Consider the following 72,089-nt stretch of genomic DNA (forward strand, 5'->3'; position numbering starts at 1 on the left):
AGCAGACTTAATAGCACAAAGGCAAGTCTTGAAATCTGATGTGGTGTAGTCTAAGAGTTTCAAAACCACCCTTATTGACTAACATATAGTTCCTCTTCTTAATCTTAAAAATTTACTTGATTGTCTTCCAATGTTCCTCTCCTAGATTAATCTGATACTTACTCATTACTACCACTCAACAGTAGGTGTCTGGTCTAAGGCATACTAAAGCATATCTGAGACCTCTCACTGTTGATTTAAGAAATTCTTTCATGGCTTTATCTTCTCTGGAATAGTTGAGACTTTTCCTTAGATAAATAAAATCTATATCTAAGAAGTTGTGAAGCTTCTATAGATTGCCATTGGAAAGAAAATGCATCAGCATCTCATGCTTGCATTAGAGTAAGTAATTACCAGGTATACCACAAGCCATAGGTTTAGATAAACTCATACCTATAATACTAGGAACAGGAATTTTTGTTAAGTCCATTGAATAGACTTATGAACGAAAATTTCCTATCATGTCCTTGTAATAGAAAACTTTAGGTTACTCCATGTGAATGGATCAAACCATAGTTCTATTGGCTTTCTTCTTAGTTTCTTATCTTGACAATCCATTACTTGTTTAAACTCACAATGGATTTTAATCACTAGTGTCTTCCAAGTTATAACAAGGTGAGTTCCTAGAAACTCTCCCACTACAACAAGGTACCGTGAACTATGTCAAAGAAAACTAAATGGTATAGACCTCTTCAGTTGTGTTAAGACAACAGAGGTAGTGGGATCATCTTGTAACTAATAAGATGATAGAACACTTATGGAATCAAGAAAAAATATCTCCTTTATTTGCTACTTTATTTTCAGACTTAGTCATTTTCTTAGAAAAGCAGTATTTGTTTAAACAAACACTTTCTTGTCTAATGATTATGGGATGCTCCACCCCTAATCACTTAGAATAGCTAACAAACATGCAAACCAGGGTTAGCAGTTCTAGCTTTTCTTAAGATTTCGATTAGGTCATCCATGAATCTAGTAATGATTTACTTTAAGTATACAACCATTACATCATTCTGAAATTTTATTACCATAGAAGGATTTAGGCAACGACTAGTAACTAATCATCAATTTGCAACTCGAATTTCTGGGGAGGTAAGTTTGGATATTATTCAAAATCAAATTAATGATCTTTGAACTGCATATCTACTAACTTTTTCTCCACCCCTATCAGTTCTCAAGATCTTTAACCACTTACCATTGCTAGAAATTCATGAAATTTTTCAAACATTTCAAATTTCTTTTGCATATGGTAAAATCTAGAGTGATCGTTTTAAGAATACAACGAAAACTTATATCCACCCCTGAATGTACATCCATCTGCGAATGAGATGAACTTACTTTCATTGGATATAGGCATATTAACTCTTTGCAGAGAATGATCTTGTCAAAACCACTATGAACAAGATACAAATGCCATAGATTTATAAAATATGTGGTTGTATCTTTTGATGACTTAAGTTTAGTTACATCAAAGAGTTCTTAGAATAGTGCAAGTGGATTCTGGTCACAGAATACTAAACTCATACTGTTTGAATCCATTGAAAGAAAATGGTTATTAAACACTTGTGAAAGTATAACTGTATAATTAGTAATTCTTTCTTGGACCACCACTACTAATCTAACTCTATGATTTGCCTATACAAGTAGGAGATATCTAAGATTGAGGATTTATATCATTTAGGGATAGAATTTCGGGTATATAATCATATGCGTCATCTAATTTCTTAAGAGAAAATAAGACTTTATATGATTTATAGACCATTCATCCAATGATATGTCATTAAGCTAATTCGAAATGAATAACCTAAGAGGAATTAGGATAATTTCGTTTTAAATAAGAATCCAACGATGCTCCGATTCGCGAGAGTCAAAGTAATCTTATTTATACAATCTTCTTGTTTCATATTGTAAAACACTAGTCTGAGGTGTCATCAATTGATGAACAGCTAGATGTTGCATATACAATATTTATCTTTCGAGATCTATTCTATCTTATGAGCTTCCACCATTGTTTCATATTCTTGCAAGTCTTATACAGTCGCCACCATTAGGGTGGTCATAAACTATATAAAAAACTTACAAGATTACTTATCTTTCGAGATTAAACGGTGCTAACTTGCTAATGAACGTTCCTCCATTAGGGAGGATTACTCACTAAAACAATAGCTATGTAAAACCAACAATGGAGATCATTATCCCGTTTAGGTGAGAGTCAAGGCTATTCTATCTTATGAGCTTCCACCATTGTTTCATATTCTTGCAAGTCTTATACAGTCGCCACCATTAGGGTGGTCATAAACTATATAAAAAAAAACTTACAAGATTACTTATCTTTCGAGATTAAACGGTGCTAACTTGCTAATGAACGTTCCTCCATTAGGGAGGATTACTCACTAAAACAATAGCTATGTAAAACCAACAATGGAGATCGAATATCCTTATACTAAAGCTCATTATTTAATGAAGGGTCGTATTTTCTTCTAATATTTATTTTAATCCATTTATTTTAAATATATATTTATTTAATTAAAATTTCCAATTTAGAATGAAAAATTCCAAATATAAATTTTAAGTTAATATTTATAAATTATACTTAGATGGATACGAAAATAACGTGAATTATTTCCATCTTAGTAATAATTTCCATAAATATTTAGAAAATTATTCAATTTAAGTTGTTTCAAAATTAATTTAAATTAATTTACAACTCAAATTTAATTTTCTATAAATATATATTGCATTTCAAAAAATGCTTTAAAATAAAATAAAAATAGATCTTGGAAAATTACTCTAATTTTATGTTGGCCCAAAATTAATTAATAAAAATTAATTTTCAACAAAAATATAATTTTCCTATTTAATTAAATATCTACGAAAAATTTCAAATATTTAAGTATCATGATTAAAAAAATCAACTTAAATATTAATTTTCTATTTAATTAAATATCACGAGAAAAATACTTCAAGCAAAACAGATAATATCTATCTAGACTTTCATAGACTAATTAATCCAATTTCTAATTATAATATATTTTAGTTCATTTATTTTAATTAACCATTAAATGAAAAAATTACTTATTTAAGTTGGTCCAAAATTAAATAAATAATTTTCAACTTTAATCTATTTTTCAAATAAAATTTGAAATTTCTACATTAAAGAAATGTAATTTCGAAATTTTGGGAAATGATTAATAAAATATATTCTGAAAATTATTCAAACTTAAGTTATTCTGAAATAAGATTCCAAACTTAAAATAATTTTCAACTTTAATTAAATAACATGAAAATAACAATATTAAAGTATCATGATGAAAATCAACTTAGATATTGAAATTTTCAATTTAATTAAATGTATTAAATTCAAGAAATAAATAATTAAGTAAAGAGAAAACTTAATTATTAATTCTAGTTTAATACTAGGAAAATATACTAAACTTAGATTGTACCAAAATTAATTAGGAAACAATTAATTTCACAATCAATGATATTTTCCTATTTAATATTAGAAATAATAACTAGTACTAGAAATAACTATCTAGAATATATCATTGACTAAGTGTTTTTCTAAAATTAACTTTAAAATATTACAATGAAAAATAAATTTCATATATTTTAAAAGTTAATTATGTTGCTAATTCAATTTTAATTAGGTTAGACTAATATAATTAACCTAATACAATTATTTAAATAAGGCAAATGGGCCTTCACAATTGGGGCAGTTCATGTGAGGGAGTTTGGGTTCAGTATGTCGTACCCACTTCTATGGCCCCCAACTCTCACACAAGGCCCAAAAGAGAGGAATTTAACCTTAAAATAAACAATTGTTATTCATTGAATAAGCCCAAATCTAATTGGGCCTAAATAAATTTCCTTATGTCAAAATTTATTTTAGCAACCTAGTCCATTTACTTAGTAAAAACTTAAATGGGCTTCCTATATGTATCTAAGCCCAAAAGCAAACATATAGGCTCACACAGGTCAAATGATTTGGATGGACCCTATCATGTTACTAGGTTTACACAGATGAAAGAAGTACAAAATTTACCTGTCACAAATTATTTATAAGATCTATCGTCAATTGGACTATGATTAAAATCAGATCATTGGATCATGATCTATCAACAAGTTAATCATAGCAATTTAGATCAGATAAATAATAGGTTTGTTAAAAAGTTTTGAATAAACAATATTAAATAAACAAACATTGTCCATGTAACAGATGTGAAAACAAGATATTAATATAATTAAATTATTATTCTTAAACTAACCAAATAAAGGAAACTAATTTTAAAATATCTAGGTTTATTTGAATCAAATTAAATATCTAATAAGATCAATGATTTAAAAGGAAAGAATCTCCAATATCACTTTCAGATCTTATAATTTAATAAAATAAACCAATTTTAAAATAGATTTGGTTAAATAATAATTACCATAATTATATGTCAAAATATCTCAAATTAAACAATATTCAAATCTCTACAAAAATATCTATGTTATTTAAATATTTAAGATATGATTTATAAATTTCTAATAAGAAAAAAAAATGATATATATAGAAAAAATATCATTTTTAAACTTATAATTTATAAATAATTAAATATTTAACAAAATAATAAATTTTTGAATTTGAAAAACATTATGGTAAGTATATCTATAAAAATATCTATGTTAATTTCAAATTTATTAATTATTTAATTTACCATATAAGATAATTTTAATATAATATTTTAAATAAAAAGACAAAGCTATCTTTTAATTTAAAATATCTTAAATATCAAAATATCCAATCTTATAATTAAATAACAAATAAATATTAAAGAAGTTAACAAATTTTTAAATCTGACCATAATAGGAAATATTGAAAATTGAAAACATTCCAAAATAGAAATATTTTAAATTGGAAAAATTCCAAATTGAAAATATTTAAAATTGGAAAAATTCAATTTAGAAATATTTAAAAAAAAAGGAAAAAATGAATTTTTGGGAAACAAACCCATGAAAAAATTGGATTTTTGGGGAAAAACCCCAAAAATCGCAATTTTGGGAAACTGCTGCCCAGGAGGCTGCATGCAGCAGCCCAGGAGGCTGCCAGCAGCCCCTTACGCGCGCGGAGGAGGGGGTGATGCCGAGGAACTTCGGCGCCTGCAGCATGCCTGACCGAGAAAACTCGGTCAGCTGCAGGGTGATGGACTGAGGGACGCGCGCGGATGGGGAGGCTGATCCGAGGGTCTGGTGCGCACGAGCACCACCCTTGACAGCCTTGAATCCCGATTTTCCAAAATTCATATCTTTCTCAATTTTTATCGGAATCGAGTTCCGTAAAAAAAAAAAATTGCTTAATTTTTCACAAGGAATCCAAATAAAATATTTTCAAAAATTGAAAAAATATTTTTCATGGAAAACGAAACTGTACAACATCAACATTCATCAATTAACACATAAACCAACATGAAACCATCCAAATCAACACAGAAACATGCAATCATCGTTTTAATTCATATTACATGAAAGTAAATCATTACCATGGCTCTGGTGCCAGTTGTTGGAAATTATTTTACTAGGATCTAGATTTACTAACAAGTATGTTGGATTAACAACCTAATATGAATTCTAAAACAATGAAAATAAACACATATAAAGTTAGAAAACCTTACAGTGGGTGCAGCGGAATAATATGACTCCTTCCGTTCAGATCTCTAGCCCTTTATTCCTTTCTGTAGCAGAGCATCACCAAGATCTGAACCTGGATCTTCTTTTCCCCTCCTTTGATGCAGAAATTCCATAGTCTTCCATACTATGATTGAGATACCACTTGATGTGTGTGGGCACTACTCATCTCACAAGGATTTCGAATTTTTCTCTCTTTTTCTCTCTTGAATTTCGTGGCTTATGGCTTCTCATGCATACAAGAGAAGAGAACAAGGTTGCTTTATATAGGGAGAAGGGAGAGCACAACTTTCCAAATAAAACAGTTTCCTTAATTACTGTGTAATCAATCAACTGCCTTATTTAGTGTGATCCACCACTTTCCTATTATAGCTAGGCTTTGATTAGCAATTACATGACAATTAAAAAATAAAAATAATAATTGGGAAACACAAAGGGAGTGCTCGGCCATTGTAACGCCCGTATTTTATAATAATAAACTCAAAAATTAATTTTAATAATTTATATATTAATAATCACATGGATCGGGATCCCGAGTATCAAAATACAAGTTAAAAGTACTTTACTACTATATACATATATATATTTTTTTTAAAAAGTTTAGCGGACATGCATCTTCAAAATACAGACTCCAAAATACTAAGAAATCGAAACCCTCCAGGTTGCACTGCCGCGATATGTACAATCATGCCGAGTTCTGCCTCACTGTTCCTCCAGCTTTGCTTTTCCTTTACCTACACAAGGTAGCAAACTGATGAGTCAACAGACTCAGTAAGATATGCAAGAAATATAAAAGTACTGCAATGCCGGCTTTATGATTAAGCCGCCCTGAGCTCACTAACCAAGCTCACCAAATGGTTAAGAACGTTCTTAAGGGAAGTACGACTACTGTACCAAATGCACTAAAGTACCAACTCTGTACTTGTGTTGGTAGAGCCCTAATTGTACTCCCGGAAATTACTAAGTGTTGTACCACGAACACGACGTACCCTGGGTACTCGTGTTGGTAACACCGTAACCACATTAACATACAATACTGTACTAACACTCTAATAGTCATTTTATATTCGTGCTAGTAGTATAACAATCAAAACAAGCATATACATTCATATATATATTCTTACGCTATCTTACCTCGTTCCGTGCTCAAGTGTGCCGGTCAGCCTGAGTGGAAGTGCAGCTCGACGTTTTACAGGGCCCTAAACCATAATGTTCAAAATCCGATGAGAGACTCGCTAAAACACTTACCGGGGATTTAAAATAGAAACTAAACTTAACCCTATTGATAAATAGGATGCCAATACCCTAATTACTTAAAAACGGGAAAAACTAGGGTTCGGGAAAAATTCCCAACCGGCAGGCCGGTTCCCAACCGGAACCCCAGTTCCTGGGTACCAACCGGTCGACCGGTTCTACGGGTCGCCCAGAACCGGTCGACCAGTTCTGTGCTGGGAACCCTAAAACCGTTCTTCTCAACTCCAATCAATCCCAAACTTCACAATAACTTCCAGAACACCTGTAAACATCATATTAGACCAATCCCAATCAATACAACTCAGCAATTCACACAGATTTTCAATCCACCATTAGAGAGCTAAGTTGAGTTCACAAACTCAAACTTTGCTCAAACCTCAATTCAACCCATAATTTTAGTTCTAAATAGCTCAAACAACATCAAACAATCTCCAGAATACTAAATTAAACCACCATAGATCATACAGCAACATAACACCCAAATTTCTTCAAAAAAACTAACTTAGGCTAAGGAAAGCTTAAAGAAGAAGAGCAAGGGAAAATACCTTGAATTGGAACCTTAGAACTCAATTAGAATTCTTGATATTCAGCTGAAAATTCACAGCCCCTTGCTGCTTAGGAAAAATCGAGAGAGAGAGAGAGAGAAAAAAGAAGGTTGAGGAAAAGTGATGGTTTTTCTCTAGGATTTTCTAATTTTCTCAAGAATAAAGATTAATGTCTCTTTTTTATATATGTAATATTCTTATAATCAGAATAAAAAAAATAAAAGAATAAAGGTTAATAATTATCCCTTAATTAATTACCAATAACTTAATAAAAGGTTTTCTAAGGCATTTTAATCACCAAAATATCCCAACTAATAACCAATACTATTAAACCTACAATAATACCCCGGAATAAAACAATGCTATATCATACAAAATACAACCCTCTAAAGGCCCAACGCCGCTTTCCACCGCTTCCGAACACAAACACAGAATTTAGGTAATTAGACATAAAATAGCATAACCACATATATGATACATTAAATATATTTCCAAAATATGCATTCATAATTATTAATTAATCTCATACATAAACCTTAATTATTTAATAATATAAGGTATTTATCATATGCGGTCTTTACAGCCATAGAGGGAATATGGGCCTCACTTGGATTTTGCAGTTTCCTCAATTTTATTTCAATTTCTCCAAAAAATGCCATTTTTCCAATTCTAATCATTTAAATGCCAAAATTAATTATTTAATAACTAAAATAGATTATTAAATAATATTGTCATTTAAAATAATTATTAATTAGACATACAAAGTTTCTTAATTAATAATTAAACCTAGAAACCCTTTTCTTTACGATTTCATCCTTAAACTGTGAGAATTCATAAAGTAGACATAGTCTAACTTTTAGAATTATAATTGATTAATTAAAATCAATTAACTGAGTCTTACAAGCAGTATGGCCTCAACTAGTATGGGGACCATGGGTCTATATAACCGAGCTTCCAATAAGTCGAACCGAATTTACCAAGTAAATTCCCTAACTTATTAATTCCTCATTGAATCCACACTTAGAACTTGGAATTGCACTCTCAGTCATATAGAAACGCTCTATATGTTCCACGATATAGACACGTCATTAGTTATCCATTGTTATAACCCTAATGTGATCAATGATCCTCTATATAGATGATTTACACTGTACAGGATTAAATTACCGTAACACCCTACAATGTATTTTATCCTTAAAACACTTAACCCTGTATAAATGATATTTCACCTAAGTGAAATGAGATCTCCACCATTTATCTTCGTTTGGTTAAGCTCGAAGGAAATCATCCTTTACTTCTATTTGCCAAATAGAAGCTATAGATTTCATATTTATGTTAGCGCTCCCCCACTCAATTGTACTACCGTGTTCCCAAAATGTACGTATCACCCTGATACAAAACTAGGCTTAACTAACAAATCAAAGAACACGAGTAACACTCTTGAAATTGAGCCTAACCATATCAGGATTTCGATCATGTGATCTAGGATCAACATGTGATATTGAATTGAATAGATATTTACGGTAAGTTTCAAAATCTAATTCAAAGTTCAATATCGGTCCATTCCAATGTATACTCCATACATCCGATACTGGTAAACTTTGCCAATGTCCTGGAAAGGACATAACACTTTTCCAAGGTGTAAGAATACCTATCGCTGATTATACCATGTCAGTCTAAATCCAGTGTTCTGACAAATCAGGGAATCAACTTTTGAACATATAATAAAGATTATATTCCACTGTGCTGACAACACTATAATCTTTAACAAACTCATATGTTCTGGACTTAAAAAGAATTCATACATTATATACACATATAATCATGAAATAAATCATGTGAACCATGCAACATAAAATGTTATTTCTGATCTTTATTAATAAGTAAATCTGATTATATGAAATGAGTATTTAGGGCATAAAACCCAACAATATCTTCTTTGTGAAGGATCAAGCCACTTGTAGTTCAGAATACGGTATTTTAGAATTTGGATATAAGAATTCCGGTAGATTACCACTTTCAGGAATCCTTTCCTATTTAAAAATTTAGAAAAATTCCTAGGTGGATGACCTTTTATGGAATTTTAAGATTTGTATTTTTATACCATTTTGTGGTACCGGCAACTGCACTTAGTCTTAGCGACTAAGTTGCCTACGTATCCTTTTATAGGAATCAAGTCAAACGTAGTTCCAAGTTTTAAATTTTTTATGAGGTGAACGACCTCTCTTTTTTGGGATGCCATTTAATTTGTTATGGCTTTGAAGTTTAGTGCATTTTTTAATTTTTAGGTAAAATTACCATTTTAGGATTTTTTGTGAGGTTAATGACCTCTTTGAAATTTGGTGAGGTAAATAACCTCTTTAATATTCCAAGATTAATTTTAGTGAGCTCATTTGGAATTTTGTGCCATTTTGTATGGCTTTAGAATTTACCACTTTTAGTGATAAATTGAGTCTTAAAATTTCTTTATTGTCATTTTAAAAAAATAAAGAAATTATTTGACTGATACTTTTAATTATTTATTCCAAAATTTAGGGAATAATAATTTATCTTTTATTAAATACTATCTCAAAATTAAATTTAAATTGCCCAATTAAAATTAAAGATAGTATCTAATATATTTATTTTATAATTCAACTCCTATTTGAATTATATAATAGACACATGATATATATAGCCTCTTGACTGTTTATTTTACGATTAAAATACTTGTAAAATATATTGATATATCATCCTCAATTGTTGTTAGCAGTTCATAATTGTGAAACTATTCTGCATATACAATTCGGCGTACACAGTAAGTCACTCTATCTTTTATTACCTCACCTCATGATATACATATATTTATGAAATACATAAATATACATGCTGACACATGACTTGGACGTTCTCAAAAAAAAAAAAAGTGTATCTATATTTCGGCTGGTAATAAATATGAGTGTATATACATTGTTTTGGTTTCTTTTTTAGCCCATATAAAATATATATGGTCACTGTATACGATAATTGGTAAAAGCGTGAGTAAATATTCATAACTCTTTCCACATTATTTTTTACCCTCTCATATGTAGTATAGATATATATTCTTTATATGTATGTCCATATTAATATTCTTTATATTATGTATATGTATATATATATTTAGATATATTGTGTATTTTGGTGTTTGCATTTATACACACTCCTGCATATTGAGTACATATACATTATTTTGTGACTAGAGAACTAATCCGCGCTTCGCGCGGTGTTGGACAACATTTGTTATTCTTTTTTTTTGAAATTGTTATTTTTTTTTTACCAAATTACTGATATAATATAGAATATTATATAGTATTGTGAAAATTATTGAAATTATATATTTTTTTATTTTTAAATGTGCATAAGTTTAACAACAAATTCAACATTATTTTCTTTTCTTTTGAAATTATAAGACATTATTTTAATTAAATATTCAATTTGAAAATACATGTGCTATCTTTTTTTTTTTTAATTCCCTTTGTAGGTTTTTTTTTTCTTTTAAATGGAATCCCTTTTCGTAGTTTGTTATAAAATATTGAATTAGTTGTATAATTATATATGTTTTATTTTTAATTTAAACTAAATAAAATATATATTAAAAAGATTTATAAGCATAAGTGAAATAGAATAAAAATAAATATTATCTTAATTATTTTTAATTTGTAAGTCTTTGCTAATAATAAATAAAACATACCTAACATAATATCAATATTATTATTGTTTGAATTTTTTTTTTTAATATTTTTATTATTGTCATTATCACTATCAATATCATTATTGTTTAACTATTTTACTTTTTTTTTTTTTTATAAATACTTTAACTGTTTTATTTATATTTGTGATTGGTTAAATATGATATAAATAAGTCATTAATATACTAATTAATTTTAAAAAGTTCTATAAGAAATCGGTTATGGCTTCATTTTTTTATTTCATTAATTGGTGGTCATTTGTCATTAATTGAAGTATTTATGAATTAACATGAGAAGATAAATAGTTTTTTTTTTTTTTGACTTGTTAAATAAAAAAAAAATAAGAATTTTTTTTTCTTGCATTAATTGTTAATTTTTTGGCAAAGGAATAGTATAATTGTGAATAATCTTTTTTTTTTTTTTGCTAAAAGTAAATAAATAAACATTAGCACAATAACACTACAAAGCCTTGTGTAATATTATCAATATCTTTAGCTTTAAGCTTGCTAAAATAGCATTAGTTTTAAAAAGTTGCCTTTAAATATTATCATTTCTATAATAAAAAAAAAATACTCATACAATGCTAACATTAGGATTCCAAGTCATCTAAGTATTCAGTTGTTGCTTTTACTTAATAATAAAATCTAAAATAGCTAAGATACGCAAAAAAATAATTAAATAATAGTTAAAAATAGATAAATTATATAATAGAAATATCATAAATATATTCTAATCTTTTTAAATATTTCTATATTGAAGAGAAAGAGAATTTTTTCTCTTTTCTTCAGTTTTTTAAATATATTTTAATTAATATGTCAAAAAAAATTTCTAGTTAAAAGATTGTTATATATCCTTTTATATTCTTCCTTTTTATTTTATTTTTTGGAAAAAAAAATCCTTTCATATTCTTTAGTTGAAAAGAGAAAAAGTTTTCATTCTCTTCAATGAAAGAATTAATATTTTATTAATTATGTTTTAAAAGGCTATTAATTATTAACACTAATTCATAACAATTTTTTTTGTTAATATTAATATTAATAATATTATTAAAGGAAAGATTGTAGACTATTTATTACATAACTATAGAAATATAATGTTAATAGCACATTTAATTTACATTAAAATTAAAAATAATTAATATATACATTATATATAGAGTATGGAGTATAAAAATAATATTAAAAAACTAAAATACATGATAAAAATTGAGAAAACTAATAATAACATGATAAAACTCATGTAGATTGTCACCTCGTACTTTGGTTGTGCTCATACTCAAGATTAGTAAGTGTCCCTTTAAAAAAATTAATAATTGTAATACATGTAAAATAATAAATGAAGAAGCATATATTTATATATATAAATACACATATATATTACAAAGGAGGTGAGACTATTAGAAAAAATATAATAAAAATTAAGAGGAATTGTGTCATTTTTATTTTATTTTGTAATAGATAATAGTAAGAGAATTGAGAAGAATATAGTAAGAGAATATATGAGAGAAATTTTTTTTTTTCAAAAGAAAATTACCTGATATTTTTTTTTCTTGCAACTATAACAATTGAATAGAATTTACTTTCTCTCTTGTGTTGAATTTTCATTTGTGACGATAATCTTGCAAAATATCATATAAAAACAACACTAACATGACAATAATTTTCAATTACAGTGATATATATTACTTGAATATTTTTGAATAGCTCAAAAAGAAAAAAAAAATAGAAGAAACTAAAATCTTAAGAAGACATAAAAAGAATACATGAATATTTTCAATTACAGTGATATATATTACTTGAATATTTTTGAATAGCTCAAAAAGAAAAAAAAAATAGAAGAAACTAAAATCTTAAGAAGACATAAAAAGAATACATGAATATTTTCAATTACAGTGATATATATTATTTGAATATTTTTGAATAGCTCAAAAAGAAAAAAAAAATAGAAGAAACTAAAATCTTAAGAAGACATAAAAAGAATACATGAAAGTGGTTTTCTATATGATTACAATATCAAACTCATATAACATTTGGACTTTGGAGCTTCTAAATATATATAAGTACATAAATTTTAGGGGTCCTATAGTCTTTACCAATACCAAAACATATTATATATATATGTATAAAATAAATAATGTTATTACTAACCTAGTTTTTGAACTTTCAAGAGTAATGTATAATTATTAATATTGATGATATATAATTTTATTATATTAATTAAAATTTATATTGTCTCAAATATAGGAAGGTGGAAGAGTGTATATGTGTATATATGCATTGTATCTTGATACATTAATTAATCGTAACTATTATTTTTGTAGAGCTATTATTATTTTGTAATTGTATATGTTAAGAAATTTTTAAAATAATAAAGAAATAAAAATAGATAATATAGAATATAAGAATATTAGAAGTCATTGCGGATCATAAATTATGTATGTGAATATACAATTATAAACTATATATGTGAATAATGTGTAAAATAATATTGTATATGTGTGAATATTAAGTACTGAATTTTTTTATATATATAGAAATGAATTTTATTGTTCATAAACTAAATTATATATATATATTTTAAAAAACTCAATTATATGATTTATAAAATTCTATAAATAAATAATATATTTTGTGTTTAATAAAGACTAATTATATATATATATATGTGGAAGGAATACCAATAGTTTTTATATGTTACAAAATAAATGTGCATATTAATAGTTTTTTTTTTTTTTTTTAATGTTACAAAATTAATGCAAACACACTTTGATTTTATTTTTGTTGGAGAAAATGTTAAGCCCTCAAAATTAGAAAAAATAGAATAAAAAAGATAGAGAATGCCACCTAAATCTTTTGATGCTTTCCTTTATATATATATATATATATATATATATATATTGATGATTCTCTCTTTTTGTGAATTTATAATATATGTATATGTATACACAACCTCAATGATGCTGCATGAGACAAAGACTTTTCATATATATTTATATATATATACTAGGTGATTGTTACGTGCCAAGCCACGTAGTGTTAGTTTTATTTAATATTTTAGTTTTTTATTTTAATTAATAATTAAAATAGTATAATTATTTGAACGATTTGTTTTATAAAAATAAAATATGTGTCAGTATATTTAGTAAGTAAAACATAATTGTGTTATAATAATATATGTTATTAATAGTAAAATGTACATTAATCTTCTAATTGAAAAAAGTTCTATTATCTCATTTCATATTTAATAATAGCTACACAACTATATATTTATAGACTTTCACATTCTTTGCAAATTACTAATAAGCACCAATAATATTTTCATATTCTAATATTTTTCAACCTTCTCCTCTTGGTGGTAAAATTAAAAATAAAACTAAAAATAAGCACAAACATATAAGGTAAATACTAATTACAGCCCATTTTATTTTTTTTTATTATTTTTTTAAGCCCAAGCCCAAAAATCTCTAAGCCAACACAATCAATCTTCTTTTATATTATCTTTTCTAGATATTTTATCTATATTTTTCTTTTTTAAAAAATAAATAAAAAAAATTATTAATATTCTCCCAAGATAGGTTTGTTAGAGAGATATGTGGCTAACATGATTTTTTTTAATTTAAAAAAAGATTATTAATATTTAAAAGATTGTTTATTTAAAAGATTGTTTAATTTTTTAGGTTTAATTATTGGGTTTATTTTTTAACGGGAGATCAAACCTAATCGTTAAATTTAACAGAATATTCTTTTATTTTTAAGTATATTCTGTTAAACCAAGAATGTTAAACCAAGAAATGCCGTTAGATAGGCACTTTTAATATATAAAGATATATATATATATATCCAAATCCTCACAATGAGTGAGTGGTTTGCGATATTTTTTTTTTTGACCAGATTATATATATAGGGCAAGACTATGGTAGGACTTAACATAAGTTCCCTACCGGTAGGGAAGTTTTTTTAACCATTGATTTTAGATCATGTGGTCATTAAGATATAAGGTGTATACTGTTACGATAGGACTGCTTGTATGCAATTAAAACTTTACACATATTATAATAATATTTAATTATATATTTATTTTTTTTTAAAAAAATAATATTAATAATTAAAAAAATATTAATTTTTAATTTAAATTATTATTATTTTTTAAGAGTTAATTTAAATTATTTTTGTATAAGTATTTATTTTCATAAAATAATTTTACTTACGAATTTTGCTAATAATTTTTTTATACTAATACTTCGTTATAGCAAAATCAATTACTTAAGTACTTTTGCCTCTAATTTATAGTGAATTATTAAAGGCGACTTTTTAAAGGTGTTATAGGCATAAATTTACCCTCCCCGCGAGAAAGACTTGTCTATAGAGAACTCGTTGTATTGAAGGTGACTCGCAATATTATAGTACTCGCAGTACCGAAAGAAAGGATCTCGCAATATTAACTAAAAGAGATCTCGCTATATTAAGAAAGGCACACCTCGCATATATTTGATGAAATCGCAGTATCAATAGGGAAAGACGCAAATACATACACCAATCAACGAAAGTCAACAGTCAAACATTCAAAGAGCATTCATGACAAACGTTACACATATTTTATAACCGTTGTAATTAATTTGATTAATAAGCCAATTGTTATCATTATCATTATTATTTTGTAACGGTCTCATTATGACCATTATTTGTAACCGATGCCTACTACCTATAAGTAGAGGCTTTCCCCTCCATTCAAAGGGGTTGATCTGAATGAAAAAACAGAGCTAGAGTACTCTTTTCAACAGTGGATTAGGCAGGTCGAGCCCGAAGCTCCTGCTGAACCACTATATTTTTCCGTGTCTATTTTATACTATTTACAATACTCGCATACATTATACACTATACTGTTTGAGTACTCGCTATTCAAAGTGAGTACTCGCATATCTATTATTTGGTATTCAAGCATCTCTTGAATACTCGCACAAAACTGGTGTTGTCGAAATTTGCTCGACAACAATTGGCGCCGTCTGTGGGAACGATTTTTATAATAATTCTATGATTTTTTGGAGGAAAATCACAACGTGATGAACGAGTATATACAAAATCAGCCTCTATTCAATCAGACAATATGTGAGCAATCTCAGCCCCAACATTCAGAGATCAACTATGATCAAGAGATTATCAACAGCACTGTTCAAAGCAACACAAAAAATTCCAGAAGAAAATTCACATCAGCAAAATCAAATAAATATCTCCGTCTGAGATTATCCACAAATCTATTCGAAGGGACAAACAACCACAACCTGAGAAGAGCCCCCAATACCAAAGACTACAGATTGTTTCAGGAATCATAGCAACGAGAAATCGAATTGCACTAAGAAAAAAGTAGTGATTACATACTACCTCGACTCATCGCCAAAAAGAAGTTGCACAAACAGAAACACTGATGTTGTGACTTACTATCTTGGTATATGACAGTCGAGACAGAGAGTTGTTCCCAGTAAGGGCCATTTATTGAGTAATCTGCGGAGAAGGCGATTGTGATTTCAGCGCCATGACCGCACAACCAAAAAATGGCAGCCACAAGGACGAAAAAGATAATGTAGACCTCGCTGGTCCGCATAGAAAAGTGACGAGATAAAAACGAAATCTCGTCACCATTCCGCAATGAAGATTCGCCTAGTACTGTGATATATAACTGTGTATACATGTAGTAAAGGACGACTAGCTACTACGCCCACCTGGTCACCATTCCCGTCACTGGAAGAGAAAGGAATCAAGAAACCTGAAACGGCGTCGCTATCTCGAGTTACATACAACGGCAATAGAGACGCCAACCGTCCAACTGCAAAAAAAAAAAAATTATTTTTGCATTAAAGGAGAGTGGGGTAACTAAGAAGAACCCAAAGGCCAAAACGTATCAATTTTTATCTTTGAAGAAATGTACCTGAAAGTTAATTATTTGTAACGTTGTCGGCGCCTCTGCTATATAAAAGGTAGACGTTTAATTGATAAAGAGGGAACCCTACTAAAGCCTTGAACCTTGAGGCTTCTTAGAGATAACAGGCCCAATTGGTATCTATTTTTTATGTGGAAAACAAACTGCACATAAAACGTTTATGGCCCAAATTCATCTCTCGTGAATTAATTTTGAGTGGCCCAATGTCTGAAGCATGTAAATGTTTCAACACCCATGCACAAGTCATATGTGGAGCCCAAAGTCCTCAGAAATGTATCGTGTAGGATCTCAAAAATGCTGGCCAAATACTTAGCCAAAACAAAGTAGAAGCTCTCTCGTATGTGTGGATCACTTTCAGCCGCTATTTTATTTCTATTTGCAAATTGGCGAGCCCTACGTGTGCTCATTTTTTGCAAAATTATTTGACAAGTTCACAATTATGCTTATGTACTCTCGAAGAGGCGAGCTCAAACACTCATTTATGTATGCTAAAATACCAAGTATATGGCAAACTCGCGATAGTGCTCAATTATTTTTATCCATTAGCACATCGCAGATATGTCCAATGTCTCGCTTAGGCACCGCTCCGATTCAATCGGGCAACACAAACCCAAAAGGTTTGCTGGCTAACGTCTCAGAAAAATGAAAGAATCGAACCCTACTCAAAAGGTTCGGACGATGAATTAATTACCAAAGGCAAAAGACTTTTTTGTCTCATTTTAGGGCCCGATGGCCCACTTGGTAAATACCACCCGCTTATATATCAGATGTATAAAAGTAAAGAGGCACGATATATTAGAGGAACGAGAAGGGATCAATCAACACCTAGACGCTATATGTGCGGATAGCCCAACGCCTACAGATTACCAGGTGCACTTTTTCCTTTATTTTAATCAAGTCCAGCACTTTGGTCAAATAATTGTTCTATATTTGATAAATTATTATCCGTTAACTTCTAAGGGGAATAGAAATGCATCTGAATGCATGATAAAGCTATTTTTTGCAAAGTAGAGTGAAACATGACACTTATTTCTTGCATAATTATTTATGAGCGTATTGCAATACCCATTTTTTCATAATCGCAAATTGGCGAGCCCAATGTGTGCTCATTTTTGCATGATACTTAGAGCCAACTATAATGCTCATTTTTGCATATGCTCAAAAATAGTTGGCAAGTCGAAAATAGTGTTTATTTTTTCCCACGATTATGCTTATCTAATCGCAAATTGGCGAGCACTGTCTGTGCTCATTTTTTGCATGGCTATTTAGGAGCCAAGTATGATCTTCATACATTTATTCGTTCATTGGCGAGCCCAATGTGTGCTCATTTTTTGCATAATTATTTGGGCCAACTATGCTCATTCTTAAGTAATCGCAAATTGGCGAGCTATGTGCGCTCATTTTTTCTTAATTATTTAGCGAGTCTATTGCAATAATTATTTTTCATAAATAGGCAAGTCCAAAGACTCATTTTTGCATGATAAAATAACAAGTTTATCGCAAACCCCTGATGGTGCTCGGTACTTTTAATACTAGCACATCGTATATATGGCCAAATCTATGCCTTATTTGGACGATTCATGAAAAAATTGCCACTCCGTCCTAACGGACAGTACAGACTCCAAAGAGTTCTGCTGACAGGACATCTTGAAAATATAAATGATGATCGATAGTCATTATGAAAACCTCGATAAGGTAAAACTAAAGATCACCTGCAATGTGACAGATCAAATGTCCCTCAAGAAAAGTTCAACGATTAGACAGCAACATGTCATCGCAAGAACTAGGGGCATGATAAGGGAGCAATTCCCACAGTATTTCCTTGCATGATCGAAACTTGCGAGAAGGTGCGACCGAGATAGGGTCTAGTCGCACACTATGCATCGCATAGTAAAAAGAATAAAAGCGGGACGTAGAGAGAAGTTAGCACAGTCGAGACATATATCGAGTATATGTGATGACCCGGTGTTTCTCCCTCAAGCCTATGTAAAGACTGCATCTTTACAAAGCATTTGGTCCGAATGACCAATGTGTACGACAACTCGACCAGAACCCGCGAGTTCTATGTTGTCAGCACATGAATGCCCGATGCGCGACCCGTTTAGTCGCAGGCATTCCATGAAATAAGAACCCCGAGAGGTTCGTACACAAATGCTTGATATGCGACCCATTTAGTCGCAGGCATTCCATGAAATAAGAACCCCGAGAGGTTCGTACAAAAATGCTTGATATGCGACCCATTTAGTCGCAGGCATTCCATGAAATAAGAACCCCGAGAGGTTCATACACGAATGCCCGATACGCGACCTGTTTAGTCGCAGGCATTCCATGAAATAAGAACCCCGAGAGGTTCATACACGAATGCCCGATACGCGACCTGTTTAGTCGCAAGCATTCCATGAGTTAAGAACCCTGAGAGGTTCACACAACAAAACAAACCTCAAGAGGTTTGTGCATTTATTTGAACCCCGTAAGGTTCATACATCAGTGCAAACTCCAAGAAGTCCATGCATCAATTAGAACCTCACAAGGTTCATAAGAACCCCGATAGGTTCATACACCGATGAAAACCCCGCGAGGTCCATGCATCAATATGAACCACGAGCGGTTCACACATCCAAAAGAATCTCGCGAGATTCACATTTTTATTGTGCGATGGTCTTATAAGAAACCTGCGAGTTTAGATAACCAATCAAAAATGTGACGCACAACATGAATAAGGCATCATGATCATCGACAAACGCGGGCTTGGACTATTTTAAGTTCTCCAGCACAGAGCAAGCTATACTGAAGAACTAGGGGCATGTGTTATAGGCATAAATTTACCCTCCCCGCGAGAAAGACTTGTCTATAGAGAACTCGTTGTATTGAAGGTGACTCGCAATATTATAGTACTCGCAGTACCGAAAGAAAGGATCTCGCAATATTAACTAAAAGAGATCTCGCTATATTAAGAAAGGCACACCTCGCATATTTGATGAAATTGCAGTATCAATAGGGAAAGACGCAAATACATACACCAATCAACGAAAGTCAACAGTCAAACATTCAAAGAGCATTCATGACAAACGTTACACATATTTTATAACCGTTGTAATTAATTTGATTAATAAGCCAATTGTTATCATTATCATTATTATTTTGTAACGGTCTCATTGTGACCATTATTTGTAACCGATGCCTACTACCTATAAGTAGAGGCTTTCCCCTCCATTCAAAGGGGCTGATCTGAATGAAAAAACAGAGCTAGAGTACTCTTTTCAACAGTGGATTAGGCAGGCCGAGCCCGAAGCTTCTGCTGAACCACTATATTTTTCCGTGTCTATTTTATACTATTTACAATACTCGCATACATTATACACTATACTGTTTGAGTACTCGCTATTCAAAGTGAGTACTCGCATATCTATTATTTGGTATTCAAGCATCTCTTGAATACTCGCACAAAACTGGTGTTGTCGAAATTTGCTCGACAACAAAAGGCGATAAGCCACACTTAATAAATATTAGGAGTAATTTCCAGTACTACTAGGTAGGGGTGTTCGTGGTGCGGGTTGTGCGGTTTTTGAACATTTTTTCAAACCAACTCGGACGTGCAGTTTTTCGAATTTCCCAAACCGCACCCGCACTGCGAAACTAAAAAACCGCACCGCAAAAAATGGTGCGGTGCGGTGCGGTTTTTGCGGTTCCTGCGATTTAGACTATCACCAAATAATTAAACTATCACAAATACAACAAAGTTTGAGCAACACTTGTCAAAAATACTATAAGGCTTGAAAATGAAAATGAAAAAAAATAGGTTTCAATAATACAATAATTAGTGAGGTTTGGGTTGAACATTCACATATTGGACCTAAATAAATATAAAAATTAGTATAATTCAAAACTGCAAACCGCACCACACTGCGCGATTTAGGAAAAATTCAAACCGCGACCACACTGCAAACAATTTCAAACCGCATTTTTTTTGCGATACGGTGTGGTGCGGGCGGTTTGAGCGGTTAATGTTGTTTTTGATTTTTTAACTAAAGTTGAGCTGATAAATTCTTACTGTAAACAATTTTTAAAATTTTTATAAAATTAATGTAATGTATTTTTTTTTTGTAACCAACAAATGCACAAAAATAGCAGCCCACAAACTCATCCAGCTGCAACGTGGCATTTCACAAGCTCAAAATAGGACCCTCACGCGCCCGTGAATGACACGGCCCATTTTTGGCCTAGTTTGGATATCATCTCCCACCTAGACGTCTATATGTATGATGTGGTTCTACTCTCTCCATTGCATAACAATCAGCTACACAAACAATGATAAAATTTATATACATTTTTTTTTGTTTAAATTATGATTGGTCAATTAGACTTCCCTATAGCATAAGGAAGAAAAAGCATAGCGTACCTTAGAATTCCCCTATATATATAAAAGATTTTAAGGTTACACTCTTTTTTTTTTTTTTTAATTTCTGTCCCATTCAATTTGGAGTACAAATCCTCACCCGATAGTACCAACATGTATAACATAATTTTCCTTTTTTTTTAACTGTATCGCTTTCTTCTTTTTTTTTTATTTTTTTTTCTTTTCAAACATATATTAAAAGAAAGTAATGTCATATCTATTCTATATAAAGTGTGCCTATATAACTGAATTCTTGGTTTATGAGAAATTCATGGGTGACTTTTTATTTATATTTAATAAAATAATAAAATATTATTTATATATAATAAAATAAAAATAAAACAAATCTCATTAATATTTGAACTGATATTTGTTGTGTTTAACAGATTTGTTGTGAATTTTCTGCGCCAGTTAAAAACAAATCCCTAATTGAAAAAATAATCATCACTGTAATTATTAATTATTATTTAATTAATAACTATATAATAATTTAAAAACAAATCCCTAATTGAAAAAATAATAATTAATTTTGTAGGAATACTTTTAACTTTGTTATTTATCATATAGATAGTATATGATCAATTGAGTTGCTTAAGGGGGAGAACCCATGCTTCCTAAAAAAAAATACAAAAATTTCACGTCAAGGATAACTACTATATGAGTATGTATATATTAAGATTAACGTACTTTTTATTATTAATAACAATGTACATATCATAAATTTATAGATACAATTATGTTTTATTTATAAAATATACTGACACACAATTTACAATACTACTATTTAATATACTTAAAAATAATTTCAAATAATAATTAATTATATGTTTTTTTTTAATTATTTATTGTATTATTTTTAAATAAAATAGAAAACACCTAGCATAAAACTAAATATACGTGCCTCGCACGCAATATCTAACTAGTATATATATATATGTAAAGAAAAATTAGAGAGAATGAGGGCATCTCAATTTTTTAGTTGAATGAGGCATTCCTTGGATGAGAGCATCCATTTTTTTTTTTTTTTTTTTTTTGTGGAATGAGGTCATTCCTTGGATGAGAGGATCCATTGTTTTTGTGGAATGAGGGCATTCCTTGGATGAGAGCATCTATTTTTTTATGTGAAATAAGGGCATTCCATGGATGAGAGCATCTAATTTTTGTTTTTTTTTTGTGGAATGAGGGCATCCATTTTCATTTATGGAATGAGGGCATTCCATAAATGAATAGAGAAACAAAAAATAAGAACGGGAGAGGAGCAAAATATACATCAAAAGAAAAAGAAATAGGAATGGGATCATTCCCTGAACACTTATCCTTGAAGCTTTTTAATTGTTGCTAGAAAAGTACCGTAGTTTTTTTTTTTCCTGTGTTTCTTTTCTCTCTCTTAGATCTTTTTTTTTTCGAAGTCTCCATCCCCTTTTCAGTTCTCAACTCCTCTTATTTGTAGACCCTATTTTTTCCAATAAAATTATTTTTTTTTTCCTGTAACATAAAGGATGATTAAAAATTGGCGAGTGGGAAGTCTGGTTGACTGATTAATTTTTTTTTTTATTATTATTCTTTTAAAGCCACTTATTTTTTTTTTAAGAAATAATGAAATAATAATAATTTTATTTATTATTTTTTTTCGTTCAACAATACTTATTATTGACTATATATTATTATTTAAGGATAATTTAGTTGTGAAAATATTGTTGGCATAACATACATAACATAACATAATAAGTACTGAAATCAATTCAATAAAAATGCAGTAAAATAAATTGAGCTAATGTTACGGTCAAGCCACGTATTATTAGTTATATTTAATTTTTTTTTTTTAAAAAAAATGTTATATGTAATTTTAAAATAAATAATTTTAGAATAACAATTGTAAAAAACATAATAGTAATTTGATGAAAAAAAAAATAATATATTGTGCAAAATTTTAAGAAATAAAATTTAAACTCAAATGTTAGTAAAATATAACAAAAGCAATAATATTAAGTTTATGAAATTAAAAGCTAAATAATATGTAAAGGGGAAATTTGATTTCTATACTTAAAAAATTAAAATATTTTATTCTTAAACCAATACATTTTAAACTAACAAAAATATGACACTTTTCTCAAAACCCCAAAAAAATCCCTCAAACTCTCACAACATCTCTCTTTCTCTCTCTATCTCGGCATCCCACACCCGAGGTCCGATGGTCGGACCATGGGGTTGTTGGAAATTATTTTACCAGGATCTTAGATCTACTCACAAGTATGTTGATTAACACCCTAAATATGAACTTTCTAAAACGATGAAATAAACACATATAAAGTTTAGTAAACCTTACATTGGGTGCAGCGGAATAATATGACTCCTTCCGTTCAGATATCTAGCCCTTGATTCCTTTCTGTAGCAGAGCATTATCAATATCTGAACCTGGATCTCTTTCTCTGATTCTTTAGTGCTGAAACTCCCTCTTGCTGAAAGTCTTTCTTCACGATCTTCCTCACTATGGTTGAGGTATCACTTTCTGTGTGTGGGCACTACTCTCACACTAAGAATTTCGAAATTGAAGAGGGAAGGAAGAGAAGAAGTGGCGGCTAAAGATAGGGAGAGAGAAAGGCTCAGGTTTTTTCTGAATGAAAAGTCAGAAGAAAAGTGTAGAAATTTAGTGTAAATTTCCTGAAGCCTTTACTATCTATTTATAGCATTCCACTAGGGTTAGGTTTGAATTATTTGGCATTAAAATAATGAAAATATCAGTTTAAATTCCCTACAAAAGTGGCCGGCCATGCATAGTGGATTTGGGCCTCACTTTTTGCAATTTTGCAATTTTATCTTTTCTGCATCTGATTTTCTCAAAAACGCCAATTTTCTAATTCAACCATTTAAATGCCAATTCTAACTATTTAATAACTATAAATAATTATTAAATAATATTGTCATTTATCATATTTATTAATTGAACCATACAAAGTATCATAATTAACAAATATGCCCGTAAAACTCTTTCTTTACAATTTCGCCCTTACTTAGTGAAAAATTCACAAATAGATATAGTCTAATTTGAGATTTATAATTGATTAATCAAAACCAATTATATGAGTTTTACAAGCAATATTATCTCAACTAGTGCGAGGACCATGGGTCTATATAACCGAGCTTCCAATAAGCAGATCAAGAATTTATAACCTAAATTCACTGACTTATTAATTCTTCGTTGAATCCACGCATAGAACTTAGAATTGTACTCTCAGTATATAGAATGCTCTATATGTTCCACCATATAGACACATCATCAGTTATCCATTGTTATAATTCTAATTTGATCAATGATCTTCTATATGAATGATCTACACTATAAAGGGATTAGATTACCGTTACACCCTACAATGTATTTAATCCTTAAAACACTTAACCCCGTATAAATGATATTTCAGCTTATGTGAAATGAGATCTCCACCATTTATTTTCATTTGGTCAAGCTCGAAGGAGATCATCCTTTACTTACTATTCGCCAGATAGAAGCTATAGATTCCATGTTTATGTTAGCGCTCCCACTCAATTGCACTACCGTGTTCCCAAAATGTACGTATCACCCTGACCCAAAAGTAGGCTTAACTAACAAATCAAAGAACACAAATAGCCTCTCAAGATCGAGCCTAATCATAACAGGATTAAGATCATTTGATCTAGGATCAACTAGGCGATATTGACTTGAATAGATATTACGGTAAGTTTAATAAATCTAAGTCAAAGTTCAATATCGGTCCCTTCCGATGCATACTCCATGCATCCAACCTGAGCTTTACTTTAACCAATGCTCTGGAAAGAACATAGCACTTCTCCAAATGCAAGTAAACTCTGTTGTAGATTATCATATCAGTAAAACCCTATGTCTGATAAATCTAGGAAACTTTATTCACATAGTCATGTTTACTTTCCAATGTGTTGACGACACAATAAACAGGATCAAGTATGTGAAAAAGGTTTCAGATGAATTCATACATTATGTACATATAATCATGAAATAAATCATGTGAACCATGCAACATTAAATGTTATTTCTGATCTATATTAATAAGTAAATCTGATTATATTGAAATGAGTTTTATTTAGGGCATAAAACCCAACAAGGGTCCGATGGGGTCCGACCAATCGGACCCCATGGTCCGACCATCGGACCTGGGGCTTTTTTTTCATTCGGTTTGAGAGAGACGAAGAGAGAGGGGGTCCGATGGGTCCGATTGGTCGGACCCCATCAGACCTGGGGCTTTCTTTCCTTTTTTTTTTGTTTTAGATTTGATGGGCTGACAGTGAAGAGGGGGCTTGGGATTCGTGGGCTTCGACCGTCGGTGATGACGGAGCCTGGGATTCGTGGGACCGGCGGTGACCTGGGCTTCGACCGTCGTTCGGGTTGGGGTTGGGATTCGTGGGTGCCGTGGGTTGAGCGTGGGTGAGGATCGCTCGGGTTGGGGTTTTCGTGGGTGAGGGTGGTTCGAGTTGGGGTTGATCGTGGGTGAGGGTGGTTTGGGTTGGGGTTGATCGTGGGTGAGGGTTTTCGTGGGTGAGGGTGGTTCGGGTTGGGGTTGATCGTGGGTGAGAGTCGGCTGAGCATTTACAAATGGGAGGGGTAGTTTTGGAAAATTGGTAAAATGGTCATACATTACAAATTTTAATGAGTATGCATTTAAGAAAAAAATTATAAAGTTCTGTAGGTATGGAAATTCAAATTTCCCTATGTAAATTGTTGATATTTTTGTAAAAGAAACAAATCTACGTCATATTGTTAAAGATAATAAATTATAAAGATTCTCAAAATTAAAAAGAAACATACAATTACAATTGAAAACAATATTGAAAAAGCCCCTCTAAAAACTCCCTTTGGATATAGTCCTTTGACTGAGCTTGCTTACAGAATGAATGTTTTAGCAATATTTTTGCAGAAAGGAGCCTTGAATGGTCTTTTATCAAGCAAGAAACAACCATTTGCCTAAAGCTCTAAAGAAAAACAACAAAGAGAAAGAAGCTCATTCACATGTATAATCATAATGAATGAAAAGTATAAATAAGATATTAAGAAGTAAAGATCATACATTAGAAAACATATCATCTGAAAGATTAGTAACGCAAGGAGGTCCACTTTGCAGTGTCATTAGTAGTACCTATTCATAATTTAAAAATTGGTTCAGATTAAACTCTATTCGTAATTAATGTGATTAGAGTCCAGTAGATTGAGCAAGCTATGCACTTTTATTGGAGGATATCTTGAGAAAGGAGCATGACCATGAGCAAGCTCTGTTACAGTTATATCAAAAGACCAGATATCAACTCTGCACCAAAGTGGTAAACTAAACATATACTGTTAAAATGAAAAATGCAAAATGCAATGAGCTACAATTTTTTTAAGATAGAATAAACTTACTTCAAGTCATAACCATGCAGCTGCTCCATGACGTCAGGAGCGCCATCCTACAGAAAAGATACCATCATTTATTGATTTTATATATATAATTAAGACAATGTGATTGAAATGAGTAATTTCTTTTTATTGTAACTTGTTCATCAAACCGTTACTTTAATAATATAATTCCTTCCAATCTTAGAGAGAACTGAGACCCTGACTTGATTCACTTAAGTGTGCATTCGTTACAAATATTCACCCTGGCCTTGATGTTCCAATAAACGTGTTCCTTAAAGATCATTTAGAACGTACGCTTTTGAGACATCAGCCCTGTCCTATATTGTGATTCTACTGAAAATCATGACCCTGTCCTATATTCATATTCTACTGAAAATCTTGACACAGTATGCTACTTTTTCCTTTTCATGAGAATATAGAATCCCCCACCCCTTCCAAAAAAACACACAAAATCTTGTTGTAGACCTTCTAGTACCTAGCCAAGCTACAAGTCTGTAAAATAACTTTGACCTTGAATGCTTTGGTCGAGGATTAGCCAAGAATTGAACTAATTTGTTAACTGAGAAATATAAATTCACCTTTTGTTATAGTCTGATAATGTAGCTTACTAACTTCCCAAATATTGACTTAGTTTTAAATTTGTTGTGTAGTTACTGGTTTACATCCCAAAGGACCAATATCCTCTATTAACTGGATGTATGGCATAAGGTCTTTGAGATACAAATATCTCTTTGAAAAACTTGCAATTTATAAACTAAGAAAATATTTCACGTTGCCTAAATTCCTTAGCTTGTATCAATTGGTCAATCTAGTTTTCAAAGCTTCTAGCTCTTTTAAGTTATTACTGTCTAGATTAACATTATCTATCTAAACCAACAACATTATGAAGCTAGTTTTGAAATGTGTCATGAATCAGTAATGATTAGTTGCAAAATAGTTGAATCCTTCCTCAAATAATGCACTAGAACTTTTATTTTTTTTCAAACCATTGTCTAGAAGCTTGATTTATGCTATACAAGGACTTTCACGATTTGCAAACAACATTACATGGTAATTCCTTTGGACTACACGCTTGAGGTATAGTCGTAAACACTTCTTCATAAAAATCACTATGCAAAAAAATATGAACATTTAATTGATTTAAACAGCATCCTTAGTAGCAAAGGCAAAAAAAGCTTATCAATAACAAGCTTATTGAGTGGAAATGTATTTGAATAATAATGTTGATGGCACTCGGGCCTTGTAGTGCTATCAATATTATATTTTATTTGTAAATCCACTTACATGTTATAGTATTTTCAATAGTTGCAATCTCAGTAGCAATAGCAACATTCCACTTTGGCATGTTATTTGCTTTACGGAAAAATTCAAATTCACAATGACTTAAGTATAGAAAGAATTGTAGCTCACAATGTTGAGGGATAGTCAGGTACTTAAGGTATAAGATGAGAAGTAACTTTTAGAGTGAGAAGAAGTCTTTTTGTTCAGAGATGAATTAATCGGAAGTTACAGCTCATACTCATAGTCCCTTTATATGATGGAAACACCAAAGTGAAAAAATTGGGTAAGAGCCCTTTACACCAACAAAGGAAATAGATAATTTAAGCCACTAAGGTTAGTTTAGTGGTGAGGGAAGAGAGAGATCATCAAGACCTTTAAGTTACAAGCTATTAATTGATTATAAAATACTATTATGCTACACTAAAAAAACAAAACATAAGAAATAAAGAATAAAAAGTAAATAAATATACGTCTAATACTAGAGGCTTGGTTAACAAGTGAGGAAGATTATGTTTGGCTGTCCGGTTTGGTTTGAATGCGTTCACGAACTATGTGTGAGGGGTTTAAGGGTCATGTTATGTTAGTACGCCAGGTCATTTTTCCGAAGGAAAATTTTATTTACACCCCAAATTTTTTTAAAGGCACCCTATTTTAATAATTTTTATTTTATATAAAATTTATATCTTTAATTGTACTAAATTTTTTTAATTTTTTTTCTTCTAATTCATATTCTTAAAAAATATACCTATCAAACAAAAATAAATTATATATTAAATATTATGAGGAAAAAATTAAAATAAAAAATTATACGAAATTTTCTTAGAAAAAATTAAAAAAAAATATACATGAGTTAGAAAAAATTATGAAAATAAAATCAAAATAAGTATTGAAATTAACATAAAATAATGTGAGAAATTTTTTTAAAAAAAATATTAAGAGTAATTTTTAAAAATTATTTAAGTTTATATTTTTTCAAAAATAATGATGTGTACTTATCATTTTGTAGGGTGTAAATAGAACTCCCCATATAAATCGGTGTAGGGTGTAAATAGAACTCCCCATATAAATCGGTGTGGGCATTTTCGATTGATTTCCTTTAGTTTGTACGACAAGTCGTTTTATGGTGTTAGACGCGTCCACACCATATTCGTTCACATAGAGAATCACAACCTTCCCCACCACCAGCGTTGTTAACTATATTCTCTCCCATAACCAAGTTCTCTCTTGATTCTCTACCCTTGTCTCTCGATCTCTCTCCATTTTCGGGACCACGCATCACGCGCCATCCATGGCTTCTCCACCGACACTCCCAATTTCCCAATCCAACCAAGGAGCCGCTGCCCCCCCTCCGTCTCAGTCAACGATCGCTACACCAGCCTTGCGCGCCTTCCTCTCACGCCTCTCGAACTCTGTTCGCCATGGCTTCTCTCAGCGCCGCCCCTGGTCCGAGCTCCTCGATCGGAGCTCTTTATCTAGACCTGATTCCCTCACCGAAGCCTACTCCCGGATCCGGAAGAACGTCCCGTATTTCCGCGTGAACTACGCGATCCTAGTCGGCATCGCTCTCGCACTCTCGCTCCTCTCCCATCCGTTCTCTCTCATTGTTCTTCTCTCACTCCTAGCCGCCTGGGCTTTCCTTTACCTCTTCCGGCCGTCCGATCAGCCACTGGTCATTCTCGGCCGCACGTTCTCAGATACGGAAACCCTCATCGGCTTGGTGTTGGTGACGGTGATCGTTGTCTTCGTCTCCAGCGTCGGATCGCTTCTGATCTCGACTCTGTTGGTTGGATTCGCCATTGTGTGCGCTCACGGTGCGTTTAGGGTTCCGGAGGACCTGTTCCTCGACGACCAAGATAGTCCGAACACTGGCTTCCTCTCATTCCTCGGTGGTGCTGCCTCAGCCGCCGCACCGTCCCTCGCCACGCGTGTGTAGTGGAAAATTTTGCCTCCACCGTCTCAAGGTTTGTTAGGGAGAGAATTTGTTTTACTCTTGGCACTTTATTGATTATTCTTGCTTTCTTTCTAGAAAGAAAGTGTTCTGTTTGGCTTTACTTAAATTGTAGATTGAATCTTTAACTAATTTTGTTCGGAAACTGCCTCAAGATGTAAGATTTTCCGATTTTGTATTGAATTTTATAGTTCTTCCAATGATAATTCAGATTCTGCATTATTTATTTATCTATTTTAAATCTATTTTTTTTTGTGGAAGATACTATCTGCTATTACTTTGAAGTCAATGTAAGTATTCAATTGGTTTCTCCTGTAGATTTTAATTACATGGGTGATTTGGGCACTGCCCGTTAAGATAGATATATGCACAAGCAAGTTCGATATATGGAGTACTTTTGTTTATTTTGTCACTCAAAATCGGTTCTCTTTTTTCCTTTTAGGCAAATTTAGTTTATGAAGCTATGGTTTCTCTAACAGGTTCATATGGTTGTATTGACAATCTAGTTTGCTGTAGGAAGGGATGAGTGTTTATGTTTTCTCATCATTTATAGGAACTATGGTGGGGTTTTTCAAATCCAGACTGTATTGATGATAATCGAGGGTGTTTATTGTGTTATTTGTATTTTCTGCCAGCTGAAAAGTGTAGCTGTCAGAGAAGAGACTTAAGTTTCTTCTCTGGAGCTACAATTTCGAATTATAGACTGAGGAAATGGGTGTGTGATGTTGTATTTGGGAGATTTCACAAAAATGGGAGAGATTTAATCTCTTCATTGGATCTGAGATTTAATCTCTTCAATGAAGCGGTTAATGGAACTTCATTTTGATTTTATCTCTGTAAAAATACTTTTTATGCATTGAAGTTGATTGAAATAAAGCTTATTACTTGTAGTTTTGGTAGTATATTTCTAGGTTCCTGCCATTTTGTTAGATAAAAGGGGGGTGATAGCGTATGATTAGAATGAGAGCAATGACACAAATTTTCAATTATTATGCTCTTCAATTACTTGTACAGTTCGTACAAGTAAGTCACTTGAAAAGGATAAAGGACTGTTGAATCGTTGATTACTACTATAGTCTCTTTTTCTAGCAGTGGCTCGTGGGGACAAAGCATATCTTGATTCCCTTACAACAGCACCGTTGAGTAGGACATTCTCATGTCGTCAATGAAGTCCACCCTTTTGCTTGCACTGTGGCTTACCTGTAAGAAAATTCTAGGAAACATCTAATAATACACGAATCCTTAGCAGTTATTCATTCTACGCAAGGCACGATACTTGGCAAAAATAAAAATTGAAATTACAAGTTTTAGTTAGATTAATCAACTGGTTTTTAAGAAATGAATCCAGAGGGTGTAGAATGCTATTTCTACCTGTTCGATGAATTGCCTGTGAAACTATTCAAAGGGCATTGGAAACAGTTTAATCACAACCTATTTTTTCCAAGAGGCTTAGAACAAAACGATGCAGGGTCCCTTTGCCGGATTTCATCAACGTCATGTCGAACTCCATCTTGTTTTCTTCATAAATGTATCAAAAATATTGCTTTTGTTAGTTCACACACTGGAGATTAAATTCCCCGATCGTGCAAAATACTTTGGATGAGTGCCCAATTTCTTCTTACAAATGATGTGGTGGTGGAACATTAGTCCTGCCAATTGTATCTTTACCTTCATGTTTCATGTTTGTTGTGATGATGTATCCTTCAATAGCATGAGCATGTGTATTTCTTTATCTTTTACTTCTCACTAACCAACATTGGAAATATAGTTTAGAAACTTATTGTTGTCGAAGAATTTGTAACAAGTAAATAACTACGGTAAGAAAATACATGTAATTAATAAGTAATATTTACTTTAGTTCAAGATTTAAAATTCCAAAGAAAATTTTACCTTTTTTACCGTTTCATGAGATTCTGCCAAAACTAACCCATCCAATCCAATTATAATCGAACGATTCAATCCCAACCGATCCAATAGAATCAGATATTTAATCATAATTGGAACGGATCAGATGTAAATTTTTGAAAGGGAAAATTATAGTAAATGACCCCAAATCATAGGAATAACATATGTTCTTATTTTAAAAAATTATAGAAAATGACCCTTATAAGACTATGTTAGTAAATGTCCTTATTTCAAAATCATTATTTTTTTTAGAATTAGAAGCAAATTATTTAAAGATTATGATATATCTATATTAGTTTTGTAAAAATTTTTTTTATTTAAAAGATGTCGACTTTTTTAATTTTTATGAGTTGTTGTGGTTGTTGGTATATAGATTTTGTTGTACGGTATATTTCTATTTTGTTGTATGATATATTATTATTTTTAGATGATATTTATTTTTTATTATGATATGTATAATAGTAGTATATAATTTTATTAGCATAATAAAAATATTTTAATATACGTATATAATTTTATTGGCATGCTACATATATTTAATTATTATTTTTATATATTTTGATTGTATGATTATTTATGTTAAATAATATTTAATTAGTTCTTATTTTATTATATACAATGGGGTAGTATATAATTTTGTTCTCATGGTATATATATTTTAATTGTGGTATATAATTTGGTTAGTATAATATATATATATAAGTAATATATATATTTTTTATTATTATTTTTTGTATATATGTTTTGGTGAATGGTATATGTATTTTTTATTACTAGCAAAAAACTACGTGCGAGGCACGTATATTAAATTTTATGCTAAGTTTTTTCTATGTTATTTGAAAGTGAGATTACTAAATGCAATATATTAGTGTTTAAGAAAGCTTAATGATTTAAATATATTCTTAAGTTAATCCAAAAATAAACTAAAAATTGATGTTCCAATATTTAAAGAAACATTACTTAAATGAGGTAAGATAAAAAGAAAATTAAAAATCAATCTCTAAATTGTTGATAATTGAAGATAACATTAGTATAAAAATTGTAGATAAGAAAACTAATGATAGTCATTGGTGGATTTCAATCTTCATTTTCTTTGATAGAGACAATAGTGTAATTTTTGTATTTTGCACTTTTCATTCTAGCCGGGTCCGCATATATTTGGATTATCCATTTTTTTTTGATAAATTGAATATGGTAGTGTCAACAAAGCAGCGGTGTTTCTGCAAATAGTGATGTATTTTCATTTAAGATGATTAGACATGGTGTGCATAATTTATTTAATTAAAAAATCAACTTATGAAAGGCAAGTAAAACTATTTTATTTTTTAAAAACTACACCTCTGCAGTATATTTCATTAGTTGGGCAGCATTACACGAAAATATTTTTTCCACAATATCTGCGAACATGACAGCAAATAGGCTCTTTGTTGTATTGTCATCAAGTTCAACATATGCTTTAGCACTGTAAAATGCATAATAAGATTGTTAGCATATTTTTTTTTTTTATTTTAACTTAATTTCAATGACATCATATGTTTTTTGTAATATACCGTGGTGTAGAAAATCCTTCTTGGCCGCATGTTGGCTTGTCACATATGGTTTTCTCATCGCGATTGTATAAATCTATTTTTTATGACATGCGTCACATGACATGTAATAAAAATTGTGGAGAGTATCAGTTATTTTTATTGCCGCCTCAATCCAAAAGTATTTTTTCTACATCCAAATCAAATGGTGTTAATAATAGTAAGATATTGAAACGAAAGTTTTATAAAGTAAATATTATAGTAGTTTTTACCTCATTCAGTTGCAGATTTTTCGTCAACTCTGAAATTTGGATGTTAGTCAATATTTCGTGTAATCCAACAAAAGATTTTGGAGAAGATTCATATGTCAAGCAGTTTGCTATTGCGTTTTTAATTTCTGTTTCGTTACGCTCCGCCCTTAAAATAGAGTAAGTATTATTATAAATATAGTATACAAAAATTTAATTTTTTTTGTAAAATGTGTAGCTATAATAGTATGTGTATTTGATTTGGGAAATTTCAATTTTTGACCCTAATAATACAAGCCATATCAAAATTTATACCCTTCCTTAATTTGTACAAATTTAGTCCATTAATTACATGAATTTCCCATTTTACCCTTTTTTTTTAAAAAAAAAAAAAAACTAAAATCTGAAAGTGGTATTTCTCTCTCTCTCTCTTCCCTCTTCCCTCTCTCTCGTGCACCACTCTCTCTCTCTAGAAAAAAATTGAAAAATTTATGAAAAAATTTCTCTCTATCCGTCCCACTCTCTTTATTTGCTGTTGAATGGTTGTTTTCTCGGTGGGTGTTGGTGGAAAACCGAAGCACAATACAACATCACTCAAGAATCTTACACCATTATAATGGGTAAGTTGTATTTTAAGCATTTTGTTTGACTTTATGTAGTTTAAAATTGTTATACGTGTGTTTATTGTTGGAACTGCTGTTTTTTGGTCTGAAATTGTTGAGATCTGGCAGATCTGGTTTTCAGTCGATTTCTGGGTTTTCCAGTGTTATCGATGATATGTCGATGATATGTCGATGGTTTGTCGATGATTACAAAGGAAAGGTCAGTGACGACCATTATCGACGTTATGTCGACATTATGTCGACATGTTGTCGACATCATGCAACCAACATGGTATTAACTATTTGTCGACATTTTGTCGATATTTTTGTCGACAGAATGTCGACAACAAGCATTTTTCTTTTTTTAAGAAGTTGTCGATATTTTGTCGACATGATGTCGACAAAATATCGATGCAATGGAAAAATACCGTGGATAAAACATAAACATAACATAACATTAACAGAAAATAAAGTTCATTAAAAATAACATAAAAAAACATAAAAAAAAAAACAGAAAATAAAAGTTCATAAAAAAAAAACAAACATTAAATAAAACTCACCACAAACCATAACATAAGAAATTATTTTTTTTTAAATTCTTTGGCTTGTGGGTGAGCCTTGCAATACTTGCATAATGTTCCAGGCTTCACCGGTTTACCGTTGAAGATGCCCAGTTTGCAACGACGGCATCCTTCGGGGAACCCAGGTGGTGGAGCCGGCCATACACCAGTTTTGCAAAATTCTCTTTCAAGTTGCATGAACCTGAACTCGTTACCATTTCGTTCTCTTTCGAAAGCTCGAGCGGCGTCCAAAACTTTCTGCATTGCAGGAGTAACTATGCCAACATCAGGCTCCTGCTTCAGCTCTTCAGGAGTTAGGATGGGGAATTTGCCGTTCTTTCTTGGGGCCATATTTCAAACTTAAGAGAATAAGAGAAAATTTTAAGAGTAAGAGATAGGTAGAATACAAGAGCACTTATGAATAAGATTTCCCTTTGCTTTTATAGAGCAGTAAAAATGTTGGGAATGTATGAAAATTTAATGGTCATTAAATGCGTAACTGTACAGGGAAAACGCATGAAATGGCGTATTTGTCGACTGAATGTCGATACTATGTCGACATCATGTCGACAACATGCCAATTAAGTGTCACTGCTAACACATTTGTCGACGACATGTCGACTTCATGTCGATATGTTGTCGATAGGACACGTGTCTGACATGCAACGTTTCAGTTGGGAAGGGTTGTTGGGAACGTAGGTAAAATTTATTAACATTAAATGTGCAACCGTTTTTAATTGTCGATTGAATGTCGATGGTATGTCGATATTATGTCGATGACGAGCATGGTTGTTGTTGTTGTCGATTGTATGTCGATAATATGTCGACACAATGTCGACATTCAGTGCCCTAATTTCTGATGTTGTGCTTCTCGACATTATGTCTATTGATATCGATGGGATGTCGATTTTTATTTTTTTTTGGGTGTTTTTTCCTTTACTCACCTTGTTTTTTTGGTTTGCAATTGCAGGAGACAAAGTGTTCCTTGTTGTATCGTACGATGGTGTTTGGTTATGTGAGAATTATAATTGGATCTACAAAGCAAATAGCAGCTTGACGTTGACAGTTACAACCGAGACAACCCTACAAGAACTGCGACAAATTTTATATGAAGAGTTGGAAGTTGATCCGGTAGCGTATGATTTAAAGTTGGAGATTTGTTCCTTGTACATGAAGGGAAAAATGGTTGCGCCAGAGGTTATTAAGAGAGAACGCCAACTGAGAACGTTTTTAGAGATGAGGGCAACAATGTCAAATACAGAGTTTATGCCATTATTCGTGACCAAGGTGAGAAAAGTTGGGAATTCGGAGCCTACGCCGCCTACTAATCCTCTCCCTCGGAGTGTGGTAGGGTCTTGCGTTCCCGAAACAGATGTTGGGATTGGTGTGAATGAGGAGGTTCCGGCCAATTTAGAGGTTCCGACCAATTTTGATGTTCCGACCAATGTAGGGCAAGAACAAGAAGCGACAGGATTTCATCAGTTTGAAGAGTTCGATACACCCTTCTACAATAATGATCCTATTGTAGATTTGAATATGGACGATGAGCATGATTTAGCAGTCGATGAACCCGTAGCGGGACCATTGTTGAGGTTAGAGTGTGTACCGAGTAACCAAGGTACACAGCGAGAACGACAACCTCGTAGTGAAAATCGCACTACACCTGGAACTAGCAGTAGTCGACTGTGCGTAACTGAAGAACATGCTCGTCATGCAACGTTCTCAACGTTCTCCTCTTTCGAAGTTTGTACCAAGTTCAAAGCTCCCATGTGGACAAAGGAAGATATAATGGAAAATCATGAGCTAACTACTTGTTTACAAAGTAAGGAAGCAGGGGTGATAGAGCTTGGTAATTTTTATGAAAACAAGGAAGAATTGAGACAAGTTGTGGGTAGGTTTGCCCTTAATAACAATTTCGAGTGGATGGTGAAGAAGTCATCCCCTGATGTGTTGTACGTTACATGCAAGGCTCCAGATTGTAAATGGAGATTGAGGGGGAGGAAGAAGATGCATTCTGACAACTTTGAGGTCACTGTATTTCACAATGAACACACATGTAACTTGAATGCGAGACGTTCAGATCATCACCGTCAAGCGGACCATGGGTAGTTGGCCACCTTATTAAGGGGAAGTACACCCAAGACGGAACTAAGTACAAGGCTAAAGACATACAGAGGGACATGTTTGACAACTACGGTATCAGTATGAGTTATGTGAAGGCGTGGAGGTGCAGGGAGATGGGACTTACGTATGCTAGGGGTACACCTGAGTTTTCATACATGAAGCTTCCTGGGTACTTGTACATGCTGGAACAGAAGAATCCAGGTACCATTACTGACTTGTACTTAGAGGATGAGCGGTTCAAGTACTGTTTTATATCACTCGGTGCATGTAGAAGGGGCTTTTCTTTTTGTCGTCATGTTTTGAGTATCGATGGCACCTTCTTGAAGACGAAGTACGGCGGTATAATGTTAGTTGCTGTGGCATACGATGCGAACAACCAATTGTTGCCGGTTGCTTATGGTATCGTTGACAGTGAGAATAACGACTCCTGGACGTATTTCTTACAGAAGTTGAGGGTAGCAATTGGCGTGGTTGAGAACTTAGTGTTTGTGTCAGATAGGCATCAAAGCATTGATCATGCTGTTGAACTCGTTTTTCCCGAAGCAGTCCACTGTGCATGCTATCACCACATTGTTATGAACGTGAACGCCAAATTCAAGACTGATGCTTTTCACAACCAAATATATAATGTTGCTTACGCATGGTCGAAGACTGAATGCGATAGAGAGTTCGAGAAGCTTAGAAAGATGAATCCGGCCATTGCTGCATATGTGGAGAGTATAGGGTTTGAGAAGTGGGCTCACCCTTATTGTTTGGGCGATAGATACAACATCATGACGAGCAACGCTGCTGAAAGCTTCAATAGTGTCACAGAAGAGTTCAGGAAATATCCAATAACTACTTTGGTTGAATTTATCAGGTTCACACTCCAATTGTGGTTCGCTGATCGCCTCGAAAATGCTGACAAATGTGCCACCCCTTTGGCCACGCTCTTCGAAAAAAACTTGGCAAAAATTCATGAAAATGCAAGGTACAGGCGCGTCCAACGAAATGGAGCCAATTTGTATAACGTTGGTAGGGGACCTAACGGTGAAAGAGGTGGTGATGTGAATCTAGTTGAAAGAACATGCACCTGCGGCGTGTTCACGTTATTGAAACTCCCTTGCCTTCATGCATGTGCCGCGGCATTGAAAACGAACACAAGTGTGTACACGCTTTGCTCACCTTATTATTCAAAAGAAACGTGGAGGAAGATTTACGATGATACCATCAATCTCGCTGGTGACGAGGATGATTGGGTTCTCCCAGAACACATCAAGAATATGAAAGTTGGGGTACCTGTGGAAAAGAAGCCTGTAGGTCGTCCAAGAAAAAGCAACGCTGGAAGAAGACGGGAGAACCGTTTCCCGTCTGGTGATAAAAAAGGTTCTGTACCACGAAACTGCAGCCGCTGTGGCAGTTCAGGCCACAACAGAGCAACATGCAAAGCCCGCATCTGAGGCGTCTTGTACGTATTCGTTGGGAAATTTGATATATTGTAATGATGCATATTTTGTCATAGTTATTTTTGTTGAGGTTGAATATTTTTCAAATATTTTAATTATTTTTAGGTTTAATAGTTATTTTTGTTGAATAATGTTGATATTTTATATTTGAAACCACGTATAATTATCAAAATTTGAACGAAAAGAAAATCTATATATACATAACTGTAATGTTAATTACACAAAATATACAATGTCCCAATAATTACACATATAATCAGCCGACATTTTGGTAAAATAAATCGACACACCACCGTTGACGAAACATGACTATTCGGTCTGGCGTCACATCGGTCAATCCACGCTGCATCATGAGATGCTCCACATACTCAATGCAATACACGCCACAATCACCACTAAATGCAAAATAAAATGTAAAGTCAGTCTAACGTAAAACATATTTTAATACTATAGTACTTTTTTATCGCTATGTACCTGGTTGCTGACTTCGGAACTAAGTCGTGAGTGGCTCGAGTTGCGTGCATTTTTGGAAGCACCGTGATGTCACCGTTAGCTAACGCCATGATCTGGTTGTTATGTGGAAAGTCCCTGGTTGCAAGGATTAGCGAGGGCAGCAGTTCTGCCCAAACCTTCATGATGGGTTCCATGGCGGTCCAATGACAGACGCTGGAATCACAGTCGTAGACATTAATTTTCCACAGCTCTATGTCGACTTCAACTGTGACCCAGTGCCTTGCCGTGGGAAGGTTCAGAACGAAGTAAATAAACTCGTTACCCCTCCATCTCTCAAAGACTTGGGACTGTAATTACAGAGAACAACGAAACAATTAACAAACCATAATAATCTTCCCAAACAATTGACATTTAAAATCTTACTAAAACAATACCTTATGAGCCCCTGTGCAGTAGTCCAGGATATAATCCTCCCATTTAAAGTTTTTCCTCGGACCCTTGTGGCTCGTCCATGCACTGCTGATCATGGCGGTCACGAATGTGGAGAGAATGATACCCTTCTGAGGAAATGTCAGTGGATAGTCGGTGCGTCGCCTCCTCAGCATATGCATTCTTTGCATCTATATCTTTTGCATATAAAGGGAAATGTCAGTTACACAAAAAAATATATTAATTGCATTGTACATAAAGTTGAAAAGTGAAGTAATATTATAAAATACTTTACTTACGTCATCTGTAAGCCATTCCTTTGGTGTGAGCATTATCCAAAAGAATCCTGGACCGTAATCACCACTTCTCAAATCCCGAAGTCGGTGGTTCGGAATGAGTCCAACACACCACTTTCGGAAAGTGGTTAACAATTTCTCATCCGGTGGCTCCAGGGGATCAAAAGTCGAAGATGGCCTATGTCTCCTCTTCATCTCCGTATAGTCACTGAACCATACAGGAGGCTTTCTCTTCCTCTTCCGACTCTTAACCACTGCAGGTTGTGCCTCTATGGACAGAATCTCACCCTCTAACTTCCCTATCGACATACTGTCGACAAAATGTCGACATTCTACAGTAAACTACCACAATAATCAACTACAACTTATTATCGACAACATATCGACATACTGTCGACAAATTGTCGACATTCTAACAACAAACTACCAAAAGAATCAACTACAACTTATTATCGACAAACTATCGACAAATAGTCGACAAATTGTCGACATCACATGGCAAAACTACATAACATCAAACAAAGGTAAACCATCGACAAATTGTCGACATTATGTCGACAACCTGTCGACAACAATGTTCAAACACATAAACAGAAACCTATATATATCGATATCCTATCGATATCCTATCGACATTTCATCGATAACGATGTAAAAACACACAAACACCATTGAAACATATCCAACATATACAACCTACCACAAGAAAGAGCACAAAATATACAAAAATTCTACTAATTTCAACAACATGCAATATTTCACATCCAAATCTATTAAAAAATTAATTTTTTTTTTGAAAAAGAAAAACTTACCTTTGACTGAGCTTTGTGGTGGTGGCGACGGTCCGTGGTTGTGGTGGCGATGGCCTGTGTTGGGTTTCGACGAGCACGGGTACTGGCGATGGCCTGTGTTGGCGACTGTTCGTGGTGGTTTCCACGAGCACGGGTCGAATTCAAGACCGAGATAGATAGAGAGAGAGAGGGAAAAATCGAGTGGGAAGAAGAGGGTTGTTGGGTTCGGCGTATGCGTGGTCGTCGTCGTCGGGTTCGATTTGGTTGTTCGGTTGTTTTGTTTTTGGGCAGGGACGAAGAGGAAAAGTCGGAGAGAGAGTGGGAAAGACAGAGAGAGAGGGAAAGAGAGAGTGGGAAAGAGAGAGTGGGAAAATTAAATGTAAGGGGTATTTTGGGTAGAATTTGAAAATAGTGGAATTGTTTTGTATAAATTAGTAAGGGGTATAAAATTTGATATGAGATATATTATTAAGGGCAAAAAATGAAATTTCCCTTTGATTTTATGAGTATTTCCATTCCTTCAGTGCTTCTGCCTCAGGGAGTTGAGGATTGATTTTGAAGGTACTCGTGTCGCGCGACGATAGAGACAACCCTAAATCAAAATGTATGTGTTAATTGAATTTTTGAATTTTCGCTTTTAAATAAAATTAGAGGGTATATGATTCTGTTATATATATTGGAATGAAAAAAGAGAGAGAAGAGATGAGATATAACTGGATTTTGGGTTGATGACATATATTATTATTCTGATATAAATTAGAATAAGAATGTCCAAATTATAATAGGAAAATGAATACATAAATATTTAATTTTTAAATTCTTTATGGCGAACTAACTAAGATGGATGTGTTACCTTTTATTATCAATTGGTTTTAAAATATAACTTTATTCATCTTATTCTAAACTGAATAACCATTTTTCAAAAGAAGTTCTTGTCGGTCTAAAATTTACAAATTCCCTGACATAAAAAAAAGGTGTATTAGAGTTACTAATAAACTATCATATATATATATTGAAAGAATATCATATATATATATATATATGAATGAATAAAAAACTCCTTCTATTATTAATTATTATTATATATTTAAATTAAATCATTATAGCATTTATTAATTCAAAGTATAGTACTTTCTTTTTTATAGCTAGTCTTTTGAGATTTTTCATGTTTCTCAATATCACAGCCCATGCACACTTAAAAGAGTAAGAGTTATTATACATTTTTACCAAGCAAAAAGACATATTTGAAAATTGTGATCAAGTGTAGAATTAGACCGGTACTAAACTTTGAGAGACTACAAAAAATGATATATTTATAAAATATTACATAAAAATGGTATTTTTGAAAATTTGAGAATTCTTTGTAAATAACATAATTAAAAATGATATCGTGAGTACTAATAAATGTTTTGTTTTGTTTTAATAATTTCATTATTAAAAGACGATGTTGAGCATAAGCCACATTTCAAGAGATATAGCAATAAGGAAGTCAGATGATGAGGGTTTAGGAATGATGGATTGAAAATACATGTTAGTGGTTTCATTGGGGACAGGTGCACCCAAAAATGAAGCCTAGTACAACGCAGCCATTGCCTCCAAATGAGGAGCCTTCCATTGGATGTATAACTATGGCAAAACTCCTCTCATCGACATTTATAATGATGCTACTTCTGATATTGTTGATTCACAATAAGAGTACATCCACAACTGTAAGTTCTCCTCCACAGTAAAATCCTCATATAGGGACAAGGAAAATATGTGATAAAGTTATTAAGAAGTTGACACCAACCTGATACTACATTATCTCAAGTCAAACTGCAGAAAACATATGTTGTTCTAGTCTCTTCAGGAAGGATCTTAAAGAATTAACATTTTAAAAGACCACACAAGACAGAAAGACTAAAAATGTGTCAAATAATATAATGGACCATGGAATACTAATGAGGTGGTAACGAGATATACCTTGAAAAACTCATACACATGGTATTCCGAAACTGAATGGTTTGAAGAATAACGGTCCGCAATAAACCTGTTCAAAGTCGACACAAAGTTTCCCAGAACTAAAAACGAAAGAGCACAAACCATGTGTCAGACCCTAATAAACCCCACTCACAGATAGAAAAACCTACATAAATTAGAACCCCATGCCTTAATACACAGCTACTATAAACTTGTAATTTGTAAAGAAAGAAAGCAAAGATCGCTACACTTTTTCACACTTCAATAAATTTGTCAAATGAGGTGATGATAGACATTAAAAAAGTAAAGACTTTCATCGTCCAAATTGAATTTTTTTGACAATTCTACCCAAAAGAAAAAAAACTGGTATAATTGCAATGGCATACAAAAGTAAAAAAAATGATCCCTCGTCTACATCAAAGCCACTGCTTAGACGAACCCCATTGTTGGCTTTACGACTATTAGTATGGATTGAACGCCCACGAGGGTTGCGATTATTGTTGTGGGTTGTGATTCTCCAATATTTAATATCTGTTCAAATATTAATAGGATTTGTTTTATTATTATTTTATTATTTTATTAAATAAAAATTAAAAGTGACCCATAAATTTCTCATAAACCAAGAATTTCAGTTATATAGACACACTTTATATAGAATAGATACGGTAAATAATTTTTTTAAATAATATTTAAGTTCTATTTTCTATTGTACTTTTCTTGACATGATATATGATTTTATTAGCATCCTATTTATTTTTATTTTTATTTATTGTTATTATTATTATTATATATTTCTATTGTAAGGTATATATTTTCTGTTATATGGTATATAAATTTTATTTTATAGTATATCATTTTATTTTAGATAATGCATGTTTAGTTTTTATTTTATTATACATAATTTTGTTAATATGATATATACAATTTTGTTAATAATATTATATTATATTATTTTATTTTTTATTGTCAGTATATACATTTTCTTGTGTGGTATATGGTTTTTGTTGTCTATAGTATATCATTTATTTAAGATGATATTTAATTTTTATTTTATTATATATAAATTTTTTGGTATGTATTCCTATTTTAATGGTGATATATATAATTTTGTTAGCATGATATATATTTTTTGAATATTAATTTAATATTGTTATAATTTTTTTGTGGTATATAATTTTATTATTACGATATATCAAATACTGATATATATATTTAATGATCTAATATATTTATTCATTTTTGTTACAATATAATAATATGCCATACTAAAAAAATTATATAACTTAATTTTATTATTATTATATATATATTTTTAAAAAATATGTGATAAATGTATTTTTATAATTCTTATTAGCTTATTTATTATATTTGGCCATTTTCTTAATTTTTTCAAAAAAGAGACATTTACTAACTTAGTTTCTAAATTTAGGGCCATTTTGCATCTCAGCCCTTTTGAAAATCCAATTGGATCAGATCGGTTGTTGGATGGCACATCCGATCCAATGGATAACCGACCAAACCGATCCAATTATCATCCAATAGTCATCCAATCCTATTTATCTATTTTTAAAATACATTTATAATTATATATACAGTAGAACCTCTATCCAAGAATACACTTGGAACTAAGTAAATTATATTCTAATTGGGAGGTTATAACTAAATAGAGTTACACTAAAATAAAAAATTAAAAAACCAAAAAATATCAATGTAACAATAATAACAATAAATAATCATTAATAATATATCATAATAGAAATATTTTAGAGTGAATATAATTTCATACATGTATTATAATTTAAAATAAAATTATTAATTTTACATGAATAAATTTACAAAATACATGTATATATTTTATTAAGATGTAATTATTCTTATATAGAGGTATACTTTGTTAATATTGGACTTAGAAAATATATAATTAATTACAATTTAGAGGTTATTCTTATTTATAACTGGCCCAAATCGGGACTTGATTTTTTTTTTTTTTATAACAAATTAGAGGTTATTCTTGAATAGAGTATTCTTAAATAGAGGTTCTACTGTATTTAATATATTTTATTTAAAAAAATATATTAATTAATTTAATATACATTTAACACATCAGATTAAAAAAAAAATCTTAGATCTTAAATATTAATTCTCATATTCCTAAATGCTAATAAAATTATCAATGCGTATTGAATAAGTTTTATTTTTTAATGGTTTTATTATGAGATTATGAGAATTAAGTTAGATTAAACTAATTTTTATAATGTATGTTGGATTATTAGGTTTTAAATAATGTTATTTTTTTATATATATTTATTTTTAATGAAATCAACTTAAGTGGTAGCTAAAATGATTTGGATGGATCCAATCCAATCCAATAGAAAATCAGTCAATGCATCCAATGGTTAGAACCGATCAAACCAATACATAATACATCCATTGTATCAGATCAGATCGGATGACTTAATTCGATTGGATTGGATCGGATGATAAAATTCAACATCCAATAAATAATTTGATTGGACCGGTTGGGTCTAAATCCATTGGATGTGATCTAATGAACACCCTAATATATTTGGTAGGAGGGAGAAGTGGAGGGATGGAGAGGAAGAAGGGAGAGAGGTGGGAGGAGATAACAAATCCCTTTGTTTGGCAAAAGGGGTTGAAGGAGAGCAAGGAGAGGTGAGAGGATAGCAAATCCACTCAAATCTCTAATTTGTAATCCGTCTAATAATGGAAGGATTGGAATTCTCCTTGTTCAATTATTGTAAATTACATAAATACCCTCAATAAATATTATTAAAATAATTATAAGGATAAAATAGTAATTTTATAATTTAATAATTATCTATCCTTCAATCTCTCTATCCTTCCTACCAAACAATATAAAAGGATTATTACTCTCCTCTCCCTCCTTTATATTCTCCATCCTTCATCAACTCCCCATCCATCCAACTCTCCCTCCTTCCTACCAAACATAGTCTAAGGAGGCATTTGGTTGGAGGTAATGAAATGGAATGGACTGAAAATGAAATAATTTTCATTCTATTCTTTTATTTGGTTGCATATTAAAGTATTGGAATGCCATTCCAATAGAATGATCTTTCCACCATTTTAGTAGAATGACTATTCAATTTTAAAATGGAAGGAAAGACTATTTCAAAACATTGATGAGAAAAAATTTAATAATTATTATGAAATATTAGTATTATGTAATATAATAATTTAAAGAAAGAAAATAGAGAAGAGATGAGAATTTTCTTTGTGTTTTATTCCAATAGGTGATCTCCTATTTATACACATACAAGAGTCAAATATTAAGAAACTAAGAAAAAGAGAATATTGATTACATTAATGGTAATAAATAAAAGATTTGGACATCCACATAATTAATAATATTTATAACACTCCCCCTTTGATGTCCATAATAACTGCCTCATTAAAAACCTCGTCGAGAAAACCCAGTGGGATAAAACTCGGTCAAGAAAAAAGAGTGCAGTATGAAATTACTCCCCCTCATTTTGGCACTCATGGAGATCCTTTAATCGACGCATTCCAATCTTATGAACCATCTTCTCAAAAGTTGATGTTGGTAATGACTTCGTGAATAAGTCTACAAGATTATCACTTGATCAAATTTGTTGAACATCGATATCACCATTTTCTTTAAGATTGCGTGTAAAGAAGAATTTTGGTGAAATATGTTTAGTTCTGTCTCCTTTAATGTACCCTCCTTTAAGTTGAGTGATGCAAGCAGCATTATCTTCATAGAGAATTGTTGGTACTTCTTTATTAGATGTTAATCCACATGTTCCTCGAATATGTTGTGTCATTGATCTTAACCAAACACATTCTCGACTAGCCTCGTGAATTGCCAGTATCTCAGAATGATTTGAGGAAGTAGCCACCAGAGTTTGCTTTGTTGACCGCAGGATATAGCAGTGTCACCGCAAGTGAACAAATAGCCAGTTTGAGATCTGGCTTTATGTGGATCAGATAAATATCCCGCATCTGTGTAACCAATAAGTTGTGACCCACAATTATTAGAATAGAACAATCCTTTATCAATAGTACCCAGGAGATAGCGGAGAATGTGCTTAATCCCTTTCCAATGTCTATATGTTGGAGCAGAACTAAATCTTGCTAACAAATTGACAGAGAAAGCTATATCAAGTCTTGTACAATTAGCAAGATACATCAATGCTCCTATTGCACTAAGATATGGTACTTTTGGACCAAGGAGCTCTTCATGTTCTTCTCTAGGTCGAAAATGATCTTTTTCTACATCAAGTGATCTAACTACCATTGGGCTACTCAATGGGTGTGATTTATCCATATAAAACCGTCTCAAAATCTTTTCAGTATAAGTTGACTGATGAATGAAAATTCCACATTTTAAATGCTCAATTTGTAGACCAAGACAAAATTTTTATTTTTCCTAAATCTTTCATTTCGAACTCTTTCTTTAGATATTCCACAGCTTCTGAAAGTTTTTCAGGAGTTCCAATAATATTCAAATCATCAACATAAACAACAATAATAACAAACTCAGGACTTGAACTTTTTATAAAAACACATGGGCAAATAGGATCATTTTTATATCCTTCTTTTAATAAATATTCACTAAGTCGATTGTACCACATGCGTCCTGATTGTTTTAATCCATACAATGATCTTTGTAATTTAATTGAGCACATTTCTCGATTGCTTGAATTATATGCATCAGGCATCTTAAATCCTTCATGGATCTTCATGTAAATATCACTATCTAGTGATCCATATAAATAAGTTGTGACTACATCCATTAATCGCATATCGATTTTTTAACTCACAACCAGGCTAACCAAATATCTTAATGTTATTGCATCCACCACAGGAGAATATGTCTCCTCATAATCAATACCTGGCCTTTGAGAAAAACCTTGAGCTACAAGTCTTGCTTTGTATCTCACAACTTCATTTTTCTCATTTCTTTTACGTAAACATACCCATTTGTATCCAACGGGTTTCACACCTTCAGGTGTTTGGACTATAGGTCCAAATACTTTGCATTTAGCAAGTGAATTCAATTCTGCTTGAATTGCTTCTTTCCATTTTGGCCAATCTTTTCTATTTTGACATTCTTTGATAGATTTAGGTTCAAGATCCACGTTTTTATTTACAATTTCTAGCGCTACATTATAAGCAAAAATATTGTCGACAATTACTTCTAGTCGGTTCCATTCTTTTCCTGTATTGACATAATTTATTGAGATCTCATTATTTCTAATATTTTCAGGTACCTGAATCTCTTTAAGAGATTTGTTTATGTCAATATATTCCTCGAAATTTTCAGCCTCTTCATTAGGGCCATTTTGATTATTTGCTCCCTTTCTTTTTCGAGGATTTTTATCTTTGGAACCGACTGGTCTACCACGTTTCAAACGTGCTTTAGAATCATTAATTAATTGTCCTTCTGGGACTTCAATTTGAATTGGAGCATTTTCAGCTAGAATGCGTGATTTTGTAATTTTCTTTGGGTCAGTGAATGCATCTGGTAATTGATTTGCAATATTTTGCAAATGAATTATTCTTTGAACTTCAAGTTCACAATGATTCGTACGAGAATCAAATTGAGATAATGATTGTGCATTCCATATAATTTCTTTTTCCAGCTGTTTCTTTTCCCCTCCCCCTAAAGTTGGGAAACTTGTCTCATCAAAATGGCAATCATCAAAACGTGCTGTAAATATATCTCCAGTTGTGGGTTCTAGATATTTAATGATAGATGGGAGATTCATGCCCAACATATATTCCCAGCCTCCTTTGAGGACCCATATTTGTTCGTTGTGGTGGAGCAATCGGAACATATACTGTACAACCAAAGATTCTTAGATGGGAGATATTTGGCTCCTGACCAAAAGCCAATTGTAATGGGGAGAATTTGTGATATGATGTTGGCCTAATGCGTACCAGTACCGCATCATGTAAAATAGCATATCCCCAAGCTAAAATTGGGAGTTTTGTTTTCATAAGTAATGGTCTTGCGATTAACTGGAGGTGCTTAATAAATGATTCCGCTAGATCATTTTGTGTATGTACATGAGCAAAAGAATGTTCTACATTTATCCCTATTGACATACAATAATCATTAAAAGCCTGTGATGTAAATTCACCAGCATTATCAAGGCAGATTGTCTTGATTGCATAGTCTGGGAACTGTGCTCGTAATCAGATTATTTGAGCAAGCAATCTTGCAAATGCTACATTACGAGTAGATAATAAGCAAACATGTGACCATCTAGTTGATGCATCTATCAATACCATAAAATATCTGAATGGTCCACATGGTGGGAAAATAGGCCCACATATGTCGCCCTGAATTCGTTCAAGAAATCCAGGGGATTCAATTCCAACCTTTACCAGTGAGGGCTTAATGATTAACTTTCCTTGAGAACAAGCAGCACATGAGAACTCACTGGATAAAAGAATCTTCTGGTTCCTCAATGGATGACCATGTGAGTTCTCTATTATTCTACGCATCATAATTGAATCGGGATGGTCTAACCGGTCATGCCAAATAACAAATATTTTTTTTTGATTTGTGAACTTCTCGTTCACAATAACATGAATTTCTATTGTACTTATACATGTAATGTATAAACCTGAAGACAAACTAGGTAATTTTTCTAATATGCACTTTTTTCTTGAAACAATAGACGTAATGCCAAGATACTAAAAATTATTTTCATCTATTGTCTCAATATGATATCCATTACGATGTATATCTTTGAAACTCAATAGATTCCTTTTTGATTTGGTGGATAATACAGCATCATCTATAATAATTTTTGTTCCTCTAGGCATCAATATAATGGCTCTTCCGGAGCCTAATTAAATTTGTAGTGCCTGATATTGTATTAACATTTGCCTTCATTCTTAATAAATTTGAAAAATATTTATCACTTTTAAGTATTGTATGAGTGGTTACGCTATCCACCAAATACATATCATCACCATTATTTGTAGAATCATGTATAGGATGACAAATGTCCATTACTTCATTAACAAAAAAAATATAATAAGTTCAAAATATAAATACTTAAAAGTTCATTACATAAACATGCCAAATAAAATAAACACCTTAAAGTAAATAAAAAAACATAACGAAGAAAAGTGACTAATTGTGGACATTCCCATCTCCATTATCGATATTCATGTTGCAATTAATGAGATCTTCATTAAAAAAATCTGCAACATCTAAGTGCGTAATATCCAAAGGCTCTTTGAGAAAACCATCATCTTGATAGGCAAAATTTGCTTCTATTTTCTCCTTTCCTTTCATAGATGCTTGATAAAGATCAACAAGGTGTTTTGCCGTACGACAAGTACGTGCTCAGTGTCCTTTTATTCCACATCTAGAACATAAATTTTTCAGAATTTCTATGATTATATTTTGAGGACCTTTTCCCTTGTTCTCAGTAGTTGTGCTTTTCATTGGAGTATACGAATTTTTATTTTAGCCATTACGATGCCAAACATTGCTTCGACCGCGATCGCGACCACGACTTTGATTATGGTCATGACCACGTCTATTACTTTGATTATGATCATGACCACGACTATGATTATGATTGTCAACAATTGTAGCATTCACTTCATGGAATGGAGCAGACCCAGTTGGGCGAGATTCATGATTTTTCATCAAAAGTTTATTATTCTGCTCAGCTACTAGAAGACATGAAATCAAATCTGAATATTTTTTAAAATTTTGCTCTCTATATTGCTGTTGTAGGAGCACATTAGAGGCATGAAAAGTAGTATATATTTTTTCTAACATTTCATAGTGAGTAACTTTTTCTCCAAACAATATTAATTTAGAAGTGATATTAAACATTGCAGAGTTAAAATCACTTACTGATTTAAAATCTTGCAACCTTAGGTGTAACCAATCATTCTTAGCCTTTGACAATATGACAGTTTTTTTATGGTCATATCTTTCTTTCAAATTTTGCCAAAGCACAAGAGGATCTTTTACGTTTAAATATTCAGATTTTAACCCCTCATGGAGATGATGGCGAAGGAAAATCATAGCCTTGGCCTTATTTTATTTTTTTCAGTATTTTGATCTTTGATGGTGTCTCCAAGACCCATAGCATCTAAATAGATTTCAGCATCAAGAATCCATGATAAATAGTTTTTTTTTTTCCAGAAATATCAAGTGCCACAAAGTCAAGTTTTGCAAGATTTGCCATGACGAAAACTATATCAATATAAAGTGTAAATTATTAGACTTATACATAAATTTTGAAAAAAAAAATACAACAAAATATAGTACAATACTAAAATATAGAATAAGATAATAAAATTATACAGTATAATATGATAAACAAATCAACACACATATATAATATATAAGCATCTATATAGATATATATAAGCATAGACATATATTGTATAAATATTGATTCATTACAAAATAAATAAAAGAATAAAAAAAATAGCCAACTCGAATGTGTTTCAGTCAGATGAGTATATATATACATATATATTTAGCGTATCATGACTTTGAAGCAATTCAAGATCTCATATAAAAAATATTATCATACATTGGTTAAAGGCTCGTGCTGATAACGTATTATGAAATATTAGTATTATGTATTATTATAATTTAGAGAAAGAAAATAGAGAAGAGATGGGAATTTTCTTAGTGTTTTATTCCAATAGGTGATCTCCTATTTATACACATACAAGAGTCAAATATTAAGAAACTAAGACAAATGGAATATTGATTACATTAATGGTAATAAATAAAAGATTTGGACATCTACATAATTAATAATATTTATAAAAATAATTTTTTATTATGAATTTTAAATTTTATTTTATTTATTTCCTATTTCTATTCTTATTCCTATTCCTTTATTTTTAATCCTCCTAACTAAACGCCACTTAAGTGGTTTGCTAAGTAGAAATTGTTCAACTCATAGCAATTGGCCTATTTGTGGGTTTGGGAATGATACAAATGCACATGTAGCTTTTTGATGCAATTTCTCACAAGACATGGAAACAATTAGATCTTCTGTTTCTCATAGGACAAAATGATCTATCTTTTAAAGGAATGTTACTTTATGCATAAAAAATAATTGAAAAGGAAGCTTTTGAGCAAATGATGGACATGCAATATATCCATAGCAAGTAAAGATAGATGTGACTTTCCTCTTATTATTGTGAAGTACGTATGGAGATGAGTCAAGCTCGAATAAGTATTTCAGCAGTGCATGGACACAAGTATCACAGTTAGGAAGAATTGTGGATCCAATTGATTTCTAATTTTATGTGGATGCAATACTATCCACATTTTCAAATTTTGGTGGAAGTTGGAGCAGCTATTTTCTCTGCACATAAAATTATAAAGGCATTCCTATATAAACCTTTATAGGGTATCAAGTTTATCAAGTTTACTGTTATTTGTTATTTACCTGATACTGTAATCTGTTATTACAGTTAGCATATTAGTTAGTATCTCCCGTGTATTTAGGTGATTAGTTCAATTAGTTATGCTTGTTTCTTTTAGTGATTTTACTCTGTTCTCTTCTTATCTCCTTGTATATATATACCTCTTGTAATTACCATTTCTTTAATTAATGAATTCAGCTCTCTCTCTCTCTCTCTCTCTCTCTCTCTCTCTCTCTCTCTCTCTCTCTCTCTCTCTCTCTCTCTCTCTCACTCTCTCTCTCTCTCTATCTCTCTCTATCGCAACATGGTATCAGAGCGGAGAAGCAGACTTCTCCTCTGATCTTCTACGCTTCCGCCTCTTCCCACCAGGCCGTGCATCCCTCTCCGACAATGGTGGCGTACTGATTCGATCTCTCCTTCGCTGAATTCTTCCCTTCTTCCTGGAAATTCTTTCCAGCGCTTTTCATAGTCAAGAATGTCTACTGACAATCAAGAAACTGGAGCAGAAGCTGGAATTCAAGGCTCTGCCATTTCTGCAACTCGAAGCAATCAGGTCCTGAATTCAAGAAATCCTCTTGAAGATCCCTCCGATCCTTATTACCTTCACCACGGCAATAACCCCGGCAACATTCTGGTTTCTCAACCTCTAACAGGACAAGATAATTACACTTCATGGAGTCGAGCAATGCAACTGGCAATCTCTGTAAAAAACAAATTAGGATTCTTGGATGGTTCTATCCCTAAACCTGATATTTCTGAATATAATCTTTACAATGCTTGGATAAGAAACAATAACATTGTTATATCTTGGATTCTTAATTCCGTTTCTAAAGAAATTTCCTCTAGTTTGCTTTATGATGAATCTGCAGCTACTATATGGACAGATTTGAAAATCAGGTTTCACCAACAAAATGGTCCACATATATTCAATCTGAGGAAGAGTTTGATGAATCTTCGTCAAGAAAATCAAACCATAAGTATGTACTACACTCGACTGAAAACGATATGGGAAGAATTGTCCAATTATAGACCCAATTGTACCTGCAATGGATGCACTTGTGGTGGTGTAAAAAGGCTTCAAGAACACCACCACATGGAGTACATCATGTCATTCTTGATGGGACTTTCAGACCATTTCTCTCAGATTCGCAGCAGTATTCTTTTGATGGATCCTATGCCAGAAGCAAATCGGGTTTTTCATCTTGTCACCCAAGAAGAAAACCAAAAAGGTAATCTCTCTTCTGGAAATGATTCCAATACTAACATGGCTTTTGCTTTCCAATCAGATAGGAATACCAACTCAAAAGTCGATACTCAAGCCTCCAAGAATCATTCTTCAAAGAAAAATAGGCCCTTTTTCACACATTGTAACATGCTTGGACATACCATTGAGAAATGTTACAAGATCCATGGATATCCTCCAGGATTCAAGAACAACAAATCTAAGGATGCTTCGGCTAATCAAGTCCAAACCAGCACGGATTCTAAAAACTCTAATGATGAAGGACACACCTTCTTACCTCAGCTAAATGCCCTACAATATCAGCAACTATTGAATCTCCTTGTCAGTCAACAAACGGGTATGCCAAACACAGATCCTAGTTCCTCTTCAGGATCAACAGGTATCGTGTTATCTCACCATTATATTACTCCTGATAATGGTTCCTGGATAATAGATTCGGGGGCTACCCAACACATATGCAACAACATTAAAATGTTTCAATATGTTTCCAATATGTGTAAGACCAGGTTAATCCTTCCTAACAATGATTCTTTTTTTGTTCATCAAAGCGGTTCCATAGCAGTAAATAAGTATCTTACTTTGACTAATGTACTGTATGTTCCTAGTTTTAAATACAATATCATATCGGTCGGCAGCCTCACTAATAGTGGTTCTATTTCAGTAAAATTTAAATCTAACAATTTCTCTATTCAGGACAAGCACAACCAGAGGGAGATTGGCAGAGGTAAGGCCATCAATGGACTCTATGTGATGGATGCTTCAACCAAAGATTCCTATGCTTTCTCTGTGACTGCTGAACTTTGGCACTCAAGATTGGGACATCCATCTCAAAAAAGACTTGCCCTTCTAAGTGACAAAATAGACTGTAATGTTAGCTCTTTACATAAAAATGAACCTTGTTATATTTTCCCTTTAGCAAAACAAAGAAAGCTTCCTTTTCCTAATAAGAATGATTTTGCTGTCAATAAATTCGATGTTGTCCATTATGATACTTGGGGACCTTACCACATTAGTTCTCATTCTAATTACAAGTACTTTCTCACTTTGGTTGATGATCTCACTAGATTCACATGGATTTATCTTCTAAAACATAAATCTGATGTTACTGAAATAATACCTCAATTTTTATCTTATGTTAAGACTCAATTTCAATGCACTGTCAAGAAATTTCGTTCAAACAATGCTCCTGAACTTGTGTTCAAGAATCTCTTTGCACAACTTGGAATCATGCATGATTTTACCTGTGTAGAGACCCCTGAACAAAACGCGATTGCTGAAAGAAAACATCAGAACCTATTAAATGTGGCTCGTGCTCTTTTCTTTCAAGCAAAAATGCCAATAAAATTCTGGTCTGAGTGTATTATGACAGCTGCTTTTTTAATAAATAGAACTCCTACTCCTCTTCTTAAAAACAAGACACCTTTTGAGTTACTATTTGGCAATGCACCTGATTATTCTAATCTCAGAAACTTTGGTTGTCTTGCTTTTGCTTGCACTCTTACTGCTAATCGTACCAAGTTTGCCCCAAGAGCGAAACCATGTGTTTTTATAGGGTATCCACAAGGCATCAAAGGTTACAAACTTTATGACTTGAATGACAAACAAATTTTTATATCAAGAAATGTGATTTTCCATGAAAATATTTTCCCTTTTTAGACTCTTAATAAATCTGATATTGGTGTCGATCCTTTCTCTCATTTAGTTTTTCCATCTTCTAATATATCTAACACAAATATAAGTGATTTCTCTGCAGAAAATTATTCTGATAATCCTACTGCTGCTATACCAGAAGGGACTGCTACTATTGATCTTTCAGAAAACACTGCTGCTGTCATACCTTCAAATATGCAGACCCAATCATCTCAGGATCCTAGCCCTTCTCAGGACTCTCCTCTTATCCCTGACACGGTTCCAGCTTCACCCAACAGCAACATCCCTCACGACTCCTCAACTCATGATCTACCAAGAAGAACAACGAGAACAACTCGACCCCCAACATATCTCAGAGACTATGAGTGTCACTCTATCATACAAGATCAATCATCCACACCACACTCTCTATCAAAGTTTCTTTCTTATGATAAGCTATCTAAATCTCACAAAGCCTTCGTTCTTGCAGTTACTGCCCTTTTCAAACCAAGGAATTACAACCAAGCTAGACAACATAAAGTGTGGAACGATGCTATGAACACTGAGATATATGCTCTTCTTCGAAACAAGACATGGACTGTGGTGAAACTCCCTCCTAATAGAAGAGTGATTGGCTGCCGTTGGGTATACAAGATCAAGTTCAATAGTGATGGATCCGTTGAACGATGCAAAGCAAGATTAGTTGCTCAAGGTTACAGTCAACAGGAAGGACTGGACTTCTTCGATACTTTTTCTCCTGTAGCAAAGATGGTAACCTTCAAATTACTACTGGCCATTTCCTCCATCAAGCAATGGCCCACTTTGCAAATTGACATCAACAACGCTTTTCTCAATGGAGATCTCCAAGAAGAAGTTTACATGGCATTGCCCCCTGGATTTTCTCCTCCTACCACAGAGGACAGCCCCAACCTTGTTTGCAAACTTCATAAATCCATATATGGTCTCAAACAATCTTCAAGACAATGGTATAAGAAGCTCTCCGATGCTCTTCTAACAGCAGGTTTTTCTCAATCAATAGCCGACTACACTCTATTCACACGAGGTTCTAATGACACATTCATCGCACTACTCGTTTATGTCGATGATATTATCAACACTGGCCCGAACATTCATCTTCTACAACAAGTGCAAGACCCTCTCAATGCACAATTTCAACTAAAAGCCTTGGGTCCACTCAAATATTTTTTGGGCTTTGAAATTGCTAGATCCGATGAAGGAGTGTTCTTATCTCAACGCAAATATACTCTCCAACTTCTCGAAGACACTGGATACATAGGCAGTAAGCCTGCAAAGACCCCAATGGATCCAAGAACAAAACTCGACGCTGAACAGGGACAACTACTTGATGATCCTTCCTCGTACAGACAACTCATAGGCAGACTTCTCTACCTGACACTTTCAAGACCTGATATAACATTTGCCGTCAACACCTTGAGCCAGTTTATGTCATCTCCTCGCACCACACACATGCAAGCCATCCACCATTTACTCAGATATCTCAAGGGCAGCCCCGGACAAGGTCTTCTTTACAGCTCCAAATCCTCTTTACATCTTCGGGGCTTCTCCGATTCGGACTGGGCTGCTTGTCCTACCACGAGACGATCAGTTACTGGTTTTTGCATATTCATAGGAGATTGTCTCATTTCATGGAAAACTAAGAAACAAACCACTGTTTCTAAGAGCTCTGCAGAGGCTGAGTATCGTGCTCTTGCTAGCACCAGCAGTGAAATAACTTGAATTCAATATCTTTTAACTGATTTCCAAATCAATCAACCTGCCCTTGCCTTCATTTATTGTGATAATCAATCAGCCATACATATCGCCAATAATCCGACCTTTCACGAACGAACCAAGCATATGTTGGGTTTTATGCCCTAAATAAAACTCATTTCAATATAATCAGATTAACTTATTAATATAGATCAGAAATAACATTTAATGTTGCATGGTTCACATGATTTATTTCATGATTATATGTACATAATGTATAAATTCATCTGAAACCCTTTTCACATACTTGATCCTGTTTATTGTGCCGTCAACACATTGGAAAGTAAACATGACTATGTGAATAAAGTTTCCTAGATTTATCAGACATAGGGTTTTACTGATATGATAATCTACAACAGAGTTTACTTGCATTTGGAGAAATGCTATGTTCTTTCCAGAGCATTGGTTAAAGTAAAGCTCAGGTTGGATGCATGGAGTATGCATCGGAAGGGACCGATATTGAACTTTGACTTAGATTTAATTAAACTTACCGTAAAATCTATTCAAGTCAATATCGCCTAGTTGATCCTAGATCAAATGATCTTAATCCTGTTATGATTAGGCTGAATCTTGAAAGGCTATTCGTGTTCTTTGATTTGTTAGTTAAGCCTACTTTTAGGTCAGGGTGATACGTACATTTTGGGAACACGGTAGTGCAATTGAGTGGGAGCGCTATCATAAACATGGAATCTATAGCTTCTATCTGGCGAATAGTAAGCAAAGGATGATCTCCTTCGAGCATGACCAAACGAACATAAATGGTGGAGTACTCATTTCACATAAGCTGAAATATCATTTATACGGGGTCAAGTGTTTTAAGGAATAAATACATTGTAGGGTGTAACGGTAATTTAATCCCTTTACAGTGTAGATCATTCATATAGAGGATCATTGATCAAATTAGGATTATAACAATGGATAACTAATGATGTGTCTATATGGTGGAACATATAGAGCATTCTATATACTGAGAGTGCAATTCTAAGTTCTATGCGTGGATTCAACGAAGAATTAATAAGTTAGTGAATTTTAGTGCTAAATTCTTGATCTACTTATTGGAAGCTCGGTTATATAGACCCATGGTCCCCCCACTAGTTGAGATAATATTGCTTGTAAGACTCATGTAATTGGTTTTGATTAATCAATTATAATTCTCAAATTAGACTATGTCTATTTGTGAATTTTTCACTAAGTAAGGGCGAAATTGTAAAGAAAGAGTTTTAGGGGCATATTTGTTAATTATGATACTTTGTATGGTTCAATTAATAAATATGATAAATGACAATATTATTTAATAATTATTTATAGTTATTAAATAGTTAGAATTGGCATTTAAATGGTTGAATTAGAAAATTGGTGTTTTTGAGAAAATCAGATGCAGAAAAGATAAAACTGCAAAATTGCAAGAAGTGAGGCCCAAATCCACTTGTATAGCGCCAGCCACTTTTGTAGGAAATTTAAACTGATTTTTTCATTATTTTAATGCCAAATAATTCAAACCTAACCCTAGTGGAATGCTATAAATAGATAGTGAATGCTTCAGGAAAATTACACTAAAATTTTCTATTTTTCCTTCAGAGAAAAACCTGAGCCTTTCTCTCTCCCTATCTTTAGCTGCCACTTCTTCTTTCTCTTCCCTCTTGAATTTCGAAGTCCTTTGTAAAGCCCTAATGCTAAGGCACGCTACAGTGCTTTTTCAATTATTGTGCAATCTTTGCTAATCAAAGAAATTTCTCGAAAAACGTGTCAAATTAAAACTTTTGCATTAAATACTAAACTTTGTAATTTAATAAAATATTTACAAGTGCCGGGATACCGATTTTTAAAACTTTACAAACTTTACTTCTTAAGCATACAATCCAAAATATACAGATTTACAGGTCGCACAGCGACTTTCAAAATACAACTCCCAGATGTCCCGAGACCGAACACTCCAGGTCGCGCTGCTTGACATGTACAATCTCACCCGAGCTCAGGTTCACTCCTGTTCAGCTTTCGCCTTTCCTTTACCTACACATGGAAGCAGAAACTGTGAGTCAACAGACTCAGTAAGAAATGCATATAACATATCATATAATTTCCGACCTGTAAATAGGCGCCCATACACCTATTTACAGAGCTTAACAGATGAGTATGAACGTTCTAACTGGGACACGACCATGTACCATGTACCACATACACTCATTATACCTTCGTATTAGTATAGGTAAGGTATGACCGCACCTTGAGTACTATCTAGTGTTGTACCACAGACACCTTGTACCTTCCCGTACAAGTGCTGGTAACACTATGATGTACTTCCAAACATCACACACCTTACCAATGCACTCCGTACCACAACCGTACAAGTGTTGGTAGTGTATGAATCACAATAAATAAGCATGTATACATATTAACACATACATACATTCAGATAATCACATCATACATTATACACAGTTCTTACCTGTTTTCCGAATTCAAGTGTGTTGGCCACCTGAACGGAATTCTCGTGCTAAATGGATGCCCTAATCACATATTGAAACCGGGTAAGCCACATGATTAAAACCCTAATCCCGGTGAAACCAAACCAAAACCCTAGGTTCTGCTATACTCTAAAGGGGTTATTCTAACTCTGGAAATGGGGAAACACCCAACCGAGGCACTGAAATGGACAAAAATTGAGAAAACGAAGTGTTCGGGAATCCTGCCAAAACCGGCAAGCAAGTTTTTGGGGCATTGCAAACCGGCTAGCTGGTTTGCACCAGTATTCCCAAAACACCTCCTTCATTGCTCAATTTTCCACCAAATGATACCAAACTTTCCAGAGCTCCTAAACAATGCATACACAATAAAACCCAGCCAATATTTCACAGAAAAACACAATAAATGTCAACTTGCCATTAAAGCTTAAAGCTTGAACTCAAAGCTTAGAATTGCTCAAAACTAACAACCAATCTCTAAACCAGCTACCATGAACTAAAATTAAGCTAAACAAACCCTAAAATTCGAACTAAGCAAACCTTAAACCCTAACAGCCCCTATAACCCAAAATCACTTCTAAAGCCAAAATACAACTTCATGAACTTGAAAAAGAAAGGAGCTAGGGTTACCTTAGTTATTTTTCCTTGAATCCTTGGATGGAAATACAGAAAATTATGAAGAAGAAATTGGATTTTCCTTCTGGTTTGAGAGAGCCGAACCCCAAGAGAGAGAAAGGAGAAATGGTTTCTTGATTTCTCTAATTTTTAACTTCTTTTCCAAAATAAAATCCCTTTTCACCCAATAATATTAAAATGAAATAGGTGTCATCACCCAAAGCTGCCACCTAACCCTCATTTAACCAAATAAGAAAAGACTAAAAAGCCCTTAAGGTTAAAACTTGGTTAATTCTAAAGCTAGGGGTAAAATGGTCAATTCCATAACCCCGCTCAATCCCGATAAAATATTTTCTCTAAAATATTTCCCACTATGAAATAAGGTTCTAAACTTACCCATGTGATCAATCTAGCCATCCATCGCATTTTCCGTTGTCGCCGAACAAAAATTACAAAAATAACATATTAAACATATAAACTAGATAATACCCCTAGAGTTTAATAAAATCTCCGGAATTGAGAAATTATAACTCTAATATTTATTTCTAAATATTGGGGTCCACAAATAAATTTAATTCACAAATAATAATAAAATAATAAAAATTAGTGCTAATTGCCTTTTCTAATCCATATTACTAGAGCGGTCATTACAATTATCCCCCCGTTAATAGGATTTCGTCCCCGAAATCTAACCTGAATAGCTCTGGATGCTGAGTCCTCATATCCGACTCCAACTCCCAGGTGGCTTCTTCAACCTTACTATTCCTCCAGAGCACCTTAACCAGTGCAATAGTCTTGTTCCGAAGAACTTTTTCTTTTCTATCCAAAATCTGAACAGGTTGCTCTTCATAGGATAAATCTGGTTGTAGTTCAAGGGCTTCATAACTCAAGACATGAGTCGGGTCTGACACGTATTTCCTTAACATAGAGATGTGAAATACGTCATGAACAGCTGATAATGCTGGTGGTAAGGCTAGCCGATACGCTACCTGCCCGACCTTCTCGAGTATCTGAAATGGCCCAATGAACCTAGGGCTTAACTTACCCTTCTTCCCGAAGCGTCTAATACATTTCATTGGTGAAACCCGCAGGAAAACATGCTCTCCTGCCTGAAATGTAACATCTCTATGCTTCGGATCAGCATAACTTTTCTGCCTGCTTTGAGAAGCAAGCATCCGAGCCTTGATCTTATCAATAGCTTCATTGGTCCTCTGAACTAACTCTGGACCCAGGTACTTCCTTTCTCCTGTCTCGTCCCAATGAATAGGAGAACGACATTTTCTACCATATAACATCTCATAGGGAGCCATCCCTATTGTACTTTGGTAGCTGTTGTTGTAGGAGAATTCAATTAAAGGCAAGTACTTACTCCATGAACCTTCAAAGTCCATGACACAGGCTCGCAGTAGATCTTCTAAAATCTGAATAGTTCTTTCTGATTGGCCATCAGTCTGAGGGTGAAAGGCTGTACTAAACTTTAACTTGGTACCCATAGCCTTCTGAAGACTCACCCAAAACTTCGATGTGAACTTTGGATCCCTGTCTGATACAATAGATTTAGGGGCTCCATGGAGACGAACTATCTCCTTCACATACAATTCAGCATATTGATCCACTGAATAAGTAACTTTCACTGGTAAGAAGTGAGCTGACTTTGTGAATCTGTCCACGATGACCCAAACAGAATCATACATTCCTATAGTTCTAGGCAAACCAGTTACAAAGTCCATTGCGATGTCCTCCCACTTCCATTCTGGAAGGACTAAAGGTTGTAATAACCCTGCCGGCCTCTGATGTTCAGCCTTAATCTGCTGGCAGGTTAAACACTTGGACACGTAGTCCACCACATCTCTTTTCATCCCATACCACCAGAAGTAGGGTTTCAAATCCTGATACATCTTGGTGGTTCCCGGATGCAACGAATAAGGCGTGGTGTGAGCTTCATCAAGTATCTCTTTCTTAAGCTCATCCACACTAGGAACACAAACTCGAGCTTTATATAGCAACATTCCACTGCTCGAGACTGAAAAGCCTCTAGGTCGATCAGCCACTACTTCATCTCGAACTTTAACTAGCTCGGGATCTTCCAGTTGTGCCTTTCTGATTCTCTCCAACAGATCAGATTGGAGTGTTAAATTATGTAACTTCCCGACTACGAACTCAATTCCTGCACTAACCATTTCCGAGGCTAGTTGAGGGGCTATCATAACCGTAGTACACACTTGTCCGGGACCTTTTCTGCTTAGAGCATCGGCCACAACATTGGCTTTCCCGGGGTGATACAGTATTTCACAATCGTAGTCCTTAACTAACTCCAACCACCTTCTCTGCCTCATATTCAGATCTTTCTGGGTGAAAAAGTATTTAAGACTCTTATGATCAGTATAAATCTCACACTTTTCACCGTAAAGATAATGTCGCCATATCTTTAAAGCAAAAACCACAGCAGCGAGCTCTAAATCATGAGTTGGGTAACGCTGCTCATAATCCTTCAGTTGACGAGAGGCATAGGCTATGACTCTGTCAGTTTGCATCGTAACACATCCTGCACTCGTCCGGATGCATCACAATACACAACAAATTTCTCTTGATCTGATGGCAAAGCTAACACCGGAGCTGTTATCAAACGCTGCTTTAACTCCTGAAAGGTTGACTCACACTTATCTGACCACACAAATCTCTGATTTTTCTTAGTCAATTCGGTTAGGGGCATAGAAAGTTTAGAAAATCCTTCGACGAAACGTCGATAATACCCTGCTAACCCGAGAAAACTTCGAATTTCCGTCACAGACTTGGGCCTCGGCCAATTCTTCACTGATTCCACCTTGTTTGGATCGACCATAATTCCATTCTTTCCAACAATATGACCCAGAAAGGATACCTCGGACAACCAGAATTCACACTTTTTGAACTTGGCATACAGCTTGTGATCCCTAAGTCGCTGTAACACCATTCGAAGATGATGCTCGTGCTCCTCTTCTGACCGAGAGTATACAAGAATGTCATCGATAAACACTATAACGCAGTTATCGAGGAAATCCTTGAATACTCTATTCATAAGATCCATAAAGGCCGCAGGAGCATTAGTCAATCCGAATGACATTACCAGAAACTCATAGTGCCCATATCTGGTTCTAAAAGCAGTCTTCGGTATGTCCTCCTCCCGAATTCTGAGTTGATGATAACCCGACCGTAAATCAATCTTTGAAAACACAGTCTTTCCCTGAAGCTGATCGAACAAATCGTCGATTCTGGGCAACGGGTACTTATTCTTAATCGTCAACTTGTTAAGTTCCCGATAATCAATACACATTCTGAGGGAACCATCTTTCTTTTTCACAAAGAGAACCGGAGCTCCCCAGGGCGATACACTGGGTCGAATAAACCCAATGTCCAGCATCCCCTGAAGTTGCAACTTAAGCTCCTTGAGTTCCGCTGGAGCCATCCTATATGGAGCTTTAGAAACAGGTTCGACTCCAGGTGCCAAATCAATTACAAAATCAATCTCTCGCCGTGGCGGCAATCCCGCAACTCCTCGGGAAACACATCAAGAAAATCTTTCACTACCCGACTACCTCAGCCCAAATGTTTCGTGTCTGCTCGGAGTCAAATACCACCGCTAGAAATCCTACACAACCATTGCATAATAAATCCCTAGCTCTCAGCACAGATATAACCGGGATCCGAGACCCCTGAACCGATCCAACATAAACAAATGGATCTTCACCTTCCGGCTGAAAAGTCACCATTTTACGCCTACAATCTATACTGGCCGAATACTTGGATAGAAAATCCATTCTCAGTATAATATCAAACTCAGTTAATTTCAATTCTATGAGGTCAGTACTCAATTCCCTATCTTCGATCCTAATCAGCATAGACCTAATGCGCCTATTAGAGATAACCAATTCCCCGCTAGGCATTAGGGTTCCAAACCCTCTTTCTAAAATATCACAAGGCCTACCCAAAAGATCAATCACTCTTGTAGCCACATATGAACGTGTAGCTCCCGAGTCAAATAATACTGTAAATAACAAGTTGTTGACGGGAAGCTGACCTGTCACAACGGAAGGACCGGCCGGCGTCGGCCTTGGGTAATGGCAAACACACGAGCAGGAACCGGTTTCACCTCAGTTTTCGGCTCCTCTTTCTTGCCCTGGGGGCAATCTTTCTTGAAATGCCCCACCATGCCACACAGGAAGCATGTCTTCGGTTAGCACTCTCCCGGATGATGTTTCTTGCACCTTGGACACTCGGGATAAGAGTAACCCTGGCGTCCCCCTCTGCCTTGGTTCCCACGGAACCGCTTGCTTTGCCCCGAGCCACCAGAAGCTGGAACAACTTTTCTTTTCTGCTCGGTGGTGGAGTCACCACCATCCCTACCATAAACAGGAGTAGGAATAGTGGGGGTTCCACCCACACTCGGAGTCACCCGGGGCTCCTGAAGGAATTTTACCGCACCCTCAGCTCTCAAAGCCTTTTCAACCATCTCCGCATAAGTGGTTGCCTCAGTGGTAGTAATAACCAGATCATGTCTAATTTTTGCACTCAAACCCGCCAAGTATTTTTCCTTCTTACTGAAGTCGGTTGGGATAATTCCCACTGCAAGCTTGGCCAAACGGTCAAACTTTGTCGTGTACTCAGTAACCGACATCCCCTCAGTCTGAACTAGATCAGTGAACTCTTTCCGCTTTGCACTGCGGACTGCTTCGTTATAATACTTGGAGTTAAATAACTCCTTAAATTCCTCCCAGGTCATCAGCGTGACGTCCCGAGTGAGGGTTATCAACTCCCACCACACGAGAGCATCTTCTTGAAATTGGAAAGTGGCGCAGGTCACCCGGTCATTTCCAACCACTCCCATGAAGTTGAGAATACGCTCGATCATCGAAAGCCACTGCTCGGCCTTCATCACATCAGGGCCTCCCAGAAACACTGGAGGTGCCTGTTTTCGAAATCTTTCGTACAACGGTTCCATACAGTTGCCAACAGCAGGTTGTTCTGCTGGCACCGCGGGTACCGCAACAGCCTGAACCACTTGAGGAGGCACGGCAGGAGGACCCTGCTGCCTCAATCTTTGGATTTCTTCATCTTGCTGGCGGATTCTATCTTGCATCTCCGCAAATCTTTGCTCCCAATCAGGAGGAGCTTGAGGTGGATTTACGGGGCGACCACCCTGAGCTCTGCCACGGCCACGGCCGCGACCACGAGGATTTTGAGGATTCCTCTGACCGCCTCCGGTCTCAACCATGCCACCCTGACTTCTTGTATTTCGCGGGGCGTCCATTTAATAGGACTTAGCCTGCGAATCCATAAGCCAGGCAGGTTAGACAGCGATCAAAACTTAACACCGCTCTTTAAAGTCTTAAAGGCAACAATATATTTAATTTAAATCTAATATGCTTCCTAACATGCTTTTACATTCATATTTATTTAAAATACTAAACAAGTACAGGCTTACTGAACAGTGAACCGAGCTTTCTCTGATGAAGATTGTACATGTCATAGCAAGCTTCGGTAGACAAACCTGGCGGCTCTGATACCAAAATTGTAACGCCCTAATGCTAAGGCACGCTATAGTGCTTTTTCAATAATTGTGCAATCTTTGCTAATCAAAGAAATTTCTCAAAAAACGTGTCAAATTAAAACTTTTGCATTAAATACTAAACTTTGTAATTTAATAAAATATTTACAAGTGCCGGGATCCCGATTTTTAAAACTTTACAAACCTTACTTCTTAAGCATACAATCCAAAATATACAGATTTACAGGTCGCACAGCGACTTTCAAAATACAACTCCCAGATGTCCCGAGACCGAACACTCCAGGTCGCGCTGCTTGACATGTACAATCTCACCCGAGCTCAGGTTCACTCCTGTTCAGCTTTCGCCTTTCCTTTACCTACACATGGAAGCGTAAACCGTGAGTCACCGTACTCGCAAGAAATGCATATAACATATCATATAATTTCCGACCTGTAAATAGGCGCCCATACACCTATTTACAGAGCTTAACAGATGAGTATGAACGTTCTAACTGGGACACGACCATGTACCATGTACCACATACACTCATTATACCTTCGTATTAGTATAGGTAAGGTATGACCGCACCTTGAGTACTATCTAGTGTTGTACCACAGACACCTTGTACCTTCCCGTACAAGTGCTGGTAACACTATGATGTACTTCCAAACATCACACACCTTACCAATGCACTCCGTACCACAACCGTACAAGTGTTGGTAGTGTATGAATCACAATAAATAAGCATGTATACATATTAACACATACATACATTCAGATAATCACATCATACATTATACACAGTTCTTACCTGTTTTCCGAATTCAAGTGTGTTGGCCACCTGAACGGAATTCTCGTGCTAAATGGATGCCCTAATCACATATTGAAACCGGGTAAGCCACATGATTAAAACCCTAATCCCGGTGAAACCAAACCAAAACCCTAGGTTCTGCTATACTCTAAAGGGGTTATTCTAACTCTGGAAATGGGGAAACACCCAACCGAGGCACTGAAATGGACAAAAATTGAGAAAACGAAGTGTTCGGGAATCCTGCCAAAACCGGCAAGCCGGTTTTTGGGGCATTGCAAACCGGCTAGCCGGTTTGCACCAGTATTCCCAAAACACCTCCTCCATTGCTCAATTTTCCACCAAATGATACCAAACTTTCCAGAGCTCCTAAACAATGCATACACAATAAAACCCAGCCAGTATTTCACAGAAAAACACAATAAATGTCAACTTGCCATTAAAGCTTAAAGCTTGAACTCAAAGCTTAGAATTGGTCAAAACTAACAACCAATCTCTAAACCAGCTACCATGAACTAAAATTAAGCTAAACAAACCCTAAAATTCGAACTAAGCAAACCTTAAACCCTAACAGCCCCTATAACACAAAATCACTTCTAAAACCAAAATACAACTTCATGAACTTGAAAAAGAAAGGAGCTAGGGTTACCTTAGTTATTTTTCCTTGAATCCTTGGATGGAAATACAGAAAATTATGAAGAAGAAATTGGATTTTCCTTCTGGTTTGAGAGAGCCGAACCCCAAGAGAGAGAAAGGAGAAATGGTTTCTTGATTTCTCTAATTTTTAACTTCTTTTCCAAAATAAAATCCCTTTTCACCCAATAATATTAAAATGAAATAGGTGTCATCACCCAAAGCTGCCACCTAACCCTCATTTAACCAAATAAGAAAAGACTAAAAAGCCCTTAAGGTTAAAACTTGGTTAATTCTAAAGCTAGGGGTAAAATGGTCAATTCCATAACCCCGCTCAATCCCGATAAAATATTTTCTCTAAAATATTTCCCACTATGAAATAAGGTTCTAAACTTACCCATGTGATCAATCTAGCCATCCATCGCATTTTCCGTTGTCGCCGAACAAAAATTACAAAAATAACATATTAAACATATAAACTAGATAATACCCCTAGAGTTTAATAAAATCTCCGGAATTGAGAAATTATAACTCTAATATTTATTTCTAAATATTGGGGTCCACAAATAAATTTAATTCACAAATAATAATAAAATAATAAAAATTAGTACTAATTGTCTTTTCTAATCCATATTACTAGAGCGGTCATTACATCCTTAGTGTGAGAGTAGTGCCTACACACTGCAAGTGATACCTCAATCATAGTGAGGAAGATCGTGAAGAAAGATCATCAGCAAAGGAGTTTCAGCATCAAAGATTCAGAGAAAGAGATCCAGGTTCAGATATTGATAATGCTCTGCTACAGAAAGGAATCAAGGGCTAGATATCTGAACGGAAGGAGTCATATTATTCCGCTGCACCCAATGTAAGGTTTCTTAAACTTTATATGTGTTTAATTTATTGTTTTAGAAAGTTCATATTTAGGGTGTTAATCAACATACTTGTGAGTAGATCTAAGATCCTGGTAAAATAATTTCCAACAACATATTGATCTCGACTGTCACTTCATTCGGGAAAAGATTAAAGCTTCAACTATTCGCCTAATACCAGTCAACACCACATTACAATTAGCAGACGCTTTTAAAAGCCTCTCCCCTCTACCATTTTATCATCCCATATTTGCAAGATGGCTGTTTATGATATCTACAGTCCATCTTGAGGGGGGGATATCAAGTTTATCAAGTTTACTGTTATTTGTTATTTACCTGATACTGTAATCTGTTATTACAGTTAGCATATTAGTTAGTATCTCCCGTGTATTTAGGTGATTAGTTCAATTAGTTATGCTTGTTTCTTTTAGTGATTTTACTCTGTTCTCTTCTTATCTCCTTGTATATATATATACCTCTTGTAATTACCATTTCTTTAATTAATGAATTCAGTTTTCTCTCTCTCTCTCTCTCTCTCTCTCTCTCTCTCTCTCTCTCTCTCTCTCTCTCTCTCTCTCTCTCTCTCTCTCTCTCTCTCTCTCTCTCTCTCTCTCTTTCAATCTCTCTTTCACTTTGTCTCTATCGCAACATAGGGTTTATTATATTTGCTTAATTGAGATTTACTTTTACTTAAATTGTAGAAAAGTAATGCTTAAACAAAGGGATAGTTCCCTTTAGTTAGTGATTCATTGCTAAAGGTTATGATACTTAGCTAAGAATGATGACTGCTTTTTAATAGATATTTTTGTGATACAAGTTTACTAATAGTCTTCTAGGCAGAAGCTTTAGCTCTATTGGTAGGATTAAAATGGGCTTAAGATGTTGGACTACCTATTACAGAGGTCTTCTCAGATTCGTTGTCACTAGTTTTAGTACTGGAGTTATCCTTCGAGTACCAAAATGAGCTAGGGGTTATCTTTTTTGATATAATAGTTTTACTGTCTAGATTTCTTGGACTTTCTATCTCCTATGTCAGTCGTAACGTTAATGATATGGCTCATGGACTAGCTAGACATGTCCTTGGGATCGCCAATGACCTTTCTTGGATGGAAGATACTTCTCCATATGCCCATTGAAAGTAACCTTTAAAGGTTTTATTTTTTGACTTAAAAAGAATTAGATATAATGTTTACGCTCTTAAAAGTAGAAACTCAACAGAAAAGTTATAATTATCACATCATATTAGATACTTTTATACTTTTATTATTCTTCTTGTTTTGATATTGATATATATTTTTTTTCTTTTGTAGATTTGTTGGTGGGATAGAAATACTTTCAAAGATTTTTTTTTATATTAAAGTTTTATTGTCTAGCTTTTCGGGGCATTTATTTCTGATGTAAGTCGCAACGTTAATGTTGCGACCCATAGATTGGTTTAACATGTCTTTAGAATAAACAATAAGTTTTTTTGGATGGAAGAAATCTCTTCACTTTGTCTCTCGGCGTGTTCTTCTTTGCCTTTTTTTTTTTTTTTTTTTTTTATGACTTTTCAGCCTCCTTTGAATGGTGTTGGATTCGCTAATGTAAAATGTGGTTATTATAATAAAATGTTACAAGTAATAATTGACTAATTAGTACATTAATACAAAAATTACAAATATTAACAATTAACTTCTTTATTAACTTAACTTATTAATTCTCTAAATTATAGGAGTTACTATATATATATTTCAAATATAAAACAAGGATTATTTCACAAATATACAAAAACAACAAAAAAAAATTATAAAAGTAAAGTTTTACGAAATTTTAAATATTTTAATGATTTTTTTTTATTTTATTTACAGAAAATACGGTCTTTTTATGTTGTACTCTTGTTCATTTGTTGTTGATTTTTGTTATCTACATGTTATTTTTTGTTGTTGATTTGATGTTATTTAAATGTTATTTTTATGTTACTTTTATGTATTTTTCTTGTTATTTTCGTGTTGTTTTTATGGAAAATCTTAAAAATATAAAAAAAAATTCTGTAAACGTAAAAAATATATATATATATATTTTTTTTTAAAAAAAATGGTGCCTTGTAATTATCCCTATAAAAATTCAATAAATAAAAGAATTTTTTACATAATACACTAAAAATTAAAAAAAAATACAAAAATATATTAGTACGGAAAAAAATTTCATTTTTATAGATAAATTTTTTTATTTACAAAAATATGTTCTCCCGTAAAAACAATAAAGTGTTCGATATTTTTTGTTGTTGTTTTATAACTGATTTATAGTTATTATGATGTTGATTTTCAATTATTTTTTACTTATTTTCTCATACTATTTTTTTTTAATGAAAAAGTCGTTTTTTGAAATTTTAAAACTTTTAAATCTTATTTTTGAAAAATTAAATTTGTAACACTATAAATAAAAAGTTTTGAGGGTAAAATTATCAATAAAATATAAAAATAATATTTCTATAAAAAAATCCCTAATATTAAAATAAAAAAAAAGAGTGACGTTAACGATATTTGAATATGTATATAAGTATTTTGTGTGAGGCGTAATGATATTGAAGTCATCCTCTTCATAAGGAGAAATAAAGTATCAATAAGTTATGATTTATGACCATTAAATAATGATTTAGACCCAATGTATTACAAAATAAATCATAATGATATCTCCGATATTGGTCAAACTTTTTTATTGTTAGGATTAGATAAAAAATTTGGCCACAATCGCTAAAGAGGTTTAGAAAGTGGAATTTTTAGGGTTTAGGTTAAAAATATTTGACAAAGAAACAAATTCAGTGTATTATTATATTTGATTTTCCAAAATAGAAGATATAAATTGTTATTTAATAAAATAAAAAAACCACCAATAACTTTTATAAAAGTAAACTAATTATTTTTATTTTATAAGAAGATTATTTTCGAATAAGTTAGTAAATAATTTCATCTATTGAAATGCAACAAAAATTATTTCTGTATAATAAAAGAGTATAATTTAGCAGTGAAAAAATTTAAAGGATAAATATGTAGTGATCCTAGTTTAGGTAATAAATTTTTTAAATATTTAACAGAAGTTTTTTATATATATTTTTTTTGACGTAGTGATTAGAATTACTTATGAATTTACGATGTAGATTTCCACAAATTTTTATATATATTTTTTTGACGTAGTGATTAGAATTACTTATGAATTTACGATGTAGATTTCCACGAAAATTGAGAAGAAACAATCTATTTAGTGTAAAATTGAGAAAAGATAATAAAGTTAAGTAAAAAAGTTTAAGATACCTTGGGGTGACCTCTAATGAAGCCAAGTCTCGGGTGTTTTTTGGGGGTGTCAAAGCAACAGAGAAAGCTGAAATATTGGACATTCTTCAAATCTCTGAAGGCTCATTTCCTCTAAGATACCTTGGGGTTCATTTGAGGCCAACCAAATGGAAAAGAGAGGATTGTGATGTCATCCTTAAAAAGATTAAAGCTCGTTTGCTAACTTGGGAAACTCGAAACCTTTCTTGTGCGGGGCGGACTCGATTGATTCAATCCGTTCTCTTGGGGCTAAGGAATTATTGGATGAGCATCTTCATCCTTCCTCAAAGTATTATTAAGGAGGTTGAGAAGTTGTGTAGGGACTTCTTGTGGGGATTTAAAGGAGATAAAAGTAAGATTCATCTTGCCTCGTGGGACACAGTTTGTCTTCCCAATGCTTATGGTGGGCTCGGCTTTAAGGATGGGCCAAAATGGAATAAAGCCATTCTAGGAAAATTCATTTGGGCTCTTATGGAAAAACATGATATTCTTTGGATGAAATGGGTGAATACAAGTTACCTTAAGGGAGAAGATTTTTGGGACTATGAGCTCAAGATGGATACTAGTTGGTATTGGAGAAAGCTTTGCCATTTGAGAATGAAGTTTGGCAAGGATAAATTGTTGGCTGTTGGGAGGAAAGGTAAATTCTCTACTTCTATGCTCTATAATGATCAAATTCAGCAGGTGGTGTTCCCTTACAAGCAAGCTATATGGAACAAAATGTTGCTTCCAAAGCATAGGTTTATAATGTGGCAGGTTGTGCATAGTAACTTGCTCACAAGAGACATGTTTTACAAGTTTCACATTGCTTTAGAGAACATAAATTGCCGGTTTGTTGTGCCAATTTGGAGAGCCATGAACACTTATTTTTTAGTTGTGAGTTATCTAGTGCTGTGCTGAATGAGATTTTCAGGTGGATCGTGTTTGAAGCTTGGGCTAGGCATAAAGTGGGATGGATGAATTGGCTTTCGGTCAAGACTTCAAGCAAAACAGTTCATCTTTTACAAATGATTCTTCCTGCCACAGTTTACTTTGTGTGGAAAAATAGGAACAATTGTGTACATAATAACACTTGTTATATGGTGGGATACATAGTCAAAGAGATTAAAGATATTGTAAAGTATAGATTGTATAGCATGACTAGGATTAAACATGTATTAGAAGGAAATGCTTTGTATAGGCGATTGATGAGTTGAGAAAGGTTGTTTGGTTGGAGCTGGTTGGTGAGGCTTGTTTTGTATTGGTTGTTCTTGATTAATGAATT

The 72,089-nt window shown here is 33.3% G+C and overlaps 2 protein-coding genes across 2 annotated transcripts; one reads left to right on the top strand and one right to left on the bottom strand.

Annotated features, from left to right (window-relative positions):
* Nucleotides 1–16,343: 16,343 nt before the first annotated feature.
* Nucleotides 16,344–26,978, bottom strand: LOC133035769 (uncharacterized). The gene is made up of 7 exons (XM_061111976.1): nucleotides 26,950–26,978; nucleotides 26,776–26,857; nucleotides 26,621–26,689; nucleotides 26,441–26,525; nucleotides 16,932–17,035; nucleotides 16,494–16,519; nucleotides 16,344–16,380 (listed from the first exon to the last, which is right to left on the bottom strand). Exons 1-7 carry the CDS (start codon nucleotides 26,976–26,978, stop codon nucleotides 16,344–16,346), a joined length of 432 nt encoding a protein of 143 aa, XP_060967959.1.
* A 2,359-nt stretch (nucleotides 26,979–29,337) lies between these two features.
* Nucleotides 29,338–30,397, top strand: LOC133033709 (PRA1 family protein B3-like). The gene has a single exon (XM_061108758.1). The coding sequence runs from the start codon at nucleotides 29,516–29,518 to the stop codon at nucleotides 30,158–30,160; it is 645 nt and encodes a 214-aa protein (XP_060964741.1). The 5' UTR covers nucleotides 29,338–29,515; the 3' UTR covers nucleotides 30,161–30,397.
* Nucleotides 30,398–72,089: the final 41,692 nt, after the last annotated feature.

This window comes from Cannabis sativa, chromosome 1 (assembly GCF_029168945.1).
Source record: "Cannabis sativa cultivar Pink pepper isolate KNU-18-1 chromosome 1, ASM2916894v1, whole genome shotgun sequence".
Taxonomy (NCBI): Eukaryota; Viridiplantae; Streptophyta; class Magnoliopsida; order Rosales; family Cannabaceae; genus Cannabis; species Cannabis sativa.

What these genes read in the sequence shown, in the direction of transcription:
- LOC133035769 (XM_061111976.1), bottom strand. Translation starts at nt 26,978, where the DNA reads ATGGAGCAGCTGCATGGTTATGACTTGAA. An exon ending in CAAGATATCCTCCAATAAAA is followed by an intron (nt 26,690 to 26,775) that starts GTGCATAGCTTG and finishes AATTATGAATAG; the next exon opens with GTACTACTAATGACACTGCA. An exon ending in GTATTGGGGGCTCTTCTCAG is followed by an intron (nt 16,381 to 16,493) that starts GTTGTGGTTGTT and finishes TGCTTTGAACAG; the next exon opens with TGCTGTTGATAATCTCTTGA.
- LOC133033709 (XM_061108758.1), top strand. Translation starts at nt 29,516, where the DNA reads ATGGCTTCTCCACCGACACTCCCAATTTCCCAATCCAACCAAGGAGCC.